This window comes from Nicotiana tomentosiformis, chromosome 9 (assembly GCF_000390325.3).
Source record: "Nicotiana tomentosiformis chromosome 9, ASM39032v3, whole genome shotgun sequence".
Lineage (NCBI taxonomy): Eukaryota > Viridiplantae > Streptophyta > Magnoliopsida > Solanales > Solanaceae > Nicotiana > Nicotiana tomentosiformis.
Window position 1 is genome coordinate 18,178,279 of NC_090820.1, and position 72,089 is coordinate 18,250,367.

At 38.5% G+C, this 72,089-nt stretch overlaps 1 protein-coding gene, 1 long non-coding RNA gene and 1 pseudogene across 2 annotated transcripts; 1 reads left to right on the forward strand and 2 right to left on the reverse strand.

Moving 5' to 3' along the window:
- Positions 1 to 10,930: 10,930 nt before the first annotated feature.
- On the reverse strand, positions 10,931 to 11,452 carry LOC117277087 (uncharacterized). The gene is made up of 3 exons (XR_004507363.2): positions 11,345 to 11,452; positions 11,137 to 11,238; positions 10,931 to 10,978 (listed from the first exon to the last, which is right to left on the reverse strand). It is a non-coding gene; the product is annotated as an uncharacterized lncRNA (long non-coding RNA).
- A 15,123-nt stretch (positions 11,453 to 26,575) lies between these two features.
- Positions 26,576 to 27,805, reverse strand: LOC138898446 (uncharacterized). Its single transcript, XM_070184513.1, has 3 exons — positions 27,456 to 27,805; positions 27,011 to 27,194; positions 26,576 to 26,890 (listed from the first exon to the last, which is right to left on the reverse strand). Exons 1-3 carry the CDS (start codon positions 27,803 to 27,805, stop codon positions 26,576 to 26,578), a joined length of 849 nt encoding a protein of 282 aa, XP_070040614.1.
- A 5,691-nt stretch (positions 27,806 to 33,496) lies between these two features.
- Positions 33,497 to 44,485, forward strand: LOC104120237 (uncharacterized; annotated as a pseudogene).
- The last annotated feature ends 27,604 nt before the right edge of the window (positions 44,486 to 72,089 follow it).

A 72,089-nucleotide genomic window follows, 5' to 3' on the forward strand; every position in this document is an offset into this window, starting at 1 on the left:
GTTGTTTTATGATATTGTGATATGTGGAAGCCGTGTACGCAAAGTGACGAGCTAAATGTGCTAATTGACTAGGTTTAGCTATGTAGATTCATTTCATGTTTTTAATTGAGTTTCCATAATATGTTATACTCATCATCATTAGTCTATCTTCACATGCTTTACTTGACATCGTTAATACTTGTCTTACCCCTTACTTGCTAATTGTCTTTGCATGTTTAGTTCAAGTTATTGATCTCTATATTCCTTATTCATTAATTAACCATTGAGTTCCTTATTTGAAGTTGTTATTTCATGGAATATCTTATTGTTGAATTTGGTATTGAGTTATAAAGGTCGTGATTCACATTGAGGCAAAGTGGTAAATTTGTTGAAATACTATTATTGTGACTCATTCACTTTCGGTTGTTATTGTTGAGACTCTTGTACATATTGTGGTAGCCATGGGCTATTTATTGTGGAGATGCTATTATTTTTTACTTCTTTGGCAAGTTGTGATATTGAGCACTTGAGGTGCGATTTGTGATACGTTGTGATATTGATACGCATGCGGTGGCATAAGGAATGGGGGTTGAAACGCATGCGGTAAGATGAGGTGGGATTGATATGTGTGTTGCTGGTAGGAGAACTATTTGAAGCCACACGGTGTGATAAGGTTGACTAAAACACAAGAAGCTATTTTGCAAAAAATAATTTTTATACTAAATCCAAGTCTCCCGCGGATATATAAAGAAAGATTGTGATTTGATTTGTGAAATGAGATGTCGAGGCGATACTTCGGTAGTGATTCTTGTTGATTCTTTTCTATTACTTCATTTGTGTTTTGGTTTCTTTGTTTCCTTGGCATACTATTCCTTGTTTTCTTTCGTGATGCCTTATTTGCCTTAGTTCAATGTAGCTATTTTTGTATATTTCTTCATTTGTTTCATTCCCACTGTTTATCATTATCAGACTATCATATACATGTTCAGTTTTCTTATTTATTCCAGTAGGGCCTTGACCCGACCTCGTCACTACTATATTGAGGTTAGGCCTCGCACTTACTGAGTACTAAATCAAACAATATCACACCATGTTATAAGTATTTTTATCATTTAGCCGAACACCAATGACACATCTCGCTTGATTAGGTTTTTCTTGTTGTGTTGAGGAATTAATTTATTTTCCAAACATTCCAAACAAATAAACTCTAATAAGCTGAAGGTGCACTGTTATAAGAAATTTGACCGGGGGGTTGACTTTTTGATATCGGGGTCGAAATCCGATTTTGAAAATTTTAATAGGTCTGTTATGTCATTTATGACTTATGTACAAAATTTGAGGTCAATCGGATGTGATTTGATAGGTTTCGGCATTGTTTGTAGAAATGAAAAGTTTCAAAGTTCATTAGGCTTGAATCTATGTGCGATTCGTGTTTTTAGTATTGTAGGGTGTGATTTGAAGACTCAACTAAGTTTGTATGATGTTTTAGGACTTGTTGGTGTATTTGGTTGAGGTCCCGTGGGCCTTGGGTGAGTTTCGGATGGTTAACAGATCAACAATTGAACTACAACAGCTGCTACAATTACCTTCTCCTGGAAATTTCTTCTGCCAGAAATCGAGCCCAGAATCGAGCCCAAAGAATCGAGCCCAGAATCAAGCCACGATCGAAGACAAGGTCGAGGACCAGGATCAAAGCCATGATCGAAGGACAGGGTCGAGGGTCATGATCTAGGGCCAAGATCAAGGGTCAGAATCAAGGCCCAGGATCGAGGCCCAAGATCGAGACCCAGGATCGAAGGCCAAGATCGAGGCAGGACCGATGCTGTCTCGGCAGAATTATAAAGCAGGGGACTTCGTCCCATTCGCCATTTTTGGCAAATTGGAGCTTGAGGAGAGGTGATTTTTGATAGATTTTCAAGGAAAACTTGAGGAATATCCCTTGTGATCATTTCTACTCCATAATATTGAATTATCATTGAATAATCCGACTACATTACATGTTTTTGAGGTGTAAATAAGAGATTTGAACTTTGAAATTTGGAAATAAGATTTGTAGATTTGAGGTTCGAGTTGAGGTCGGATTTTGGTAAAATTGGTATGGGTAGACTCATGGTTGAATGTGATTTCGGATTTTGTAACTTTTGTCGGGTTCCGAACGTGGGCCACACGGGCGATTTTTGAGCTAAATTTTGGATATTTATGGAAAAATTAGTATTTTCTTATGGAATTAATTCTAATAAATTTTATTGACTGAAACGAATTATTTGTGACTAGATTCGAGACTTTCGGAGACTAATTCTCGTGGCAAGGGCATAGCGGAATAAAGAATTACGCGGTTTGAGGTAAGTAACAATTTTAAATCTGGTCCTGAGGGTATGAAAGACCGAATTTTTATATCATGTGATTACTTTGGAGCTGACGTACATGCTAGGTGACGGATGTGTGGGCGTGCACTGAGAGAATTGTGACTTGGCCCGTCCCATGAAACTATAAAGTTGAATAATTTATTGTTAGCTATATGCTCTCTATGTGTTGTGAAAATTTGACTGTAAGACATGTTAAAAATCATGTTTAGGCTATATGTTGGTACTACTGGGACCCACAGAGGTCGTGTACATGTTGAATTATCTGCTAAATTATTGTTTGGTACTCAGTCACAGTTTACTTGTTTATTTTATCACAGTCTCTATTGTTCATTATTGATGCATCATATCATTGTTGTTTGGGCTGATTTTATGATTATTGAGAGCTCGAGAGACTGGAGAGATTTATGATTGAGTGGGGCCGAGGGCCTGATTGTTCGATATTGATACTATAATACGTGAGTTGTCCATGCAGCACGTGAGTTGTCCCTACGGATCTAGATATTGATACTATAACACGTGAGTTATCCGTGCAGCACGTGAGTTGGCCGTGCGGATCCAGATATAGAAACTATGCCACGTGAGTTGTCCGTGCAACACGTGAGTTGGCCGTGCAGATTATAGCGCTTGGGTTGTAGGAGCCCCTCCGGAGTCTGTACACCCCCAGTGAGCGCAGGTACCCATTGGGTTTGAGTGTTGAGGGCTGAGAGCCGAGTGGTTGAGTTGTGGTGACAAGTTGAGTATCTGTTGCCTGAGAGGTTGTACTTGCTTTTCATTTGTTGTTGCACTTAGTTACTATCTGTCATTATTGTGAAATTCTCTGAAAGATTTTTTATCTGGATTACATGAACTTGAACTGTATAAAATTGATTTGACTTAAAGTGCCGGATTTGAAAGTATGTCTATTCTTTGCTGGAATTACTGGAAATGAACTGTAACTGTGTAGCTCGTCATTATCTTCAGTTCCTTATTTATTATTATTACTTGCTGAGTTGGTTGTACTCATACTATACCCTGCACTTCGTGTGCGGGTCCAGGTATTCCCGGACATAGCGGGTGTTGATTCTCTCGCACAGTTGATTTTCCAGAGATTCAGAGGTAGTTGCCGTGTTTCGCATTCCTTGTCTCTCTTTCCCTATCTCCTTGTTACTGTATTTGGCCTCAGATTATCATAGACCGTATTTTTCAGATTTGTATTCATATTAGATGCTCATGTACGCAGTGACACCAGGTTTTGGGAAGTATTAGTAACAATATTTGTGGGATTTTGTACTGTATTTAAATATTGTATTTTCAAACTTAAAGAGAAATTGTGGTTTATGGAGATTATCGGCTTGCCTAGTATTGAGATAGGTGGCATCACGACAGGTTGGGATTTTGGGTCGTGACAAGAAGCTCATGTGGACAGCTGTTAGTTTTGAGGGTAAGTGTGGCCCAAATTTTAGACTGCTAGGAACTTTTTGATACCAAAAACAAACGGAGGGCAAACTGCTTTATTTCCGATAGTTCAAGGGCAATTTTGACCCTTTTCAGCATAAGAAATAGGATAGATGGAAATAAACAAGTTGTTAGATATGTATCTGCCACTATTTTGGGATTAAAGCAATACAAAGTGGAACTATCATCACTCACATTATGCATCCTGTTTTAATGAAACTTCTGAAAAATCTTGTAACAACGAGGCGAGCTGCTGTTTCAGGCCAGGTTGGTACCATGTGCTTGGGGTTGTCCAGAATACTACAATTCCTTCTAAGCATGCCATCTGCAGCAGCCACACCCACACCCAACTGAGGAGGAGCAAACGTAGATAATCATCCACATGACATTAAAGGGACAACAAAAGCTGGAAAAGACTTCAAATTGTTTTCAGAGTAAGGTGATACTTCAAGTTAAAATCTGTTGAGCTTGTTATTAGCAAAAGTAGTACTACCTTTAGTCCATCCTCATGGAAGCCATAGCCTGGAAGTATTGCAATAAATATACATCAATAAGCAGTGAAAGCAAAGCGGAAATAAAGTCTATGCACTAAAGGGAAGCAAGGACAAAAGACAGAACAACTCAAGCTACAATCTTTACCAGTAGCTTTCCTTTAACATTATGCAAATAAAGGAAGTGAATTAAACCAAGACACGAGGTTGTTGAGCTCACTCGCAGGCATCAAGTTGGAACGGAAAGAAAAAAGAAAGTGAATGTACTAAACAGCTTGGCGGCTTGTTTAGTACCCTCAATCTCGCTGGCCCAGGGCTATTTCATCTAAATAGAAACGGAGTCATCTTATCCGCCAAGAGTCAGAATAATACGGAGTCATCTAAATAGCAGGTTGTAGCTGTTAACTTACTACAACCAGCTACAATTAGAACATGCATTTAACTGAACTTCACTAAAGCACAAAATAGAGCTCCTCGGGTAACAGAAAATGCAAATGCTAACATGGCTATGCATTTATTACCTTTTTAAAAGGAAGATAAACCACATTAGTGATGTCAGTCTATGGATGAATTTTTTGGAAAAAGATAAAGTAAAATAAAAGAGAAAATCAAGTTCAAGGTATTCAAACTGGAATGCACCCAGTACTCTTATTTCATCATATGTTGCCTCTTTGCCTAACATTTTCAGCATATCCGGAGCATGTGCAGCCATTATGCATCCATCATTGCAAGCTATGGTACAACCTGCAAGGGTTCTTCCTTTCACAGTTAGAATCACGAGTAGTTCGTATCTATGTGATGGTAACACAATACAGCTGATTGAAACTTTTCTTTAGAATAAGCACCAAATTAACTCTATCTAGATCACTATCACTTAAGGAAATATAATAAAATGAATAAAATAGTTTTTTTATCTACAGTCAGATCCACTAATGCCTTTTTATTCTCCAGTTAGCCTTCTTAACCTTCTTCAACCCCCCCAAACACATGTTCTTATACAGTAATGTCTTTTTATTCTCCAATTAGCCATCCTAACCTTCTTCATCCCCCCCCCCCCCTTCCCCCGGCGCGTGGCCAACAACCCCATCTTTTATACTTGTGGTCAAATAGGGAAGATACGGCAGTCAAATAGAGGGAAAATGAAAGTTGCAGATGAGGAATCCTATTTAAAGAAACAACAAAGCGAAGTCAAAAACACTAATGGATATACAAAGGTGTGTCCTAGTAGTCAATTAGGTGGGTATAAAATTGAACACCATGGTTTAAAACCCGGTGGAGCAAAAAATATTATGTGATTTCTTCTTATTTAGCTAAGCCTTGGTGGATGGAGTTACCCATTATCTGTACTGGTGGGAGGTAGAAGGTATCCAGCGAAATAGTCGAGGTGTGCGTAAGCTGGCGCTAACACCAGTATTGTAAAATGAATCACTAATGGTATATCAATGAAAACCTATCTTCCTCATTTCTGGTTTTGCCTTTACAAAGGATCATTTTAAACACATAAAGTGATTGAGTTTTTTCATTAAATAAATTGCCATTAGGTAATAGCCTATATGTTATCCAACAGATATATGCCCATCTACTATCATGAAAATATAAACACCACGACAAACTCTTGCAACAAGCCAAAAATAAAACCAAGCTAGACCTTCTTCATCTGTCGATACAGAATTTACTTCACAACCAGTTCTTATTGTTGAAATTGTCAAAAGTCCCACATTGGTGGATGATAATTTTGAATGGAAATTTCACCCTATAAAAGGAGGCCTAATGTTTAGGATTTAAGTACACCTCTCATTTGCCTTTTTTATCTTCTTAAGGCATTTGTATCTTCTCTCTTTAGTATTATTTCACTTGTAATTTTGGAGTGGAATAAAATATTGATTGTGTCCGAGGAAGTAGGCAAAATTGGCCGAACCTCGTAAATTCTGGTGTTCTTTTATTGTTGTCTTATTGTCTTGTTTATTATTTAGTGGTTGTCATAATTTTTGGTATAGTAGTTGTGACTCATTCACACTATATACATTTGGCTTCCGCAACAATTGGTATCAGAGCCAAGGTACTGTCTAAGTATGCTCTGTGGTTGCAGCATAGTCTGATCTTCCACATCAGAAAAGATCTATCTTGGTAACTGAGTCAAGGTTCTGTCTGAGTATGCTCTGTGGTTGCAGCTTAGTCTGATCTTCCACACCAGAAAGGAAATAATCTTGATTTGTGTCGTCAGCTACTAAATAATATTTGTGTCAAAATGGAAGACAATAAAAGAGAAGAATCTACATCAAGTGTCAATAATACGTCATCGTTGGCATCTTCGCTTATGACAAAAATTGTGTCAAATGCGAAATTTGCGGTAGAAATTTTTGACGGGTCAGGACATTTTGGGATGCGGCAAGGCGAGGTTCTAGATGTTCTTTTTCAACAAGGGCTAGATCTTGCCATTGAAAAAAAGAAGCCAGATGTTATTGGAGAAGAAGATTGGAAAATTATCAATCGTGTTGCTTGCGGTACCATTCGATCCTACCTTGCTAGAGAGTAGAAATATCCATACACAAAAGAAACTTCTGCAAGTAAATTATGGAAAGCACTGGAGGATAAATTTTTGAAGAAAAACAGTCAAAATAAATTGTACATGAAGAAGAGACTGTTTCGCTTCACCTATGTTCCTGATACCACAATGAATGAATATATCACCAGTTTCAATAAGTTGGTCACATATTTGCAAAATATGGATGCAACTTTTGATGACGGTGACTTGGCCTTGATGTTGTTGGGGTCACTTCCTAATGAGTACGAGCACCTTGAAACTACTCTACTCTATAGAAATGACGAAATTTCTCTCAGAGAAGTTTGTTCGGCTTTGTACAGCTATGAACAAAGAAAGGGAGAAAAACAGAAGGGCGGAGAAGGAGAAGCACTAATTGTGAGGGGTCGTCCTCAAAATCAAACGAGGACTAAGAAGGGAAGATCCAAGTCGAGATCTAGACCCAGCAAAGATGAATGTGCCTTTTGTCGAGAAAAGGGGCACTGGAAGAAAGACTGTCCGAAGTTGAAGAATAAGGCCAGACATAACAATGGAAAGGCCATTATGGATTCAAATGTAGCTGATTGTGATGATTCAGACTTCTCATTAGTTACAACAGAGTTATCAACATCATCAGACATATGGTTGATGGACTCGGCTTGTAGCTATCATATGTGTCCCAACAAGGGCTGGTTTGTGAATTTTCAAGAAGGAGAATATGGAGTCATCCACACAGCGGATAACAGCCCTCTTACCTCATATGGCATTGGTTCAATAAGATTAAGGAGCCATGATGGAATGATCAGAACATTAACAGATGTTCGATATGTACCGGGTTTGAAGAAGAATCTCATCTCTGTGGGAGACCTAGAATCAAAAGGGTTCAAAATCATTGCAGAAAATGGAGTGATGAGAATATGCTCTGGTGCACTAGTGGTAATGAATGCCAATCGGAAGAACAATAACATGTACCGCTATCATGATAGTACAGTTATTAGGACAGCAACAGTGACATCCAGTGATGACAAAGAGGCAGAAGCAACCAGGCTATGGCACATGTGCTTGGGACATGCTGGAGGGAAATCCTTGAAAGCTCTATCTAATCAAGGATTGTTAAAAGGAGTAAAGACTTGCAACTTGGAGTTTTGCGAGCATTGTGTCAAAGGGAAACAGACAAGGGTTAAATTTGGTACAGCGATCCATAATACTAAAGGAATTTTGGATTATGTACACTCTGATGTTTGGGGTTCTTCCAAAACACCTTCATTGGGTGGGAAGCACTATTTTGTAACCTTTGTTGATAATTTTTCCCGAAGAGTGTGGGTGTATACAATGAAGAGGAAAGATGAAGTGTTGGAAACTTTTCTCAAATGGAAGACGATGGTGGTGAATCAAACAGGCAGGAGGATCAAGTGTATTCGCACAGACAATGGAGGTGAATACAAAAATGATCATTTCAATAAGGTATGTGAAAATGATGGCATCGTCCGACACTTCACTGTCAGACATACACCACAACAGAATGGAGTGGCAGAACGTATGAACCGGACTTTACTGGAGAAGGTACGGTGTATGTTGTCTAATGCTGGCTTGGGCAAAGAATTTTGGGCTGAGGCAATTGCATATGCATGCCACCTCATTAATCGTCTACCATCTGCTGCTATTGATGGCAAGACACCATTTGAAAAATGGTATGGAAAACCTGTTGTAGATTATGACTCTTTGCACGTGTTTGGCTCAATTGCATACTATCATGTGAAAGAGTCAAAATTGGATCCGAGAGCAAAGAAGGCTATATTTATAGGGATTACTTCTGGAGTCAAAGGATACCGCTTATGGTGTCCAGAGACAAGGAATATTATATTCAGCAGAGATGTTACCTTTGATGAATCTGCCATAACAGATAAGGTGACAGTTGAAGATGTCAAACAAACTGGTGGTGCATCAAAGCAGGTGGAGTTTGAGGGAAAATTTATTTTTCCTACACAAGAAGCAGAGGAGGAAACTCATGAAGATTACCCTATGAAAGAAGAGCCAGTAGAGAGGGAGATTCCAACTCAGGAACCTCGACAACAACTTGAATCAATAGCAACCAGCAGGCCAAAAAGGACAATAACGAAACCTATTCGTCTCATAGAGACGGTTGCTTGTGCAACCTCAATTGTAGCTGATAGTGTTCCTACCACTTATAAAGACGCAATCCAAAGTTCAGAAGAAGATAAGTGCAGGATTGCCATGAATGAAGAAATGCAGTCCCTTCATCAGAATCATACATGGAAATTGGCCAATCTCCCGAAGGGAAAGAAGACAATTGGGTGCAAATGGGTATTTGCAAAGAAAGAAGGATTTCCTCATTAAGAAGATATTCGCTAAAAAGCAAGATTGGTGACCAAAGGATATGCTCAGAAGGAGGGAATTGATTACAATGAAGTATTTTCTCCAGTTGTAAAACATTCCTCCATTAGAATTATGTTGGCTTTGGTAGCATAGTTGGATTTGGAACTAGTTCAGATGAATGTAAAAACTGCGTTTTTACATGGAAACTTGGAGGAGGAAATCTAGATGAATCAACCAGAAGGATTCAAAGTTGCTGGAAAAGAAAATATGGTATGCAAACTTAAAAAATTGTTGTACAGATTGAAACAATCTTCTAGACAATGGTACAAGCGATTTGACAAGTTTATGTTGCGGCAAGGGTACAAGAGAAGCAAATACGATCATTGTGTGTATTTGCGCAAACTTAATGATGGTTCCTTTGTATATCTTCTCCTATATGTTGATGATATGTTGATAACTTCCAAGAATTCGGAAGAAATTGATAAGTTGAAGATTCAACTGAAGGAGGAGTTCGAGATGAAGGATCTGGGAGAGGCAAAGAAAATTCTTGGCATGGAGATAAAAAGAGATAGACGTTCAAAGAAACTCTGTTTATCTCAGAAAGAATATCTGAAGAGAGTACTAAAGCGTTTTGGCATAGATAAGAAGACTAAGCCAATTAGTACGCCACTTGCTCCCCATTTTAAGCTAAGTACTACTATGTCGCCAAAGGATGAAACTGAACAGGAGTATATGTCAAGGGTACCATACGCAAATGTTGTTGGTAGCTTGATGTATGCAATGGTTTGTACGAGACCTGACATTTCACAAGCCGTTGGAGTTATTAGCAGATATATGCATAATCCAGGAAAGGAGCATTGGCAAGCTGTGAAATGGATTCTACGGTATATTCATAGTACTGTAGATGTTGGGTTAGTTTTTGAGCAGGAAGGCAATCGGTCTGTAGTTGGATATTGTGACTCAGATTTTGCGGGTGATCTGGACAAATGAAGGTCAACTACTGGTTATGTGTTTACTTTTGCAAAGGCACCAGTTAGTTGGAAGTCTACTTTGCAGTCAACAGTTGCTTTGTCTACAACAGAGGCAGAGTACATGGCTATTACAGAGGCTGTGAAGGAGGCAATTTGGCTTCAGGGGTTGCTAAAGGAGCTTGGTATTGAACAAAAAAATATTACAATTTTTTGTGATAGTCAAAGTGCTATTCAATTAGCGAAGAACCAAGTTTATCATGCAAGGACGAAGCACATTGATGTTCGGTATCATTTCGTACGAGAAATCATAGAAGAAGGTGGAGTCACGGTGAAGAAAATTCATACTACGGAGAACCCTGCTGATATGCTGACAAAAGTGGTGACTGCGGTCAAGTTTCAACATTGTTTGGATTTGATCAACATTGTTGAACACTAAAGATTGAAGATGAAGACACAACCAAAATTTGTTATTGAGAGAAAATTGAAGATGTGGAATTTTGCCAAGGTGGAGATTTGTTGAAATTGGCAAAAGTACCGAACCTCGTAAATTCTGGTGTTCTTTTATTGTTGTCTTATTGTCTTGTTTATTATTTAGTGGTTGTCATAATTTTTAGTATAGTAATTGTGAATCATTCACACTATATACATTTGACTTCCGCAACACTTATTTGGCAGCCTCTCTTCTCCAGCTCCTCTTTAACCTGCATTCAATGTCCCCATCAAATTACTCTCAAGGATGATACATGCTTAAAATTGGTAATTGCCTGACGTTTTCCTCAGGGAAATCAGTAAAAACTTTGTGGTATCCATGAATTAAAAAAATCACCTTGTTGTATGTGATTGCCATCTTACAGTGAGCAATTGAGGGAGCCCAAAGAGCTGTAAGGAAAGACACAAAAGCACCCTTAGGCACAAAGATAATAAACTGATATATGTAAGCATTCAAGTTCAGTCTGTTGCATGCAACACATTTTAACAATTGGCTGTAATCTACACACGAAGTACGCTAATTGAACAGTAGATAAGAGAAAAAGAACCTGCAGAAGATGGTGATCGCGGAAGAATGAAAGAATGTAATCAGCAGAAAAGCCCAATACTCCTGCTAAGGGACAGGACCAGATTGAAGCACATATTGGAATCTGTGAAACATATGCGTAAATTGCTTATAGAAAGGACAATTGTTGAATGAACAAAAAGGCCAATACAAGTATCAAAATCAAGAACTAAGCCAAACAGCAATCTCACCAGATAAGCCTTCTGAAATAATTCCGAATAGCCATGTGATTTAATAAAATGCCCTAACATTTCGTTGTAATCAATGTCAGTATTGCAGTCAAGTGCCTCGAGATAACTGCATTGCAGTCAGAAACATATTTGTTAGAAATTAAACTACTTGGAGACAGCTCTTTCGTCAAATCTTAAGTACCCAAAGGGTATGAAACATAAGGATTTAGTCCAACAAGAACAACAACAATGCCTCAATCCCAAGCTAGTTGGGGTCGGCTATATGAATCCTTAATATCACGAATGCTCTGTGTGGGTCCAACATAATTTAATACTCCATACTTATGGCTTATACACTAGGGCTTCTCTTATACTCTAGTGGTTATTTCTCTAATACACTAAGAGTCTTCTAGTAAGCACTAGTCTTCTACTTGGTATCACCTATACGGATTTAGTCCATTTCCATCAAATGCATATCTTGAAATGAACCAAAAAGAATCGGTGCTCTAAGAGATCAGTGATCGACTATGTAAAGTGAACTTGCTTACTGATAAGAAGTCACATGTAAAAAGCTAAAGATATTGTATGTACCTTATGACATCCTGCTTAAATCTCATAATTTCTCGAATCATTTGCCAAAAATATGGATTCAACACATTCTTCTTTTGTGCAAACAAACTAGAGAATCCATTTCGGGTACCCCATTCGCAACCACGGCCTTGGTCTAAGCACACTGAAAATGACATATCAGAGATCTTCATATCAACTCCAAGGAACTCAAAAAATTCCATCATGTTTGGATAAGTTACCTGTCAAAATACACCATTTCAGCATTCATCCACATGCTTACCCCACAAGTTAAAACAATTCTAACTACAAACAGTGGCGTAGCCACCCTATGCCAAGGGTGGTCAAGCGCACCCTATGCTTACCCTATTGAAGACCATAAAACCAAGGTCAAGATCAACGCCATCAACAGTAACAGTCTTGGCATGGCCGCCGAGATAATCTTCCTTCTCATAAACCACAACTTTAACACCAGCTTTTGCCAATTCATATGCAGAAACAAGTCCACTTATTCCTGCCCCAACTACTGCTATTTTCATGTTTTTCCCTACTTGTGCAAAAATAGTTAAGATGAAATATAGAACTGTAAAATGTAGAATGCATAGCCATATTATTAGTAAGACAGTAAACTGATAACACCCCATACCTTAATGATAATGGAGACAAATACAAGGAATTAAAGGAATGGTATTCTCCTTTATTTGTGGAAAATAAAATATTTAGCAGACTCAACCAATACTGTCACAGTACTGAACTCTCCCTAACTTCTATTCACTGCTGCTATGCAAAAGCAAAGGCAATGGCTAGTGAGGATTGGTTGGCTCACTACAATAAAGACACCAAACTAAAAATCAAGTGGAACTAAGGAAACAGAGAGTGGGCGCTATTCTGTCTTACTGCTTAGCCTGTGATATAGTATATACTCCCTTGGTTTGAATCAATTTATTGGGCACGGAGTTTAAGAAAATATATAAGATTTTTGAATTAGTGGTGTAAAATGAGCCACATATATTTTGTCTGGTTATAAATCTTTGCATAAAGGTAAATTATTTTCAAAGAAGGAAAAAGATCATTCTTTTTGACACAAACTAAAAAGGAAATAAGTTCGCATAAAGTATTAAGATAAGGTCATGGGTTTTTTGTTTACAGACCCATCCAATATTTTTCTTTTCCTTACTAAAATAAACACTGGTATCCTATTCCTGCATTTAGTACTAAGCTAAGGCGGATTCAAAATTTTAAACTTTGTAAATTCGAAATTGCAACATTTTACTGTATTCTATTTGATTTACTCGATTTGAAATATGTTATTTATACTTACATAGTTTTTTTTTAATACATGCATGGTTTGGGCTAAAGTTACGAATCCATAACTTTAATATACACTAAGGGGTCGTTTGGTATGATGAATAAGCAAAATAATCATGGGATAAAAATTTAGACTACACTATCCCTTCTTTGGTTGCTAATAATCGGACAAGTTATTCCAAGATTAAAAATAGTACCTGGATAACTTATACATGTCAGAGGGTGGAATAGTAATACCAGAATAAGTTACCCCAGGATAAAGCAGTAAAATTGAAAATCTCAGGATTAAGTACATTTGGAACACATTGTATTTGTTTCTCTCTTCGTTTCAGAATTACCCCCTTCGTCGCTATTTGAATTTTGAAAGTCAAATGAGTTTTATTTTGACCGTTATATTTTCATATGCCTTTTAAATATTTTAAATTGTTACTTATTGTGATTTAAAAGTACTTTTTACATACTTTTCAAATATGTAAATTTTATTGTAAGAAATTTAAATATTTTATGTCCGAATTCACGGTCAAAATAAGTTTGAGTCTCGAAATTCGACAGTGCCACGTAAATTAGGACAAAGGGAATATATGCTAAGCATGAAAAAAATTAATCTCACGTTTGAGAAATTAAACATAAAGCAAAATATTATAATTTAATTCATAATTCTTACATTGTAATTTGATAATTCAAAAATATCTTCTCATCGTCATGTCGCAACAACTGTGAGTTGCGTTGTGTCTCTCGGTTCGTAAATAACAGGGGCGGCTCAAGCGGCTAAGGCTAAAGTTTAATATAGGCCCTAAGTATTTATAAGAACGTTATGATATATAGTTTTATTTAAAATTTATTCTTCTAGCTTTTTGAGATGCAAATTTGTTAATAAATTTTTTATATAATTTTTTTCTAATAATTCCTTTTCAATTGATAATATAGCCAAGTCATTTAATATTTCTTGAGACATTGTTGATCTTAGGTAAGATTTTATTAATTTTAATTTTGAAAAACTTCTTTCTGCTGAAGTAATTGTTATAGGACTGTTAACATTATTCTATAAGCAATATAAGCATTTGGAAAAGAATCAAATCATATTGCTTTAATACTTTCCATACGACTATCCCAACATATTTTTACTATTTTTAACTAAGTCAAATATTTATATTATTAATATATCTAAAAGGTTTTCTTTTCTTTTCTTTTATATAAAAAGTATAAAAGTAATATATATATATATATATATATATATATATATATATATATATATATATCCCCCCCCCCCCCCCAAAATTGGAGGCCTAAGACAATGGCATTATCCCATACACTGTTAGAGCCGGCCCCGGTAAATAATTAGGTCAAATTTTTGGCCTTTTTACGCGCTTGATCCTTTTTTAACTATTATTTAAATAATTAGCATCATTTATTGTTTATTCCATAAAGAGCACTTGTTTTTCATTATTAGCATATTATAAAAACTAAGCTTAACATTTAATAAGTTAACTAAGTCACTAATCACAGAAAGTACTTTTTTTGTCCATCTCCATTCTCTCTTTCCAACATTCATCTTCTTCACTCCATTTTTTAAAACCTGATGCATATGTGAATGCTACCTAAATTCAAGATGTATGGATTTATACGTCTTTTATACTTTGTATATCAAGTATCACTTTAATTCAAAATGTATTTTTATGTATATAATTGTTGTATATTTATTTGTGAAGTGCCATCTTATTTTAAGATGTATTTTTAATGTATATTTCAAACACATTTTATATGTCAAGTACCATTTTAATTCAGGATGTATTTTTTATGCACATATTTTTTTGTATATTTATATGCCATCTTAATTAAATTTAAGATATATTTTTATGTGTATTTCACATGTCTACGCGTCATCTTAATTGAAGATGTATTTTTTATGTATATTTTATATGTGTTAATTCAATGTATATTTTTTTTATATACGTTTTGTATATATTAACATATATCATTATCGCAGTAAGATCTTTATTTTAAGAAATGAAGAAAGAAGGAAGATAATGTGATGACCCAAAATGTTATCTTTAAATTTAATGATTAATTATTTGATCTAAGCACTATTTACCATTACTCGACTTGAGTATGCAGTCCGTAAAAAATTTTCGGAATGTTTTCAGGTAAAAAATGAATTAAAATGTGAATTAGAGCTTTAAAACTCAAATGAGTTGACTTTGGTCAACATTTTGAGCAAACAAACTCGGATCAGTATTTTGATAGTTTTGGTAGGTTTTTTTCGTGATTTGGGACTTAGGCGTATGCCCGGAATCAAATTCCGAGGCCCCTAGCCCGAGATATGGAATTTTGATGAAAAATTAAAAGTTTAAGTTCAAATAGTGACCGGATGTCAAATTATGTGCAAACGACCCCGAAATAGAATTTTGATGATTCCAACAGCTCCGTATGGTGATTTTGGACTTAGGAGCATGATCGAAATTTTATTTGGAAGTCCGTAGTGGAATTAAGCTTGAAATGCCGAAAGTTGAATTTTTGGGAAGTTTGACCGAGGGGTTGACTTTTTGATATCGGGGTCGAAATCCGATTCTGAAAATTTTCATAGCTCAGTATATCATTTATACCTTGTGTGCAAAATTTGAAGTCATTCCGAATTGATTTGATGTGTTTTGACACAATATATAGAATTTGAAAGTTCAAAATTCATTGATTTTGATTTGAGGTGTGATTCATCGTTTTGATGTTGTTTGATGTAGTTTGAAGGCTCGACTAAGTTCGTATGGTATTTTGGGACATATTGGAATAATTGGTTAAGGTCCCGAGGGTCTCGGGTAGATTTCGGAAGGTAAACGGAATGGATTTCGGACAAAGAGTGCTGGAAATTTCTGTTGCAGAAATTCCGTACGTGGAGCCAATTTTGGAAGCTTATATCTCGTAATTCATAAGGGATCAGAATATTTGCAAAACATGAAAGTTGTAGTCGTTTGATTATAGTTTCCAGAAAGTTAAACCATTTATTATTTGGACATTTGTACAGAAAGTTATGATGGATTGAATGAAGGCTGGTAGCGCAGTTTCGCCAGAAATTTCGCCAGGAATTCTGATGCATGAAGCCGACTTTGGGAGCTTATATCTCACAATTCATAAGGAATCCGCAAAGTTACAAAACATGAAAGTTGTATTCGTTGGATTCTAATTTCCAGAAAGTTAAACCATTCACCATTTGGACATTTGTAAATAACGTTACGATGGATTGAAGGAAGGCTGATAGAGCAGTTTCTGGTGGACTTTTAGTGACAAAAAATGGACTTTTAGTGACGAAAAATGGACTTTTAATGACGGATTAGCAAAAACTTAAGGACCAAAAATGGTCATTTCATTCATTTCATTTTGGATTTTTGGAGCACGGTTCTTGAGCGATTTTTGGGCGATTTTCACGGGAAAACATTGGGTTAAGTGTTCCTTATCCTATATTGATTATATTTCATGATTCCATACTCATTTACATCATGAATCCGTGAATTTATGAAAGAAAAATTAAGATTTTTGCAAAATCTTCCAAAAATGAAAATTTAAGATTTGGAGGTCGAGTTGTTATCGGATTTTGGTAAAATTGGTATGGGTGGACTCGTAATTGAATGGGTTGTCGGATTTTATAAGTTTCGCCGGATTCCGAGATATGGGCCCCACAGACAAATTTTAAGCTAATTTCGGATTTTAATAGAAATATAATATTTTCTTATGAAATTGATTACTATAATTTTTGTTGACTGTATCGAATTAATTATGACTAGATACGAGTCGATCGGAGTCGAAAAATCGAGGAAATAGCATAATACTTGGTTAAATTGGAGCAAGTCGAGGTAAGTGACTTGTCTAACCTTGTGTGGGAGAAATTTCCCCTAGGATTGATATTGACGTGATTATTGAAATGTGTTGAAAGTCGTGTGCACGAGGTGACGAGTGTGTACACGGGCTAAATTGCGAAAGATTATATTTTAAAATTGTGTAGATCACTGTTGCGCATTTATTAAATTATTTTATCTTGTTATATTCTTCATCATTGATCTGAGATATATACTTCAAATTTGTTTGATCTTTTCTTACTAATTGTTTTACATGTTTAGTTGAAACTTGGTTTCTTTTATTCTGTGCATTATTTGAAGGTTGATTTTCTTTAAATTAAATATTATTAATATGAAGTATTTGACATTTTTAAACTTGATATTGAAGCAACGTAGTAAATATTTTGAAATATTATTTTCTTAAATTAGTTACTCATGAATATTTTTATACTCATTGTGAGGGAGCCGTGAGCTCTTTATTGTGGAAGAATATTATTGTTGAATTATTTTGACATGAGCCGTGAGCTCTTTATTGTGGAAAAGTATTATTGTTGAATTATTTTGACATGAGCCGTGAGCTCTTTATTTTGACATGAGCCGTGAGCTCTTTATTGTGAAAAACTATTATTGATGATTTTTTTTGGCATGAGCCTGAGCTCTTTATTGTGAAAAAATATTGTTGTTGAATTATTTTGGCAATTAAATTATTTGAGCACTTGAGGTGCAAATTGTGATATATTGTGATATTGATACGCATGCGGTGGTATAAGGTCTGGGTGTTGAAACGCATGCGGTGAGATAAGGGTGGCTTGATACGCGTGGCTAGTAGGGGTGACTACTAGAAGTCATGCGGTGTGATAAGGGTGGCTAAAACGCGGGATGCTATTTCGAAAAAAAAATATTTTCTTTAAATAAATTGTGAAGGCTCCCACGGTGATATAAGAAAATGAGATATTGTGAATTTATTTATGATTTGGGACTACGAGGTGGTACCTCGGGAGTGCCCTTGTTGATATTGATTTATGACCGTAGTTGCCTTTGATTATTGTTGTGATTTTCTTAAAGTTGAAAAGAATTTTGTTTTGTTTCAACGAGGTATTTATTTGCCATTATTTGATGTAATTAAATGTGACATACTACTTGATTCATTTTCATTGTCATTTTATTTTATAATATGGTTTAAACATTTTACCATGCCATTATTTATTTTTCAGCAGGGCCTGACCTGACCTCGTCACTACTCTACCGAGGTTAGGCTTGGCACTTACTGGGTACCGCTGTGGTGTACTCATACTACGCTTCTGCATATCTTTTTGTACAGATCCAGGTACATCTTATCAGACCACGCATCAGTAAACTAGCTATACGAGGAGACTTCGAGGTATATCTGCCAGCGTCCGCAGACTCCGGAGTCCCCTTCTATCTTACTATGTTGTCTTCCTTATTTGCTTTAGACTCTGATGTATAGAGACATAAAGAATAAATTCTTAGAAGCTTGTGACTTATTTCTACCGTGTTTTGGGAGTTAAAATTGTTTGAATTGTAGTTTATTTATTTAAGATATTTATTATTATTCCGCATTGATAGGCTTACCTAGTCTTAGAGACTAGGTGCCATCACGACATCCTACGGAGGGAATTTGGGGTCGTGACAAGTTGGTATTAGAGCATTAGGTTCATAGGTGTTATGAGTCACAAGCAGGTTTAGTAGAGTCTTGCGGATCGGTACAGAGACGTCTGTACTTATCTTCGAGAAGCTGTGGAACTGTTAGGAAATATTCACTTCTTTGACTCCTTATCGTGCGGCATTGATTTAGCTTGAAACATATATCTTATATTCCTTTGTATCCACTCGTGTATGACATTGCGCACTCGGTATCAGTTGTGTGTCGACGGTTCGTGATGTCGTAGATGGACTATGAGGGAGTCAGAGATGCTCAAACATTGCCTCAACGTGTGGTTCCGACTGAAGATGCGGACGTATTGAGAGATCACCTAGTGAATCATGTGGGGGTGCAACGGACATTGGCATCTGGTTGATTTATACAAGCTGTGAAGATTATTATTATGGATCATCGGACATTGTGACCTATGACTTCGCGCTGAGTAGGGGGAGTCCACTACCGGTGGGTGGATTGCGGGTCATGTATTATATCAGTTTTGGCCTGAAATGTATATATGTGGTACTGAAAGGTTCCCTAAAATTTACACAGGTTTAAGACCTGAGATTTTGTAGAGGATAAGGTTGGGACTTGCGGTATGTCCACCTCCTTAATAATCCTATACTCCAATACCAAAGAGAAACAACTTTAAATTTATAGAAGGTCTACTCAGCGTGGACGTCATGGTTGCGAATTTTGGAGTGCTTCGGAGTAAGTATAGTTGTTGACGAGATTCTGGACTATGTGGTTCGTGCCAAGATTTGTCTATATGGAGCTCTACTTTTGTGATCGTTATGTATAAATAGGGGTAAGGGTTACCCCAAAGAAGAATCAAAGAGTATGTTAAGAAATGGGTCAGCTCAACAGTGTTGAGTCAGCATAACAAAAGAAGAAATTTGCCTTGGGAGAGATAATTCTCCACCAGTGTTCGTGGTAAGCCTATGAAGAGGGCAGACCAGACAATGCAACACCACCCACTTGGCTCAGGCAGTCGTCCAGCCTAGTCCACACATCGGATTACTCGGGGTGCTCTAGTAAGTTCTTTTAATGCACCACCGACATGAGTTCCTACAATGGTTATTCCAGTTTATCTGGCACAAACTCAATATGAGCAGCCTAACCCACAAAGGGGTTATTATGAATACGGTGATACTAGGCACATCATGAGAAAATTATCCCAAACTTGGGAGAGACATATTTTATCAAAGCACTCAGGCTACGTGCCCCATTGCAGTTACTACACCACCCACACGACAAGTTAAGGGTGGAGGACAGGCGGGTAGAAGGCGTCCTAGAAGTGGATACCCAGCCATTGATATATTTCTTTTATGGTATGGAGGAGGTCGCTACATCAGTTGTTGTCGTTACAGGTACGACCTTGATATTATATAAAGGAATAATTTCCTTAAGTTGATTCGGTTCTCAATATCAAAACGAGTCTTCCTATTGTGCTTCACTTATGAGTGAGCTTCATAATTCTATAATTTACTTATGTGTTTACCCCTGTTGGGAGATTTTATGGAGATAACGACGCCTATCATTTCGTGTTGGTCACTAATAAGAGCTGCGAGGCTAAATGTGGCTTTCTGTTACTCATTTTGGTAAATTTTGATGTAAATTCCGAATAATTAATTGCAAATTATGAATTATATGCCCTACCGGTGTGGGATTCATTATGTGTTGTGATTTGGTGTAACCGAAATTATTTAAAAGGAGAAAATAGAAATTTTCAATTGGCACGATGTGCATATTACTTGTGATTCAGAACTGAGGATGAGAACCTCACATTTTTATATAAATTGATATGTTTAAACCGGGCTACGAGCTGCGGTGGAAGTTATATAAGGACGAGATCCTTGTGAGAAAAATTCTTGTGTTTAAGTTCTCCCTTGTGAAATTAAATTTGTACTATAGTACTAATAGGGAGTCATGCCTGTTAGGCTTATTTGAAAATTATTATATGAAATTCTGTGTGCATAATTGTCAAATTCGTGTTGTAATTATTAATTTTTAACCTACGATGTAGGTGCCCGCCTAGGTGGCGTTAAATGTGACTCATTAATTGGGGTAAATAATTATGAGGTCTTCATGCCTCGTATCTCATTATCACTATTGTGAAAGTTTGAAACAAGATTTTTGTTAACATGAAGTTAATTGACGATTTTGTAATTGATTATGAACAACTATTAAGATCAGATTGACCCAGAAGGGTGCTCCGTTCAGATGGACCGAGGAATGTGAGGAGAGCTTCCAAAAGCTCAAGACAGCTTTGACTACAGCCTCAATGTTGGTATTACCTATAGGTTCAGGGTCTTATAATGTGTATTGTGATGTGTCGCATATTGGTCTTGGCACAATGTTGATGTAAGACAGTAGGGTGATTGCCTACGAGTCCCGACAGTTAAAGGTACATGAGAAGAATTATCCGGTCCATGACCTTGAGTTAGCAGCTATTGTTCATGCCTTGAAGATTTGGCGGCATTATTAGTACGGTGTCCATTGTAAGGTCTACACCGATCACCGAAGTCTATAGCATCTATTTAAACATAATGATCTTAATTTGCGGCAGCAGAGGTGGTTAGAGTTGCTTAAGGATTGTGACATCACCATTCTCTATCATTCTGGGAAGGCCAATGTAGTGGTCGATGCCTTGAGTCATAAGGCGAAGAGTTTGGGCAGCTTAGCATATTTACCGGTAGCAAAGAGGCCTTTGGCCTTGGATATTTAGGCCTTGGCCAACCAGTTTGTCAGATTGGATGTTTCCAAGCCGAGTCGAGTTTTGGCTTGTGTGGTTTCTCAGTCTTCTTTTTATGATCGTATCAGGGAGCGTCAGTATGATGACCCCTATTTGCTGGTCCTTAAGGATACAGTTCAGCACGGTAATGCCAAAGAAGTCGCAATTGGAGATGACGATGTATTACGGATGCAGGGCAGGCTATGTGTGCCTAATGTAGATGGTTTTCGTGAATTTATTCTCCATGAGGCTCACAGTTCGCGGTACTCCATATATCCGGGTGCTGCGAAGATGTAGCAGGACTTGAGGCAACATTATTGGTGGAGGAAGATGAAGAAAGACATAGTGGAGTATGTAGCTCGGTGTCTAAATTGTCAACAAGTAAAATATGAGCATTAACGACCGAGTGGATTGCTTCAGAAGTTAGTGATTCTAGAATGGAAATGGGAGAGGATCACTATGGATTTCGTTGTTGGGCTCTCACGGACTTAGAGGAAGTTCCATGCAGCTTGGGTGATTGTGGGTAGATTGACCAAGTCAGCTCATTGCAATCCTATGATGACTACCTACTCTTCCGAGCAGTTGGCTCGAATCTATATTCGCGAGATTGTCACATTTCACGGCATACCAGTATCTATCATCTCTAACCAGGGTACGCAGTTTACATTACGGTTCTGGAGGGAAGTACAACGTGAGTTGGGTACTCGGGTAGAGTTGAGTACAACATTTCACCCTCAGACGGACGGGCAATCCGAACGCACTATTCAGATACTGGATGATATGCTTCATGAGTGTGTGATAGATTTTGGGGGTGCTTGGGATCAGTTCTTACCACTTGCATAGTTTGCTTACAACAACAGTTGTCAGTCAAGCATTCAGATGGCTCCGTATGAGGCCTTGTATGGTAGGTGGTGCCGGTCCCCAGTGGGTTGGTTCGAACCGGGCGAGGCTAGGCTATTGGGTACAGACTTGGTTCAGGATGCCTTGGAAAAGGTTAAGTTGATTCAGGATCGACTTCGTATAGCCCAATCTAGACAAAAGAGTTATGCGGATCGGAAGAGTTGCCCCTCTTTGCTTTGAAACACGAAGAGTTTTTGGGAAAAGATAGAGTGAGCAGTGATGAACAATTTCTACCTGTTCGATACTCCATGGGAAGTATTTTGAAAATTTTTGACTGAACCTTGCTTCAAAGGTTTCCTATATATCCTTAGATTTAAAGGAATCAAGTCAGTATAGTTCTAGAAGTTTTTGGTAGCTGGGACTACCGGGAAGCCGTGATTTTACTATTGTTACTGCTGCTGAGCTCCTTATTATACCAAAGTTAAAATAAAAGATTAAACTAAGTCTATCAGCTACGAGTTATAAGATTCCTATCTATGAGTCTTTTGAAGCTTGATCTTGAGTCTTGGTTGGTTCCTCACGCAGACTCTGATCTGAATCTTGATGCTTGCTAGCTGTAGGTGCTAGTTCATTCCTCTTCAGCTTTTCAAGTCAGTACGGGACAAGTTCGTGGATTGATTCATGTTCTGAGCAGTCCACATCTTTTCTCCGCCTCTACACTTTGGTTTCAATTCTTTTATTTTCTTTCTTCTCCTTTATTCTGGATTGAGACTTCTTTCGGTTGTCTCAAATCTTGTGCCTCAAGGTATGACCTGCTCAGGCATCAAAACAAACGAACGGAATTTTTCTGCCCCAATTTTCACTAGGAAAATTCCGTGAGTTATTGTAGCAAAATTGTATACTACTTTGTTATTGAAAAAGATAAAAAAGACAAGAGTGGTGTACCCAGAGTAAATGTAGGCTAGGGAGTGGGGACCTTATGTCTAAACGTAAGATCAACTAGGGATTGAAAACCCTATGTTGCAAAAATCACTAAGTTATGCTGGTATCAACTAGGGAATGGCGACCCTATGATGGAAAGTCATCAGGTTATGCTGGCATCAACTAGGGAGTGGAGATCCTATGTTGGAAAGTCATCAGGTTATGCTAGCGTCAACTAGGGAGTGTGACCCTATGTTAGAAAGTCATCAGGTTATGCTGGAATCAACTAGGGAGTGGAGACTCTATGTTGGAAAGTCATCAAGTTATGCTAGCATCAACTAGGGAGTGGGACCCTATGTTGGAAAGTCATCAGGTTATGCTAGCATCAACTAGGGAGTGAGACCCTATGTTGGAAATCATCAGGTTATGCTGGCATCAACTAAGGAGTGGGACTCTATGTTGGAAAGTCATCAGGTTATGTTGGCATCAACTAGGGAGTGGGACTCTATGTTGGAAAGTCATCAGGTTATGGTGGCATCAACTAGGGAGTGGGACCCTATGTTGGAAAGTCATCCGGTTATGCTAGCATCAACTAGGGAGTGGGACCCGATGTTGGAAAATTATCAGGTTATGCTGGCATCAACTAGGGAGTGAGACCCTATGTTGGAAAGTCATCAGGTTATGCTGGCATCAACTAGGGAGTGTGATTCTATGTTGGAAAGTCATCAGGGTATGCTGGCATCAACTAGGAAGTGAGACCCTATGTTGGAAAGTCATTAGGTTATGTTGGCATCAACTAGGGAGTGGGGCCCTATGTTGGAAAGTCATCAGGTTATGCTGGCATCAACTAGGGGGTGGGACCCTATGTTGGAAAGTCATCAAATTATTATGGAATCAACTAGGGAGTGAGACCCTATGTTGGAAAGTCATCAAGTTATGCTGGCATCAACTAGAGTGTAGGACCATATGTTGGAAAGTCATCAGGTTATGCTGGTATCAACTAGGGAGTGGGACCCTATGTTGGAAAGTCATCAGGTTATGCTGGCATCAACTAGGGAGTGGGGCCCTATGTTGGAAAGTCATCAGGTTATGCTGGCATCAACTAGGGAGTGGGACCCTATGTTTGAAAGTCATCAGGTCATGCTGGCATCAACTAGGAAGTGGGACCTTATGTTGGAAAGTCATCAGATTATGCTGGAATCTACTAGGGAGTGAGACCCTATGTTGGAAAGTCATCAGGTTATGCTGGCATCAACTAGGGAGTGGGACCCTATGTTGGAAATGACGCAGCTGGGGATCAGAGACCATAGTTTTGAATTATTTTCAACATCATTTCTTCTTTTCTTCCTTTATTTTCAGAGAGTGAGTGAATGCGGGAAAGAAGTTTGGAGGAAACTTCCCTTTTGAAGTTGTTGTTGCAAAGTTGTTTCCAGCCCTTGCACGGTTTTCCTTTTGGTTGCCCCTGCTTCTTGCAAGGTTGATTTTGGGTTGCACATGTAACCTGTTTTCTTCAACAAAGAACAATTTGTTAGTTTGAAACGGTGATTGGTTTTGTGACCTTGATTATTTGGTCAGTTGATCTCGGCCCGTCCTTTTGACAAAGATCTTAACTGCTTACTTGTTTCCTAGGGATTGGTTTCATTTCTAACCCTGGAGATCTTGACTTTTCCAAAACCTTTACCAGGATGATTAATCACATGGGACTTAACCTTCTTTAACTTTCTTTTGCCTTTGCGGCATTTTGACTTTGATCCCTTTCCTTTCAGGAATTCTTGATTTCAAAGCATTAGCCATCATGGCCAGTTGAGGTCGACTCGATGCACTTGCCGAGGCTGGGCGCTTTTGCGTACTAGCTTGTATCAAATGAGAACCTTGTAAATTAGTCTTGCCATCCTTTCTTTGTCTTAATTTATAATAGAATTAGATCGAAAGGGATTGAAAGAAAAACAAATGACAGAATGGACAAATGAATTTAGACAAGAGGTATCCCTTTCGGGGAAAGGAAACAAGGACTTATCTGGAGTGTATACGAACTTAAATGAATATGACATGCCTCTTGATCTGGATGCTCGATCTGTGCGAACTGTCCAACTCTCAAAAATCCATCATAGTTTATACCTCAAGATTTGAGAAACCTTGCCGAGGGTTGTGTCCATGTCAATGACCAATTATCCTCTTTTTCGATCAGTGGTGCCCTTTGCGGGTTTTCACCAGCTAACCTCTCTCATTTCTCTTCTCACCATTGTCTTATAGTGCTCTTTGCGAGTTTTCACTAACGAGACTCTCTCATTTTCAATTTCTTTGCTTAACATCGCCTCACGGTGCATGTGTGGGTTTTCACCGATAAGACTCTCTCATTTTATTTCTCTCATTTGGTCGCATCAAATCCAAGTCACGGTATTCTCCAATTTTGAACATCTTTACCGATTGATCGGATCCACTGGAACAGGATTTGGGTAGAAAGAATTTGAATTGAATTACAACCTTGGAACCTTTCAGGTGAAAGCGTCACCAAACCATTATAAATTCTGCCCCAGTTTTATCTTCAGGGGAATTTAGATTTTTTATTTTTGTGTGACTGAACCCCAGAGTGAGGTTGCCTACGTATCCTTTCGGAATCAAGTCGAACGTAGTTCAAGGAAACTTTTTTTTTGACTTTCAGGTTCTGAAGAGGGTGATCAAAGAAGAGTAACCAGCTCAAAGGGTTTGCAAAGGGTTGATAGTGTTTGGGTAGCGAGAATGAAAGCCTTCTTCATCACAATCGAAGAGTATTAAGGCCGCGAAAGGGGTTAAACATAATACCTTTTAACCGCATCCGCATTGACAACTGTTTCAGGATCATTTCCTTCAATGTATCCCAAGTACAATGCCCCTTTCGGCTACGGTTTTCTTATAATGTACGGACCTTTCCAATTTGGAGCGAACTTTCCTTTTGCTTCCTCATGATGCGGGAGAATACGCCTTAGAACGAGTTGCCCCACTTCAAAGTTTCTAGGATGCACTTTCTTGTTGTAGGCGCGGGCCATTCTTTATTGGTACAATTGCCCATGACAAACCGCAGCCATCCGCTTTTCATCAATCATAGTTAATTGTTCCAGCCGGGTCTTGACCCATTCATCATCCTCGATCTCAGCTTCAACAATGATTCGAAGAGAGGGAAATTTAACTTCTGCAAGTATTACAGCTTCAGTGCCATAATCTAATAAGTAAGGCGTGGCCCCAACTGACGTGCGCACGGTTGCGCGATATCCCAATAATGCAAAAGGTAGCTTCTCATGCCACTATCTAGAACTTTGAATCATTTTCCTAAGGATCTTCTTGATGTTCTTGTTTGCCGCTTCAACGACGCCATTGGCTTTGGTTCGGTAAGGGGTAGAGTTGTGATGTGTAATTTTAAACTATTCGCATACCTCCCTCATCAAGTGACTATTCAGATTTGCAGCATTGTCTGTAATAATGGTTTTTGGAATACCAAAAAGACAAATAATGTTAGAATGCACGAAGTCCACCACTGCTTTCTTGGTGACGGCTTTGAAAGTAACTGCTTCAACCCATTTTGTGAGATAATCAATGGCAACCAGGATGAATCTGTGCCCATTTGATGCTTTCGGCTCGATTGGCAAAATGACATCCAAACCCCAAGCAACAAATAGCCAAGGTGCTGACATAGGATGCAACTCTGAAGGCGGTGCATATATCAGGTCACTGTGTATCTAACACTGATGACACTTCCGAAAAACACTGAAGCAATCCTTTTCCATGGTCATCCAGTAATACCCTGCCCGCAGGATTTTCTTTGTGAGGACATATCCTTTCATGTGGGGCCTGCACACTCCTGAAAGCACTTCGTTCATGATCTTTTCAGCTTCCTTGGCATCTACACACCTTAAAAGATTCAGATCTGGAGTTCTTTTGTACAAAACTTCTCCGCTTAGGAAGAAACTGCTGGCAAACCTTCTAATGGCTCTCTTTTGGTCTCCGCTGGCTTGCTCGGGGCATTCCTTTGTTTTCAAGAACCTTTTGATATCATGGTGCCATGGTTGAACATCTGGTTCTATTTCAACTCTTTCTCAAATTTGGATCTCCAATGGGTCAATATGGACATTGCCTGGATACGGCAGCATTGCAGCTAAGGTAGCTAGGGCATCGACTAACTCATTGTGGAATCGAGGAATATACCTGAATTCAACGGACTTGAACCGTTTGCTAAGATCTTCCACATGTTGACTGTATGGGATAAGCTTGATGTCTCGAGTTTCCCACTCACCCTAGGCTTGCCGAATGATCAAATCAGAATCTCCCATGATCAATAATTCTTCCACATCCAGATCAACTGCTATGTTCATGCCCATAATGCATGCTTCATACTCAGCAGTGTTATTCGTACAGAAGAACCAAAGCCGGGTTGTGGCCGGATAGTGCTGACCAGTGGGCGAAATCAAAATTGCCCCAATCCTGACACCTTTTGCATTTACAGCTCCATCAAAGAACATTTTCCAAGTATTGGTGTGCTCTCGAATTATTTCAACTGAGTTTACTTCCTCGTTCGGAAAGTATGTACTTAGGGGTTGGTATTCATCATCAACCGGGTTCTCAGCTAAATGATCTGCCAAGGCTTGAGCTTTCATTGTCGTGCGGGTGACATAATGTCAAACTTAGTGAGCAGGATTTGCCATTTTTCTAACATTCCGTAGGCATTGGTTTATGGAATATGTACTTCAGAGGATCTATTCTGGTAATGAGATATGTGGTATAAACCAACAAATAATGTCTAAGCTTTTGAGTGACCCAAGTTAAGGCACAACAAGTTCTTTCCAGCAAAGTGTACTTGGCTTTATAACCAATAAATTTCTTACTCAAATAGTTTATGGCTTGCTCTTTCTTCCCGGTCGCATCATGTTGTCCGAGGACACAACCAAAAGAATTCTCCAGGATCGTTGAGTACAAGAACAAAGGTCTTCCAGGCTCAGGCAGAACCAACACCAGCAGGTTTAACAAATATTCTTTGATTTTGTCAAAAGCTTCTTGACACTCATCCATCCATTTAATCACCGCGTCTTTCTTTAGCAGCTTAAATATGGACTCACATGTGGTAGTAAGCTGAGCGATGAACCTACTGATGTAATTCAACCTTCCCAGCAAACTCATGACCTCTTTCTTGGTTTTTGGAGGTGGCAGATCTCGGATAGATTTTATTTTTGTTAAATCTAACTCAATACCCCTCCAACTGACTATAAACCCCAAGAGTTTCCCAGATGGAACCCCGAATGCACATTTAGGTGGGTTCAATTTCAAGTCATACCTGTGCAGACTCTTAAAGCACTTCCTCAAATCTCGCACATGGCCTTCTTGTGTTCTGGATTTAATGATTACATCATCCACATACACCTCAATTTCCTGGTGCATCATGTTGTGGAAAGGGGCAGTCATAGCCCTCATGTAAGTTGCCTCGGCATTTTTCAGACCGAATGGCATAACCCTGTAACAATAAGTGCCCCACGGTGTGGTGAAGGCTGTATTTTTTGTGTCTTCTTCATCCATCAGAACTTGGTGATACCCAGCATAACAATCCACAAAAGACTGTATCTCATTTTTGGCACAATTGTCGTCAAGGATGTGGATGTTTGGTAATGGGAAGTTGTCCTTGTGGCTTGCTTTGTTAAAATCCCTATAGTCAACACATACTCGGATCTTCCCGTACTTCTTTGGTACTGGGACTACATTGGCCAACCATGTGGTGTATCGGACTACTCGGAATATACTAGCTTTTAATTGTTTGGCAACCTCTTCTTTAATCTTATTACTGATGTCTGTTTTGAATTTTCTTTGCTTTTGTTGGATAGGTGGACAACCGGGATAAGTTGGCAACTTGTGTACCACTAGATCGACACTTAGTCCTGGCATATCATCGTAAGACCAGGCAAACACGTCTTTAAATTCAAACAAGAGTTGGATCAATGCATCTCTAGTTTTTTCATCGGCGTGAATGCTTATCATGGTCTCTCTGATCTCTTCTGAACTGCCTAAATTAAATGGCTTAGTTTCATTTAGGTTTGGCTTAGGCTTATTCTCAAATTGTTCTAATTCTCGATTTATTTCCCTAAAAGCCTCATCTTCATCATATTCTGGTTCTTGATTCATTATTTCACCGTTAGATAGCATTTTAGGATCTGGACATGAAGTCCGCAAGCATGTCATGTTATTTAAGTTCGCATTATTAGAACTGAAAAGATAAGAAAATAGCAAAATCAAAAAGAAATAAAGGAAAAGATCTATAGATGATGAAATATTGATTTCATTTCATTGAATTTGAAGATAGGAATGTTTACATTGAAATTAAAAGACAACAAAATAAATATAACATTCGAGTTACACCCTGAAATAACTCGGAATGCAGAAATGGTGGCAAGACTGAACTACCGGAATTCCCGCCTGACAGGGAATGGAGTAGCCTACCAATTTTGAAGTTTAGCATTTGGCCCCATGTATTTCACCTCAGCAGTGCTTGAGCCTTTCCCCGGTTGGACCATGTGGGCTTCGTACAACATTTGCCTCATTGCCTCACAGATGTCCTCAATTTCTTCCGCCGTGAAGGCCTCTTCTTTTTCTTCTTCTTCTTCTATATACCTTGGCTTAACAAATGACTTGGCGAGATGCAGGACTGGCTGAGGCAGGACCCATCCATTTTTCTTACGTTCATCGGCCCATTTTTTGTCAGCACTGGTAGCTTGAAAACCTATGCCAAAGAACTTCTTGTTAGCAGCCAAGGTAACGGGTTCTGTGATGCCCTATAAGGATACCCCGAGCCCTTTCCCGGGCTTGTACCCATGTTTGATCATCTCACTAGCGATCATGATTGATGCGCTTGATAAATAGGGTTGAGGACATGGGGTTCCTTCTTCGCACTGGTCGGCGACTACGATTTCAAAGGCTTGGTAGACGATGTGTTCACTTCCCTCTCTGGACTCAAGACATGGGACTAATGGGTCCCTGTAGATTGACTGTTCATCTTCTCTATGGACAACTATTTCTTGGTTTTCATGTTCGAATTTGACCATTTGATGGAGAGTAGAGGGAATGGATCCCACGGCATGGATCCATGGTCTTCCTAAGAGAAAGTTATAGGAAGTGTCCATGTCCAGAACTTGGAATGTTACTTCAAAATCTACGGGGCCAATGGTTAGGATCAAGTCAATTTCCCCTATCATATCCCTTTTGACACCGTCGAAAGCACGCACGCAAACATTGTTTGGTATGATCTTTTCTATCCCAATTTACATCCTTTGTAATGTTGATAGAGTGCAAATATCGACTCCGGACCCACCATCCAACATGACCCTTTTCACGTAATATCCTTCACACTTGACAGTCAAGTGAAGGGCCTTGTTATGGGCGGCTCCTTCTGGAGGCAAGTCATTTCGATTGAAGGAGATTTGGTTGACCTCGAAAAATCACTCTGCCATTCTTTCCAACTGTTCAATCGTGGTCTTAATTGGAACATACGCCTCATTCAGTGTCTTTAGAAGCACCTTCTGTTGTTCGTTTGACCTTATCAATAGAGACAAAAGTGAAACCTGGGAGGGAGCCTTTCTGAGTTGATCAATTACACATACTCTGAGGTTTTCATCTTCAGGAAAACTTCCTCCGCTTCTTCAGCAGTAACCAGGTTTTTGAGGGGGAACCACTTCTGCTTGGTTTTGTTCAATTCTTCTGGGTTGTGATACTTCCCAGATTGGTTTGTTTCATTTACTTCCCCCTTAACTTCCTTCCCTTTATATGTGACCATTGTCTGGTTGTAGTTCCAAGGGACGGCAGTAGGGTCTCTCATGGGATTTTGTGGCATGCGGCTGATGATCAAAGGCTCATCCAGCTAGGTGGAATGACTGGCCTCCGTGCCTCGTAAGTCCCTTTTGTTACATACATCTTTGGCACATTTGGCGAGGTTTTACTCTATTCAAATCTCTTGGGAGGGCTTAACATAAGCTGTCCCTTCCTGGAGGCTCTTGGGACGTAGAGAATGGCCTCTTTGGCAGATGTTGCCCCTGTCTCTGTTTCCCCGGCCTTTTCTGCATTTTGGGGAGTGGAATTTATCTTTTTCTCATCCCTGACTTGTTTTGCCACCGCTTTGGGTTTCTTTTCGGAATCAGCTATGGAAATTATAGCCTTTAATGCTGGGTCGAATTCTTTGTCTTCGTAGATCATCCTGATGACTGGCCCGTTGTTGTGGGCCGGTAACGGGTTGTTGGTCACGTTAGGGACTTCCTCATCCCTTAACACTACTCGCTTCTGCTCTATCGGATTCTTGACTAATCTCTTAAGGGTCCAACAATCTTCAGTGTCATGCCCTTCCGCCCCTAAGTGATAAGTGCACCTGGTACCTGGCCTATAGGATGGAGATTCCGGGTTCTGTCTGTTCGGAGGTACATGCTGTAACATGCCCATTTGGACTAATTTTGGGAAAAGGCTGGAGTAAGATTCACCAATAGGGGTGAAGTCAATTTTTCTGGGTGGTTCACGGGGATGAGTGTTATATTGGTAATTGTTCTGAGGTGGACGGGGATTATACGGAGCTTGGTGAGGAGGGTTATTTCTTAGAGGTGGAGCTCTATTTTGGTTGTAATGCTGCTGTGGCCTGGTATATGGTTAGGCGTTCATTACTGCATAGGAATGAGGGGCCATAGCATAGGCTGCATCCTAGTGGGGGTAATAATGCCGCGAGGTCCTGGAAGATGGACCAGAATAATCCCGGGGTCGCCGAGAATTTCTCAAGCTTGAAGCCATCATGGCTCCCTCTTCCTTTTTCTTCCGGCTGGTTAAAACTCCCGAGCCGCTGTGAATGGCTTGGGAAGTGACTCTTAAAGCTGATTGACTTAAGATGAGGCCTGATTTTAGGCCGTTCTCTACCATTTCTCCAATTTTGATGGCCTCCGCGAACAGTTTGCCTATGGAAGACATCATGTTTTGGAAATAATCGGCCTCTTGGGCCTGTAAGAAGACACTGACCATCTCGGTCTCATCCATCGAGGGTTTTACCCTGGCCACTTGTTCATGCCATTTGATAGCGTATTCTCGGAAGCTTTCCGAGGCTTTCTTTTTGAGGTTGGTCAAAGAATTTCTGTCCGGGGCTATATCAACATTGTATTGGAATTGCCTTACAAAATCCCGGGCTAGGTCATCCCATATATTCCAATGGGAGATGTCTTGGTCCATATACTACTCAGAAGTAATTCCGGTGAGGCTCTCTCTGAAATAGGCCATTAACAACTTCTCTTTTCCATCAATGCCCCTCAACTGGTTACAATATCTCTTTAAGTGAGCAATCGGGTCTCCATGCCCGTCATATCTTTCGAACTTTGGCGTTTTAAAGCCAATGGGTAAATGCACGTGAGGGAGCATGCATAGATCAACATATGAAATGCTCTTTTGGACACTTAGGCTCTGCATATTCTTGAGGCTTTGCTCGATGCTTTTCATTTTTCATGCTATCTTCTCTTTTTCAGGATTTCTCGCGGCTTTCTCATATTCTATGGGAGACTCAAATTGTGGGTGCTGAGGATAGGAATTTGGGGTAACCCGAGCGGTGTCCAATTGGAATTGGGGAGCTTGGAAAGTAAAAGTTGATGGTTCGAAGGTTTGTTGCGGCAGTGTTGGTTGTGCCATGCTAGAGGCTGGGGGTGCTGTGAACACTGTAGATGATATTCCTGAAGATGGTGCCTGGGGGCGAACCTCAGAAGGCATACTAGTGAAGTTGGTTGACATGGTGGGGTACCCAAATGGGATGAATGGGTTGGTCACTGGGATAGGGACATTGGTGGTTCCTCCCGTCCTGGGGAGCAATTCAGGGAATCCAGGGATAATATTGGGTGGTTCCTTGCCATTGGACCATGCGTCCCACATTTCTAGCATAGGACATCGTAGCCTTTTATTTTCCTCAGCAACTGCTGACTCTGACTGCGGGATAGCCGATATCGGGCTATCCTCGGGCTCAATGATGGATAAATGACTTTCTGAGGCCATGGCAATACTTCCCTTAGATCTCGTGAAATAAGGGTGTGAGGCCAGATTACCACCACAAAACCAACCACCTAGAAATAGAACCTGTTCTTTTAGAGCACACACAACAAATCGGTTAGTTCGAGACTTTTAACACATAGGGAATCACATATTGGGGGATGCAATGCACCTAAACAGTTAAATGTTTTCCTAAATGTTTTGCAACGGCTGTGTGTTTCATCCCAGCTTTATTGTCTCTCTCTTTTGCTTTCTTAACCACTTTCTTTAGGGCTATGATCGAATCCTATGTGGATTGCTTACGTATCATGACGCTGCATGAATCAGATCATTACGTATTTCAGGGACAGGTATGAAGTGACAAAGCATATTTTTTTCATTTCATTAACAAAGATATCTCTTCTTTTTTTGTTTTGTTTTTTCATTACAGGGAATTAAAGTACTGACGACTATAAAGGAAAACAATGCAGACTCAAAATAAACGACAAAACAATTTTGAACAAAACTCTAGAAAGTAGTAAAGTACAGACTCGAAAACTGGAAAGTCAAAAGTACATGAGAGCCTCTACTGGTCTTCTTGGAGCCTGTGGGGCATTAGCTGGTCTTTGCGCGGGCCTTCGCGCAATGTCTTCTTGAAGACGGTCTAAGTCATCCATTACCTGCTGGAAGAAGGTCATCATAGAAGCGAAAAACATGGACCTAGTCATGTCTTCACACTCATGACATTTCATCACGCATATTCAGCTATCTCCTTAATCCTGGTTCTGATAACTCCTTTCTCTAGAAGCAGACGCCCAATTTACTATGCCCGGGCTTTCAACACTTATGCGGTGGTATTGTTTTGGTCTTGTAGCTGTTGGCAAGACCAAAACAATACCACATGTATTGCGTAGCAGTGCTCCTTTTCTGTCTTAAAATCTTTGGTTTGCTGGACCATTTTATTCCCAAGGGCAAACAACTTTCCTTTAGAACTGTTATTTCTTTGCCATATTTTTGTCTCACATGGTTCGCATGTTCTTCTGCTCCTTTGGCCAACTTTATTTGAGCATTTAGCAAATCTTTTTCGGCCTTTATCAAGTCAGCTGCATAGTTGTGTACCTTCATTCTTAAGTTACTATTTTTTCATATCTCTCGCTCCTTACAGGCATTTCGGCGACTATCCTCATGTCCGGAGTTAGGCTCGGAGTGCCTCGTTCTCTCGGGTCAATTTTCTCTTTTCACCTTCGGTTACCTGTGCCTGTAAGTCATTGTTAAATGCGAGGTTCCTTATTTTTTCCTCTAAGGCATGGGTGGTGGCTTGATATTTCTTTTCCTTTTGTCCCTAGGACAAACTCTCTCGTTCTTTGTCATCAAAAGCCTAAATATGAGGCCTTTTGGCGGGCCTTTTAGGCTCGGGCTCTGGCTCATCATTAATGCAGTTTCTTCTTTCGAACCATGTGGCATAGCCCGGATCTACTTCACCTCTTGCCAGATCGGGCACTTGGGTATCCTCTTTCAAGTATCGGCAACCATTCCAGATTTGTTGGATTAAAGCCTCGGGAAGTGGGGCTTCGGGGTATAGCTCAATAACTTGGACACTCAAATCTTCATCCTCAGGCACCACTTGATATCTTACCGATTGTCTTAGAACCTTTTGTGGTGCATATGGTTGGACACTTCTCAAGCCTATCAATAGCAAATAGTTCTTTGTGGCTGTCATGTATATGACTTCCCTCACTGGGAGCCATCCTAAAGTCCACTCAATCTGATTCGCCTTTAAAGTTCTTAAGTGGGCGATCCAAGCTTTAACCCCTTTCGAAGAGTTGTAATCTTTTACCCTCTCCTCAAAACTCTCAATGAAGTTGCTCTTGCTTGGGCCGTAGCTTATAAATTTCAGATGATGGTGAAGATGTTCAATTAGCCACATTTGTAGAAGGATATTGCAACCTTCAAAGAATGTCGTCCCAGACTTACACCGTGTTAATGCCCGATAGATATCCGACAATATAAGTGGAGAAAGTGTTTGATCATCTTTGGCAGTTAGGACTTGTGAAATTCTAGCCATACGGATATCAATTGTCCCTTTTTATTTGGGAAGACCATGATGCCCGGGAATGCCACTATGAAAGCAAAGCGACGATGAATTTTCCAAGTATCTTTGCTTTGCTTGTTGTTCAACCCCTTTTCATGTGTTTCAAACCCATTTGGATGCCCATACCTGGAGTACAAGAAGTAGAAAGAGCAACATCCATCGTTTACATTGTTTTTCCTTATTTGTTTACTGATGTTCAAGATATCAAAGAACCGGCGCACAGAGGGAGGCCTCGGGAATATAAGTTGCCGATTTCTCAAATCCCGGCCGAAAGCAGTATATCCGGCTATTTCCTCCAGGGTAGGAGTGAGCTCAAAGTCCGAGAAGCGGAAGACATTGTGAACGGGATCCCAGAAGGGTACTAAAGCCTTGATCAGATCATTCCGGGGCTTAACTTTCATAATATCCGTGAGAGCACCCAAATGTTCTACTACCCAGTCTTGACCATCTTTACCCAAGTCATACCACCACATTTGAAGCTGCAGTGGAGCCTGCTCTACAACATTTAATGGCGGGTTCTAGACAGTGTTTATTTTGTACCTGTAAATGGTTATGGTTAGGGTTGACTCTAGTTCGAAAGATAGACCAGCAGACTCTTTTACAAAAACCAGTTTTCAATTTTTCAAAGGGAAATCACCTGAAGGTGGCTATTTGTGCAGTGTTGGCCAAAAATGGTCATCTTTGCAATAATGGCCCCTTCCCACTTTCAAATAAAGTTTTGAGGCCGCGGTAAGACACTTTATGGAAAAAGTGATTACTTATTGACAGACATATACGTTTTTGGCGAGAATAGCCCTTCGACGATTTAGAGGTATTCTAAGGCTATTCCAGCAAAAATGGCGCAGGACTTAACCGAAGCTGGGCCGGTTTTATTTTTTGACCAATGGACATACTTTATTTATTTGGTTGGAAAAATTGGGGTCGGTACCGATGAGATTTGCCTATGTATCTTATATCCGGTGAGAATCACACCCGCGTAGTTCGGTCAGTTTTGACACCATTGGAAAAGCATGATATTGACTTACTTTCATTTTTTTGGAAATGTATTTTCTTTTTCTCTCTCTTTTTTCAAACATTTTGGCAGAGTTTCGAGGCATTTTCAAATACCGGAATTTTCAAATCAAAGTGAAATTTCTATTCTACCTCACTCTTGGTTTTTCTGTTGTTTTTATTTCCTTAACCGGTCAACAAGCAAGTCGAAACAAATGAATGCACACGTAGCAGGTAAGATGCATCAAGATGGTCTTTTGGGTACACTTGTCCTATACGGACCCAACCCCTGTGTTGAGTCCCCTAAGTCAAATACACGTGATGCAGATAAGCGTTCCTACTAGGGATCCGGCATGAGGCTATGTTATTCTAGGTTTAAACCTGGGGTGTGTTCTAGACATGGCTTACCCAAGCGGACAGCTTGAGCCGAGGTGGGAGCGACGTACTGGGAGCACGAAAGTCTACCCGGCCTAGTGGCTGGTCCATCCTCGTTCTATTTTGTATGACCTCTAACAAAAAAGTGGGCCACGCATACGTGTGCACTATATTTTTAGAAGACTCAGAAAGGAGGCGTAAGAAGACAGTTTAATACAGTTCAAATAATATTAAAGCGATAAATGAGTGACAATTAGTACATTAGACCCACAAAATACAGTAATATCAACAATCAATAAAGCCAAGTAAAAATCATATTAACAAGCTCGAATTCTTGAACCCTGAACCAGAGATTCTGGGTTCGATCTCCAGCAGAGTCGCCAGAGCTGTCACACCTCCTTTTTTCCGATAGGATAGGGGAGTTTTTTCAATTAAAGTTACATTAATCGAAATGAGATTATTTATTTATTCCAGAGTCGCCACTTGGAATATTTAGGGTGTCCCAAGTCACCGGTTTATTTTAAATCCCAAATCGAGGAAAGTTTTGACTCCGTCTTAAAGTCTACGAAACCAGAATACTGGGTAAGGAATTCTGTTAACCCGGGAGAAGGTGTTAGGTATTCCCAGATTTTGTGGTTTTAGCATGGTCGCTTTAATCATACTTGGCTTAATCAATTGTTTAATTACGTGTTTTAGAACTTATATACATTTTATCTTTTACCGCTTTTAATTATGGCGTTTATGGATTTAATCTTTAAAATTGTGTGTAAGTCCGCTTTATTTGGGTCACTAAAATCATGTCACGCGAACGTGTACACAATTAACTGCACTTTATTACTTTAAGATTGTTTGGCCGAAATTGCACGAACGCATACTTCAATTTAATTTTGGAAGTCGTAATTATGTCATGCGAATGTGTACACAATCACAATAATAATTTAAGCCTCGCCTAAAAGCATTTCTACCAGTATTCAAATGTTAAAATCATACTCGTATCACGCGAACGTGTACACCATCACGATAGTTTGATTAAAAGCATGCCTAAAAGAAGCCTTTCCACGGATATTCATAAGTTATTCAACAATTAGCTAATTTCGGAGTAATGATTAAGCAATGAAAGTCTAATCTCGAACGTGACAAATTGCCTATGCAATAGCCAACAGCACATAAATGTCCAGTGCAAAGTACAAATATCAGTTCCCCCCATTTAGGATATCTCCCATATCAGACACCGTAGCTCATTAGGATGAGATGTTAAACATGCAATCAAGAAGCAACAAGAAATTCTCCCCCATCGGAACGGGATGGGATGGGGAAGTTGGTCTCCTTATATAGCTTGAGCAATCCTTATCAGTTAGGATTTTGGGGTTGAGTTAGACCTAATATCTATTTTTTTAACATGGTATTAGAGTCGGACCGGGTGTGCGAGAGAGGTATTAAGTGCCCCACGTTGGTTGAGGGATGAGTCATTTGTCTCTTTTTGTAATATGGCCAATATTTTGGCTAATGTAGTCCATCTCACATAAGCATATTTGCAAAGTAGACTTTGTTGGCAATATTCTTTGGGACCCAAAAGTATTGCATTGTGTGGTGGATATCATTTGCATAAGTTGTATCTTTTCTTTTACAACTAAGAGGTCAAGGATTGTTTTGCCTATGAAAGAAGAGGCAATTAGTTTATTTTAAACACACCAACAAGACTTGAATCTTCATTTCTTGTTTCTTCCTTTTCTCCTTTATCAAGGGTGTTTTGTATGAGAGTTAAGTGTTGGGAAGCACCTGTGTGGACCCTTTCTTTGGAGTGATCTTGTGAGGTTATTCCCTTAGGGTATTTGGGATTGATTAGAGTATTTACTCTAATTTTGTACTCTCTTTTATACTCTTAAAGGTATAGTAAAATTGCACTTCTCCGCTTGTGTATGTAGGTCATACTCACCGAACCACGTTAAATTGATGTCTTCTTTATATACTTTAATTGCCGTTATTATCAACTTGCATTGTCTTTGTTATTGTCATTATAACGTTGTTGGCTAAATTCCGCACTACCCGTTTTCCCGATCCTAACACTTTTTATGGTCTTGGGCAATCCTCACCTCTTAAGCTAACTTTTGGGGATGAGCTAGGCCTAAGATCCATTTATTAACAAATTCCAAATTGTGTTGAATTTTTGTCTTGATTGTTTCTAAGATTCTTGAGTAAATCATTATCCTAATGTTTCTGCTCTTGGTATGTTGTTTTTGGCATTCAGCTGGAACTGTTCATAGCTAGAGAGTCCATTTGGTTTCAGCACTAATGTATGTTGAATTGGTGTATTTGACAGGTAACTTATCCAAACATGATGGAATTTTTTGAGTCTTGGAGTTGATATGGAGATGTCCGATATGTCATTTTCAGTGAGCTTGGACAACGGCCATGGTTGTGAATGGGGTAGCCGAAATGGACTCTCTGGTTTGTTTGCACAGAAAAAGAATGTCTTGAATCCATACTTTTGGAAAATGATTAGAGAAATCATCAAGTTCAAGCGGGATATAATAAGGTACCATTACATCCTTTAGCTTTACTATCAGTTACTCCCTCTATTTCAATTTAGATGACACAATTTTCTTATTAGTCCGTTCCAAAAAGAATGACACATTTCTAGAATTGGAAATAATTTAACTTTATACTGTTCATTTTACCCATATGAGAAGCTTTAAAACCACATAAATGACATGGCTCCATAAAGCTTTTACCAGGTGCATATCTTGCTCGGATCTTCTTCCATAATTGTACGGAACAATAGCATCGTTGGGGTAGATACACAAATCACCTTAAATGTTTTGCAGTCAAGATCCCTTCTGTCTTTGCACTCGAGGGACAATCTCCGTCCGGCCCGAGGAAACCTTTGCACACCTCCATTACCTTTTGGGAGGCCTACGCCCCATAGAAACAGTCTACCTGAGACCGTTCCTTGGCCCGGCCGGAAGGACTTCTAGTCTATTAGAATCCCCTAGAGTATTAAAATATATCTTTAGTTCATTTCATATATAACTATCACTAGTCAATATCTAATATCACATATACATGTCTTTCTTCCATAACGTAAACCAAACATTCTTAGGATCACAAGTTTCAAAAGTCCATTTTTTTCTTAAACTCTGTGCCGAGTCAAATCACCTCACCTAAATTGAAACGGATGAATAATAAATATAAATCCCTTTGATGTTGATGTTTCATTGTTAGAGCACAGAGTATTCTTTGGTTGAAAAGGACTAAATCATTCTGTTTTGCACCTGTGCTGTATTTTGTATCAAAAAAGAGTTGTCTTTAATGTAGTTTATGTTTCCGACTCCATTGCAGTTACCTTGAGGCACTTGATAACAATCCTGACATTGATCGGAACGAAACGTTAGGACATTTTATTCAGTCACATGGCTATTCGGAGTTATTTTAGAAAGCTTATCTGGTGAGACTTTCGTTCTGTCATAGTTCTTGATTTTGCTACATGCATAGGCCATTTTGTTTCATTCAAAAAATTGATCTTTCTATAAGCAATTCACAAATATGTTTTGACAGATTCCAATATGTGTTTCAATTTGGTCCTGCCGCTCGGATGGAGTAATGGACTTTTCTGCTTATTCCATTCTTTCATTCTGTCACAACCACCATCTTTTGCAGGTAGTAATGAGCATATTTTTTGTATAGCTTATAGCCAATTGCTAAATGTAGTCCATAGCAGATACTGAATTTGAATGCTTCTATATATCATTTTGATGTTTTGAGTGCTTTCATTCTTTCTTTACAGCTCTTTGGTCGCCCTCAATGGCTCACTGTTAGATGGCGATCACGTACATATGTAAACAAGGTGGTATATTATTTTCCATGTACCACAAAGTCCTAGTAATTACCAGTTATTTGCTTTCTTGAGCGATTTGTTAAGCTTCTATCGTCTTTCTGAGTTATATGATGGGTGTTCAAAGCAGGTTAAGGAGGAGCTGGAGAAGAGAGGCTGCCAATTAAAGACTAGTTGTGAAGTAAATTCTTTATCAACGAATGAAGAAGGTCCGCTTTGGTTTTAGCATTTTAAATACCTCTATTTTCTCATGTCTATTTTAAATCCCACAGTTAGGAACTACTGATGATTCTAACTGTAAAAGAAAGAGCGTTTGCAGGTTGTACTGTAGCTTGCACTGATGGTTCCAAAGACGTATGCGATGGATGCATAATGGCTGCACATGCACCAGATACTCTGAGAATGTTAGGCAAAGAGGCAGCATACGATGAAACAAGAATACTTGGTGCTTTCCAATATGTTTATAGGTACTTTCGCCTTCCTTTTCTCATTCTTTTTTACTCTTTTTTTTCCAAACAGCTCATGCTTAGACTGAAGGGGAGCCTTAGCGTAACTGGTAAAGTTGTTGTCATGTGACCAGGAGGTTACGAGTTCAAGCCGTGAAAACAACCTCTTGCAGAAATGCAGGTTAATGCTGCGTACAATAGACCCTTGTGATCTGATCCTTCCCCGGACTCCGCGCATTGTGGGAGCTTAGTGCATCGGACTGCTCTTTTTTTTTTAGTTCATGCTTAGACTGATACAGATGATGTAGTTATCTTCCTCTCAGAAATGGCCATAAATGTACGTCCATGTTAGATAAGTAGTATCTGTTACTAGGGGAAACTATAGTCAACTAACACAACTCAACCTACTAAATTTCTAAGGTTAATCTGAAAGTGTTTTCTGAAGGCAGAAATAAAGCTAGCAATACTGCCTCTGAAATTAGTGAATGAATTCTAATGAATGCCGCGTGAAGGGCAGAATATAATGTTGAAGAGAATGCATAAAAGGGCAGTCCGGTGCACTAAGCTCCCGCTATGCTCGGGTCCAGGGAAGGGCCGGACACAAGAGTCAATTGTACACAGCCTTATCCTGCATTTCTGCAAGAGGTTGTTTCCACGGCTCGAATCCGTGACCTCCTGGTCACGTGACAGCAACTCTACCAGTTACAAAGATTTTATGATATCAAAATGCACACTCATTTCTATTCCTCTACGACAGTGATATTTACCTTCATTGTGACACAAATTTCCTGCCTCGCAACCCAGCAGCATGGAATTTTCTTGGAACCATGAACGATAAAGTATGCGTGACATATTGGCTCAATATACTCCAGGTGTGCGATGCATCAGAACCATTCTAATGTTGTTCAGCGGAAAAGTCTTTCCTCTTGTTAACTGTCCTCTTGTCTTTGAAATGTATAAACCTACAGAATCTTGGTGAGACAGAGCGACCTTACTGTGTAACTCTTAATCCTCCTCACACACCTGAACATACGATGCTTAAGTGGACCACAGGCCACCCCATACCCTCAGTTGCTGCATCAATAGCTTCATCCGAGCTAGATCAAATCCAAGGAAAGAGAGGAATATGGTTTTGTGGAGCATATCAAGGTATGAATCTTTTTCTATATAGATTACGGAGTTGCTTCAAAGTGGATGTTCCTTGTAACCTCCTACAGTACACAAAGTGTATAGCTGCTTTGGCTTTCACCGGTTATTGAAGTTATATTTTTTGCAATATTTTCAGGCAATGGTTTCCATGAGGATGGACTAAAGGTAGAACTATTCCGCTAAATCTTAACAGATTTTAACTTGAAGCATGAGACATATTCCTAAGAGAACAGAAAATATTAATACACATAAAGTTTTCAGCAAAAGGAGGAAGGAAATCCATGAGCACAACACAATGTGTCAATAATAATCTACTTTTTCTCCTTCTCAGGCAGGCGCGATTGCTGCACAAGGTCTGCTTAAGAGAAACTATAGTGTCCTGAACAATCCAAAACACATGGTACCTACCTGGACAGAAACAGGAGCACGCATCCTCGTTACTAGATTTCTCAAGAGTTTCATTTCAACAGGATGCATAATGTGAGTTATAACAGTTTCACCTTGTATAGTTCTAATCCCAAAATGGTTATATCTAACAACATGGTATTTCTATCAATCCAATTTCTCATCTTACAACTGTGATGACCCAAAAGTTCATCTTATATTTTAGAACTCAAATCTGCACTCTTAAGCCTTAAAAATCTCATTTTTACCCTCCTCGATTTGCGTGCGCATTCCGGGCAGATTTCCGAAAAGTTTTGATGTTGAAAACTAATGAAAATAAGAATTTTTGCCTTAAAAGTTGATTTTAGTTGATTCGGTCAACATTTTTGGTAAACGGGCTCGGATCCGTGCTTTGATGGTCCCGGTAGGTCCGTGTCGAATTATGGGACCTGGGCGTATGCCCGGAATTGAATTCGGAGGTCCCTAACTTGAGTTATGAATTTTTGATGAAAATTAAAAGTTTGGAAATTATTTATTTTTAAGAATTGATTGATATTTGGCATTGTTAGTATCGGGTCCGTATTTTAGTTCCGGAGCCCGGTATAGGTTCATTATGATATTTAAGACATGTCTGTGAAATTTGGTGAGAAACAGAGTTGGTTTAACGTGATTCGGACGTCCAATTGAGAAGATATGAATTTTAAAGTGTTCTTGAGAATTTTATTTGATTTGGTTCTAAATTCGTAGTTCTAGGTGTTATTTTGGCGATTTGATCGCGCGAGCAAGTTCGTATGATATTTTTACACTTATGTGCATGTTTGGTTTGGAGACCCGAGGGCTCGGGTGAGTTTCGGATAGGCCACGGGATGTTTTGAACTTAGAAATTTTGCTGGTATAACTAATCTCTCAATTGCGAGATCAGGCATCGCAAATGCGAACATAACAGGGTCCACAATTGCGAGGCTTTCATGGAAATTGCAATCAGAAGCCTGGGCCAGCAGTTCTCGCATTTGCGAGGTTACCTTCACAATTGCGAAGGGAGTCTCGGAAGGGCTAGTTCGCAAATGTGAACATTTACTCGCATTTGCGAGGTTCAGTGGTCGCAAATGTGACACTTTCCTCGCATTTGCGAAGGCAGCGGGATTGTGAAGGGCATCGCAATTGCGATTGTTCCTTCGCATTTGTGAAGCTCAGGTCACAATTGCGACACCTGCAGCTGAGTAAAAGAGGGTTAGACAAGATTTTTCATTCATTCTTCATATTTTCAAAATCCAAAACCTTAAGAGGCGATTTTCCAAAGACCAAATCTTCCCCAAATCATAGGTAAGTGATTCCTCACTCTTTTCTTTCAATCTTTTACATCTTATAACAAGATTTCAAACTAGAATCTAGAATTTTTATGGTGAAATTAGGATTTTTGGGTAGAATTAAGTGGCCTTCGGAGCGAGGTAAGTGTTGTATCTAACCTTGACTTAAGGGAATTAGGAACCTTAGATTACTTGCTAAGTGAAATTCGTGTGAGCGGTGTATATGTGAGGTGACGAGTACTTATGCGTCGCCAATTTTCCTGTTTTTTATGTTTCTCAATTTTTTTTATATTGTCTCATTCCTATGCCTAATTGCGATGTGTTATGCTAGTGTTGTTCAATTTATCGCTCTTATCATGTTTACAGATTTTCTGGTGATAATTGAGTTTTTATTTCAAAGTTGAGATTGATGTTATGGAACCAAATATTGAAGTAAGGTTTGTACTTGTTATTCTATCTCCATGTTGATATTAATGCATTGTATTTTGGTAACGGAGAGTGTTAATGCACGAAGGGTGACGCAGTGCCATATTATGAGTATTAATGCACGAAGGGTGATGCCGTGCCATAGCGTGAGTGTTAATGCACGAAGGGTGCCGTGCCATATTGTGAGTGTTAATTCACGAATGGTGATGCCGTGCCATGATATGAGAGTTAATGCACGAAGGGTGATATCGTGTCGTTTCTATTTATTTTATGGTGAGATTGAGAGTAAAAGCACGAAGGGTGATGTCGTGCATTTTCCTTACTGTATTCACTATTCCTGTTGATTCATGGCATATTGACTGCTCTGGTGATCATTCTGTTGTAGTTCTTTATCTTGTGTTCCCCTCCCAACATTTTCTGTTTAGTTCTTCATTTATGTTATTTGCATATATACTGTTAAATTGTACATGTTGATTTGTAGGTGCCTTGCCTTAGCCTCGTCACTACTTCGTCGAGGTTAGGCTCGACACTTACCAGTACATGTGGTCGGTTGTACTGATACTGCACTCTGCACTTTCTGTGCAGATTTTGATACCGGCTCGGGTTGATCGAGATTTTGCTATTGGTCTGCTGTCCGGAGACTCAAGGTAGATCTGTCGGTGTTCACAGACCTTGAAGTCCCCGTCTATCTTTTCTGTTCTACTTTTTCTTTCATTGAGACAGTTGTATTTCTTTCAGACTATTACTTGTAGTAAATTCTAGCATGCTCGTGAATTGTGACTCCAGATCCGGGTGGCAGTAATTAATACAGTTTTATGATATTCTGCACTTATTATATTTCATCTTAGTTAATTATTGTTATTTACTGAATGAAAATAAGGAATTGGTTTAACGATTTTCTAACATTGGCTTGCCTAGCAAGTGAAATGTTAGGCGCCATCACGATCCCATCAGTGGTAAATTTCGGGTCGTGACAATAACACATGTTAAGAAGCCAAAACTATTTTATTGAAGAAGTATTCCTCTTTCAACGAATCCTGTTTGTTTATAATTTCCTGTTACTTTCTGTTCTCTTATGTACTTATAAACACAAACGAATCATTCGTACATTATTTTTAGACTATATGTTTTCTGTGCTCAGCTTGTTAGAAGAAGGGGGCACGATGTTCACCTTCGAAGGATAAAAGCTCTCTTAAAGTTTCTCTTAGAGTTCATAGTCCGCGGTTTTACTGGAAGGTAATTGAAGTTCTTTGTTTTTTTCCTCTCGTACAATTCCTCAAGCCAATAAAAAGAAAATTTCAAAGAATTCTACAATATGGATAAATTTTTTAACATATAATAATCTCTTACAGGTTGCAACTCAAGGTGACTTAGGCCTTGCCGATGCTTTTATTCAAGGGGATTTTTCTTTTGTTGATAAGAATGAAGGTCTTCTTAATCTTTTCATGGTGAGGAAATGACTCTATTTCTTTGTAAATAGCTATTTGTTGGTACTTGGCATCCTGAATTCTTTTACAGATTTTCGTTACTGTATTCACTATTCCTGTTGATTCATGGCATATTGACTGCTCTGGTGATCATTCTGTTGTAGTTCTGATTCAAAGTGTATTTATGTATGGTAAATATAGTGCATAAGTTAGTTAAATAGGAAAGGAGAGCTCAGCAATTGACCGAGTATTCCATTTTTGTGAAGCTTAAGGAAATAAACTAAGATATATACTATTTGATTGGAAAGATTGAAGAAAAAAATGTGCTAGAAAATTAGGCTACATCAATAAAATAGTCGTGGTGTGTACAAGCTAGTTGGATATCACCGTCGAAAAAAGAAAGATTAAAACAATAACTTTAAAACAGGAGGGCAAATAAAATTACAGAACGGTAAAAAAACATGTTGCATGCAATACAGTTTTGAAATTACGGTACTTAAATTCAACTCTCTGACTGTTACATAAAAATATATTATTGAGATGAATAGGAATTACTCTGGTAAATTGATCACTTGATACGAATTAAATCTACGTACCAATTTTTCGTTAAGCCACAATCCCAGCACACGCACGTGATTTTTGAAGAAAATGTGTGGCTTGACAAAACCAGGGATTTTGGCTTGTGTTTTTCGAGTTTTAATTTAATTGACTTTGTGTACTAATATTATATATTTGTTTTTTTACATTGTTAGATTGAGTCGGCCTACGACAATGTATAATAATTCATAACAAATCCACTATGCTAATTTAGCCTATGAATGATATAACTGATTAAATTGCATTAAACATATATAATAGTTTTTTTATAAGTACTATCAGTATATATAAATTAAATTAGTTTTTTTTTACCATTGTAAATATTCAATATTTTTCTTTTATGTGGGGAAGTGGGGCCTACTGTTTGGGAGGAACTAATTCTCAACAAAACAACCATAACCTTATCTGAATATCACAAGGTAAACTTGTCACGACCCAAAATTCATTAAAGGTCGTGATGGCGCCGGACATAGCTGTCAGGCAAGCCAACAATAAATACTTAATTTGGTTCTCGTTTTAATATTTTGAAATCATATTTTCCTTCCATTAAATAGTAAAAGATGGAAATTACAGAGTAAATGATAATATTTTCAACAATTTCAATACAGAACAACTCGTAATCACTCCAAAACCCGGTGTCACAAGTGCATGAGCATCAACTAAGAAGTAAAAATAAAGTACAATATCTGTCCGGAGTATAACTTAGACATGAAAAATACAAATAACTCTGAAAGAGACTCTGCTGGCTGCGGATCATAACCTGAAATGCAGCTCGCGGCAAGTCCCCACATCATATGTGCCTCCGTGCTCAAAGGACCACCGGACATAAAAGCACCTGAACACAAATGTGCAGCAAGTGTAGCATGAGTACGTAAATCCACGTGTACCCAGTAAGTATCTAGCCTAACTCCGGAGAAGTAGTGACGAGGGGTCGACATCGACACTCACTAGTGGTCCAATAATACCAGTATAATACGGAGGTGAACAAATATGAGGCAAAGTAAATAAATGAAATATCTGTAAATATTTTCCTGATTCGAATTATAACAACCTATTTGGTGAGGTCCATTATACACATATATATGCTCCGGTTGATGAGGAATTTGCTAATTAAATGCTTGAGTTTATTGTAAGGAGGATAATTGTACCACATATTTAACCCTGGCTTCTTTCCAAATATTTCACACGATTCCATGAGAATATTTTATTGAAATGTGGAGTCATACGACCCGATCCAACATAATTATTAAACTGTGCACTGCCGAGGGTCGAACGGCACGAACCATAGATGCATCTATTAAACTACCGAGGCGAACGACCCGCTCCCATAAGAGTGTGGTACATAAATCCTGCCGAGGCGACCGACCCGATCCCATTAGAGTGTGGTTCATAAATTCTGCCGAGCCGAACGGCCCGATCCCATTAGAGTGTGGTTCATAAATTCTGCCGAGGCGAACGACCCGATCCCATTAGAGTGTGGTTCATAAATTCTACCGAGGCGAACGACTCGTCCCATTAGAATAAGAAGCCGAAATAGGTCCTTGACCCCCACTAATGAATAAACATGTGAGTTATAATTTCTAAGGAAAATTGTTCGATGAAAATGCACAATGCGTGAGAAATCCGTAAGAGGAACACCACTATTTCGTGGAAAATCATGAAACCCTCAAAAACTCTACAATAACAAGTCTATCACTCTACACATGTCTTGTCTCAAGTCATAATGTGAAATAAAGAATTAACGATCAAGGATAATCCCTATAGTACAAGTACAACATGATGTAAATCTAAGTCTACCCGGACCATAACATGAATAACAACGTACGGACTCTCGTCACCTCGCGCGTACGTAGTCCGCGCAACAAGTTACACACATCAAATACATCACCTCCCCCTCATAGAGTTAGATAGGAGACTTACCTCGCTTCGAAGTTCCATAACCGGCTCCAAAGCCTCTCTAACACCTCAAACCGATGCCTGTTGCTCCAAAACTAGTCAAACAATGTGCAAACCCATAAAAATATACTCTAATACTCATAACAAATCAATTTAAACAAATTCCCACTCCACTCGAAAAGTCGATAAAGCAACCCTCGGGCCCACATGCCCAGATTCCGAATATGTTCGAAGATAACCATTACCCATAACATTACGAACTCAAATATATAATTTATTCTCAATTCCATATCCAATTTTGTGGTCAAAATCCAAAATTACCGATTTCTAGATTTCTTTCAAAATCTCACAATTTCTATATATTTTCATGCTTGAATCCATATAAAAACCATGTATTTAACTCACAGTATGTGGGAATTACTTACCTCATGAAGGATGATAAAATGGCACTCCAAAATTGCCCCCAAGGCCTGCTCCAACGAGAGAAAAGAGGTGAAATGAGCCAAAACCCGATTTGGCTAACTTATGCATTCTGCCCAGGCGACTTTCGCACCTGAGAAGCCAAAGGCCGCTTCTGCGGCACCAAGACTGCTTCTGTGGGAAAACACTGGAGGCCGCCCCTTCGCACCTGCGGACAACGTCCAGCTCATGCGACATCGCAGGTGGGCAAATACACCTCGCTCCTGTGCTCCACTCCGCTTCTGCGCTCCAAGAGGCCACATCTGCGCCATTGCAGATGCGGAAAAAGTCTCACACCTGCGGGCACTGCCCAGCTCGCCCAGGACCACTTCTGCGACCCTACTGGCCGTTTCTGATGCTCCGCACCTATGGCCAAAACCTCACAGGTGCGGTTACACCAGATGACAGCAGCTCCAACATTCCTCCAAGCCCAAACTCGATCTGTTTACCATCCGAAATCCTTCCGAGGCCCTCAGGACCTCAACCAATTATACCAACACGTTCCAAAATAAAATACGAACCTAGTAGAAGCCTCGAACCATGTCAAACAATATCGAAATCACGAATCACGCCTCGAATCAAACTTAGAAATTTCCAAATTTTAAAATTCTATAACTTGTACCGGAACCCATCAAATCAAGTCCAACTGACCTCAAATTTTGCACACAAGTTATAATTAACATTACAGTCCTACTCAAACTTCTGGAATCAGAATTTGACCCCGATATCAAAAAGTTCACTCCCGATCAAACTTCCAAAAACCTCCAACTTCCAACTTTCGCCAAATGACCCCGAAATGACCTACAGACCACCAAATCCACATCCGGCCACGATCCTAAGACCAGAATCACCATACAGAGCTATTTTCAGGCTCAGAATTCCAAATGGACACAGATAGCATTAAATTACACTTCAACCCAAATTTATGAAATTTTCCCAAAATGCCAACTTCCCACAATAGGCACTGAAACGCTCCCGAGTCATCCAAAACCCAATCCGAAAATACACCTAAGTACAAAATCATCATACAAACCTGTTGGAACTTTCAAATCCCGATTCCAAGGTCGTTTACTCAAAAGTCAAACCTTAGTCAATTCTTCCAACTTAAAGCTTTCGAAATGAGAATTTTCCATCCGAATCGACTCCGAACTTCCCGAAATTAAATTCCGATCACATGTGCATGTCACAATACCTAAAGTGAAGCTTCTCAAGGCCTCAAACCACTGAACGACTCACTAGAGCTCAAAACGACCGGTTATGTCGTTACAGAACTGGCACAGACACACTCACCACTAGAGGCTGTCAATTGTCACAGTGTGGTAAGTATCATTACATGAACAAGATTCATGCTCCCCCAGGGTATCTTTGCGTTTCTCATTCAACTTTTCTTGTGTCATGCTCTCATAACATTGCAACATATTATTCTTATGAGAAGAAGAATCAACAAGTTTAAACTCACTCATTAAGGAAGTTCTTTCAACAACACAATCATTACTATGAAGTTGAAACAAATAATCAACAAAGTCATGGCCATTAGTACTTTGAGTTATGTCTCCACTTAAAGCATCAATCCCCTCAAAATAAGGTGAACATTCAACTTTCCCTCCTCTTTTAAATAGATTATTTACAAAGTCACCTCACATAAGACCATCGAGTTCAAACTCATATGAGTGATTATTATCTGACTATTGAGATCAACTAGTGAATCATCACAACAAACTTCATGATTTGCAACAAAAAGTAAAGATTCACTAGGCTCACAAGAATCACAACTAACATAAGCACTTATATGAGAAAAATATTCTCTGAAAGAAAAGGAGTTATGATCAGTCATTATACCTTGAGTTACTCCTAGAAGTTCTTCTTTACCTTTGTTTATTACGCTTAAGAATGAATCATTATGCTTTAATGTTGTATCCTCTGGATTTCCCTGGCCACGTGAAATAGTGGCATCTTGTATGGTTTACTCCAATTTGCCAAAAGTATCCTTTAAGGCCTACCACTCAGTACCGTATAAGGCCAATCCAACCCTGGGTTAATTTATCCCCAAATGTAAATGATACGGACAAGATCCATGTCGAGGTAAATTCATTACAATATAAATAAGTAAGGCAAGTCCATGCCTTGGGAAATCCATGCCGAATATACATAATCATCTACGCTGACTAGGGGTGTGTACAGACTCCGGTGGGGCTCCTTCAGCCCAAGCGTGACATAAAGAATATATGGCCTACTGCAGGCGGGAAGTACCAATCCATATAATAACAAAGCCTATAAGGCCTGCTGCAGGCGGGTAACCCCGATCCGTATAAAATAGTAAAGCATATAAGGCCTGTTGCAGGCAGACAACCCCTATCCATATAATAATAATATATAAAGCCATTCTGGCATGCTGCAGGCGGGCATCCCCGATCCATTTAATGATAACATATATAAAGCCAATATGGCCTTCTACGGCGCGCAGCTCAATCCCATAAATATCCTCCCAATTGTCGAATATGACTGAGTGTGAAATGTATATTTTTGAAATAATTAATTCCATAGCAACACGACCCCATGAGCCCCAAAATATTGGCGCAAATCCTAAACATGATATTTAGTAAGAGCCTCGGCTCAATTTCTCTAACACGTGGAACATGTTCAAATAATAACATGATTCTTTAATTTTTTAACTCCACATAATTTATTCAAGTCACAATTTCAATGGTGCACATCCACACACTCATCAACTATCGTGTGTGTCACTTCCAAAATAATTTATATAACACCAATTCAGGGATTCATACCCTCAGAACCAAGTTTAGAAGTGTTACTTACCTCAAACCGTGTAATTCTTTACTCCGATATGCCTTTGCCTCGTGAATTGGCCTCCAAATGTCTGAAATCTAGCCACAATTAATTTGATTCAGTCAATAAAATTTATTGAAATTAATTCCATAAGAAAATACTTATTTTCCAACAAAATCCGAAATTTAGCTCAAACATTGCCTGTGGGGCCCATGCCTCGGAATCCGACGAAAATCACAAAATACGATAACCCATCCAATTACAAGTTCAACCATACTATTTTCACTCAAATTCGACTCCAAATCGGTGTTCAAATCTCGAAACTTCATTTTATAAAATTGTAGAAATTCCTCCGATTTCTCTTGAAATATCAATAATTTAATGCCGAAAACGAAGATTAATTCATGGAATGTGTAATGATCCAACCGATTATTTTAACTTTTAGAACCCCGTTCCCTAAAATAAAACTCCCCGTATGTGCTTTTATTAATTTATGACTTGCGGGGATGGTTGGTTCGGCATTTGGAAGTGTTCGGGTTGGAATCGGAACACTTGGTTCCTTAAGTTGGCTTTAAAAGGCCAAGTTTGACTTCGGCCAACATTTTGAGAAAACGACCCCGGAATCGAGATTTGACAATTCCAATAGGTTCGTATGATGATTTTGGACTTAGGCGTATGTTCGGATCAGGTTTTGGATAACCCGGGAGCATCTCGACGCTTAATAGTAAAAATCAACTATTTGAAGGTTTAATGTTCTTTAAATTTGGTTTGGAGTAGGTTTTTGAGTAAGTGAGGTCCGTTTGAAATTTCGAGTCTGGGAATAACTCTGTATAGTGATTTAAGACTTGCACGCAAAATTTAGTGTCATTCCGAGCAGTCTAAGTATGATTCAGTGCATTAGGAGAATTTGGAAAACTTGAAGTTCAAAGTTTGATCCAATTTGGTTTTGGGGTGTGATTCTTGGATTTGTTTTTTTTTTTACGCGTTTCGAGAGTTCGCGTAGGTCCGTATTATGATTTCAGACTTGTTGGTGCCTTTGGACGGTGTCCCGAGGGACTCGGGTGTGTTTTGAACCATCCGGAGCTAAGTTGAAAAAACCAGAAAATTCCAGTTCTGGTTTGCTTCTCTGCGAACGCGTGAGTTCTCTCGCATTCGCGATGAAGGAAAATGGGACAGGGCAATTGCCCTTCGCGTTCGCATGAAAGGCGACGCATTCGCGAAGCATTGGGTTTTTACCCTTCGCGTTCGCGTGAAAGGTGACGCATTTACGAAAGAGGACTGGGACAAGGTGAAGTTTCCTTACGCGTTCGTGAAGGTGTTCATGCATTCGCACCAGGAGCCTTCACGCTCACGAAGGGAAATTTTAAGGCTGGGGAAATTGGCCTTCGCGTAGGAGCCTACTGTTCTGGGCAAAATATTTTAAAAACGGGATTCCACCATTTTTAACCTTATTTCTTCCATCCTTGGGCGATTTTGGAGCTATTTGAGAGGGTATTTCAACTATAAATTTGAAGATAAGTTAATTCTACACACTTTGAGTTAAATACATAGATTATGGGTAGATTATAACTTGAAAATCGTAGAAATCAAAGGTTTAAATGAAAAACCTAGATTCTTATAAAAATGAGATTTTAACCACGAAAATGGTTATGAAATTAGATAGAAATTATATATTTGAGTTCTTGAGATTATGTGTAACGTTTTCATTCAAAAATTTCCGAAATCCGGGCACATGGGCCTGGGGTGAATTTTAAGAATTTTACCATTTTGGGTTGGGTAATTTATTTAATAGCCTAAATTTGAATTATTGAACATGCATTAATTATTTTGTATAACATTTGGATAGTTTCGGATTTTTCGGCATCGAATTGAGAATTTAACACAACGTGGTGATCGGAAAGTGGATTTTGAGACAAGGTAAGTCTGTTGTCTAATCTTGTGAGGGAAACATTATCCCATAGGTGATTAAATCAAATAATTGTTGCTAATTGCTGAGGCTACGTACGCACGAGGTGACGAGAGTCCGTGCGTAGCAACTATTTATGCAAAAGTCCGGGTATTTTAGGACTCAAATCATGAATTACTTGTGTAAATTGTGTTCTTTATTTAATTAAATTATTTGATATATATTGTGAATTGTTAGAGAAAGATAGTAAAAGATAGAAATCTCATATGCTTAATTTCTGTTTAAATTAATTAATTGTTAAAATAAATTGTTCATCCTCTCGAATTAATCTCACTAAATATACTCTCATTTCGGAGGTACATAAGAAAATGTTCTCCTTTCTTGTGGAGTGAACCGAACGCCTCGGCAGTATAGATGCATCTATGGATCGTGCCGTACGTCCCTCGGAAGTGTACACGATACTCTGGAATGGGCCGTACGACCTCTGCAGAAATCGTGCCTAATAATAATAATAATTACACGATACCTTGTTATTTTAATTGCAGCTTGTGGGTTTAATTAATAGATTATTGATGCATTTGAAGGATTTTTATTATTTCTGCTAATTGAATAAAATTATTGTTAACTCTATGAATCATGCTGATTTAAATAATTCTATTCTATTCTATTTATTATTGTTGACCCTTAGTGAGTGTCAAAGTCGACCATCTCGTCTCTACCTTGTCGAGATTAGACTTGATACTTACTGGGTACACGTGGTTTACGTACTCATACTACACTTGCTGCACTTTTTGTGCAGGACCTGAGACAGGTGCTATAGTTGGATCTATCAGCGCGCACCCACCATATCCAAAGGCTTAGTGGTGAGCTGCCCTTCTGAGTCATTCTGCAGCAACCAATGCCTCTTCCTGGAGACTTTATTCTGTCTATTTTATTTCAGACAATACTTAAATTTTTTGTATAATCTACTAGATGCTCATAAACTTGTGATACCAGGTCTTGGCACACACATTGGTAGCATTGGGAGTTGATTATTTTCTTGGATTTAAATTAATCTGTATCTTTTCTATTTTCTCTAATATTGCTAGCAAAATAGTAAAATTACTTAGAAAATTATTCTGAAAATAATTGACATATGTTTAATATATTAGTTGGCTTGCCTAACTGTAGTGTTGAGCGTCATCACGACCTTTCGGTGAAATTGGGTCGTGATAACATGGTATCAGAGCACTAGGTTCACAAAGGTCTCACAAGTTATGAGCAGGCCTAATAGAGTCTTGCGGATCGGTACGGAGACGTCTGTACTTATCTTCGAGAGGCTATAGGGTGTTAGGAAACTACCTTTCATCTTCCATCGTGCAATTAATGTAGTACTAAATATCTTTCTCTTACTATCTTACAGATAGTGAGAACGCGCTCGACTAAGGCTCCAGACCAGGGAAGAGCTACTCCCCCAGTTGCTAGAGGCTGAGGTAGAGGCCGAGGGAGGGCTCCATCCTGTGGTAGGGGACGAGGACGTCCCAGGACTGTTCCAGTTATGCCGCCAGTGGGTCCAGCAGAGGATCCCATTATTGAGGAGCAGGGTGAGGTGCCTGTGGCAGAGCCCGCTCCGGTGGATTTCACATCTGCACCAGGATTCTAGGATGTCATGGGTCGTATGCTGCGGTTCATGGATACTATGACTCAGGACGGTTTATTTCCGACAGACCCAGCCACATCTCAGGTGGGCGAGGGAGCACAGACCCCTACTGCAGATGCTCATGTACAAGCAGTTGCTGTATATCAGACCCAGGGTGCACTACCCATGGGTGGAGCCCAGCCAGTGGCAGCAGCTACACCTGAGCCCAGGCCAACTACAGCTGCTGATCCGCAGAAACTATTGGACAGATGGACTAGACTACATCCTCCTGTCTTTGGGGTGAGCGAGATGAGGATCCCCAGGAATTCATTGATCGGTGCAGGGATAGACTGTATAACATGAGGATATTAGAGTCTCATGGGGTTGACTTTGCTACTTTTAATCTAGATGGCAGAGCCCATAGATGGTGGAAGTCTTATATTCTTGACAGAGCAACAGATTCTCCTCACATGACTTGGGACATGTTCACCCGTATTTTCCTGGACATGTATATTCCACCCTCCTAGAGGGAGAAGTTGAGGTTTCAGTTTGAGCAACTCCAGTAAGGTCAGATGTTAGTGACCGATTATGAGGCAAGGTTCTCTGAGTTATCTCGCCATGCACTTATGATATTCCCTACTGAGGCAGAGAGAGTGCAAAGATTTATTGCGGGTTTACATACTGGCATTCAGGCCACTATGGCCCTAGAGGTTGAGATGGGTACTTCTTATGAGCTAGTCATAGAGATAGCCCGCAGGATTGAGTGTGTACATCAGCGGAGCCGAGAGCAGGTAATGAGAGATAAGAGGTTCAAGTATTTTGGAGAGTTCGTAGGTGCTCCGTCTGGGGGCAGAGGTTAGTTCATGAGAGGGCAGTCCAGCAGGCCCCTATATCCAGCACCACCGCTTCCTCGGGGTCCTCCAGTGCAACCTTATTTCAGTGCTATACCAGAGAGTTCTTAATGCTCACCAGCTATTCAGAGTTCTTCCAGTGGGTATTCAGGTCACAAGGGCCAGACTTCTAGTCAGCAACTTATTGCACCGAAAAGTTGTTACGAGTGCGGGGATCCTAGTCACATACGGAGATTCCGCTCTAGGCTGTGGGGTAGACTAGTACAACAGGGTCAACAACCCATGATTACCATACCAGTTGCTCCACCAGTCGTCCGACCACCAAGAGGTGGAGGACAGGTGGGTATGGGCTGTCCTAGAGGTGGAGGTCAGCCAGTTGGAGGACAGCCAGTTGACGCTCCAGCTAGGTTCTATGCTTTTCCGGCTAGACTAGATGCAGATGCCTCAAATGCCATGATTACAGTTATTATTTCTATTTGCGACAAATATGCCTCAGTATTATTTGATCCAGGATCTACGTATTCATTTGTGTCATCTCTATTTGCTCAAATCCTGGGTGTTTCTCGTGAGTCCTTGAGTACTCCTGTTTATGTGTCCACTCTTATGGGCGATTCTGTTGTTGTGAACCGAATCTATCGGTCCTGTATTATTACATTCTGTGGTTATAAAACTAGAGAAGATCTCCTATTGCTTGAGATGACCGACTTTGAAATCATCCTGGGTATGGACTGGTTATCTCCATATCTCGTTATTCTAGATTGTCATGCCAAGACTGTTACCTTGGCTATTCCAGCATTGCCTAGGCTGGAGTGGAAGGGTTCATTTGTTAGTTCATTTAATCGGGTTATTTCTTTTATGAAGGCTCAACAAATGGTTTAGAAGGGTTGTTTAGCTTATCTAGCTTATGTTCGGGATACTACTGCAGAGACTCCGGCTATTGATTCAGTGCCTGTAGTTCGAGAGTTATCCGATGTATTTCCTTCAGATCTTCCAGGTATGTCACCTAATCATGATATTGATTTCTGTATTGACTTGGCTCCAGATACCTAGCCTATATCTATCCCACCGTATCGCATGGCTCCGAAAGAATTGAAAGAACAACTTGAGGAGTTACTAGCCAAAGAGTTCGTCAGACTGAGTGTATCGCCATGGGGTGCACCGGTATTATTTGTGAAGACGAAGGATGGAACAATGCGAATGTGTATTAATTATCGCTAGCTGAACAAAGTCACTATTAAGAACAAGTACATGTTGCCGCGTATTAATGATCTATTTGACCAGTTGTAGGGTGCTAGGGTGTTCTCTAAGAGCGACTTAAGGTCAGGGTACTATCAGCTGAAGATTCGGGATTCGAATGTTCCGAAGACTGCTTTTCAGACTAGATATGGTCATTATGCGTTTCTGGTGATGTCCTTCGGTTTGACCAATACCCCGACAACGTTCATGGATCTGATGAACATGGTATTCAGGCCATATATTGATTCGTTTGTCATTGTCCTCATTGATGACATTTTGATTTACTCGCGCAGTAAGGAGGAGCACGAGCAACATATGAGAGTGGTGCTTCAGACGTTGCGGGAACAAAAACTCTATGCTAAGTTCTCCAAATGTGAGTTCTGGCTAGAGTCTGTAGTATTTTTGGGGCATATTGTATCGGGCGAGGGTATTAAGGTTGATCCCAAAAAGATTGAGGCAGTTCAGAATTGGCATCGTCCCACTTCGGCGACTGAGATCAGGAGTTTCCTAGGTTTAGCAGGGTATTATCGTCGGTTTGTGGAGGGATTTTCATCTATTACAACACCTTTGACCAAATTAACCCAGAAGGGTGCTCCGTTACGATGGCCAGATGATTGTGAGTTGAGCTTTTAGAAGCATAAGGCAGCATTGACTACATCACCAATGTTAGTGTTACCTTCCGGCTGGGGGATGTATACAGTGTATTGTGATGCTTCACGCGTTGGCTTGGGTTGTGTATTGATGCAGGAAGGGCGAGTTATTGCATATATTTCGCGTCAGCTGAAGCCCCACGAGAAGAATTATCCAGTTCATGATTTGGAGCTAGTTGCTATTGTTCACGCCCTTAGGATTTGGAGGCATTATCTTTATGGAGTGTCTTATGAAGTTTACACTGATCATCGCAGTTTGCAGCATTTATTCAAGAAGAGGGACCTAAATTTGAGTCAGCGCAAATGGCTTGAATTACTAAAAGATTATGATATTACTATCATTTATCATCCAGGCAAAGAAAATATGGTTGCAGACGCCTTGAGTAGAAAGGCGGAGAGTATGGGTAGTTTGGCTTTCATTTCAGCAGAGGAAAGGCAATTAGCTACGGATATTCAGTCCTTGGCTAACAGACTGGTGAGGCTGGATATTTCAGAACCCAACCGAGTTCTTTCATGTGTTATAGCCCAGTCTTCACTATTTGAGCAGATCAAGGCTCGCTAGTATGATGATCCACACTTAATGGTTCTTCGAGAAACGGTACTACGGGGTGGTGCCAAGGATGTTACTATTGGCGAGGATGGTGTTCTGCGACTCCAAGATCGTCTATGTGTTCCTAATGTGGATGAATGGGGAAAAATATCCTAGAGGAGGTACACAGTTCTCGGTATTCTATTCATCCAAGTGTTATGAAGATGTATCGTGACTTGAGGCAACATTATTGGTGGCGGGCGAATAGAAAAAGACATAGTTGAGTATGTAGCTAGGTGTCTAAATTGCCAGCAAGTTAAATATGAGCACCAGAGGCTAGGTGGCCTACTTCAGCAGATGACTATACCGGAGTGGAAATGGGAACGTATTACTATGGACTTTGTAGTTGGGTTGCTGCGGACCTTACAAAAGTTTGATGCAGTTTGGGTCATTGTGGACAGGTTGACGAAGTCGATACACTTCATTCTGGTTGTGACTACATATACTTCAGAGAGGTTGGCCCAAATATATATTCAGGAGATAGTTCGGTTGCATGGTGTGCCAATTTCCATTATATCAGATAGAGGCCTTCAGTTTACTTCACATTTCTGGAGAGCTGTACAGAGTGAATTAGGGACCCGTGTAGAGCTCAACACAACCTTTCATCCATAGATTGATGGGCAGTCAGAGCGGACAGTTCAGATTTTGGAGGATATTCTCAGGGCATGTGTGATTGAGTTTGGAGGTCCGTAGGATCGTTTCTTTCCTTTGGCGGAGTTTGCTTCTAACAACAGTTACCAATCCAGCATCACGATGGCTCCATTTGAGGCTTTATATGGTCGGCGATGTCATTCGCCCATCGGATGGTTTGAGCCCGGTGAGGCTAAGTTATATCATACCGATTTGGTGAAGGATGCCTTGGAAAAGGTAAAGTTGATTCAGGAGCGACTTCGTACAGCACACTCCAGACAGAAGAGTTACACGGATCAGAAAGTGCATGATTTATCATTTATGGTGGGTGAAAAAGTTCTCTTGAATGTATTACGTGTCCTCATCATCTACGAGAGAATAATAATAGAATGGTTCCATCATCGATGATAGAATAAAATCGCACGACAAAATAAGAAAGAAGTGATATTGTTCCTAAAATTTCATAGCCTCTGAGAGATAAGTACAGACATCTCCGTACCGATCCTTCAGACTCTACTAAGCTTGCTCGTGACTCGTGAGACCTATGTAACCTAGTTCTCTGATACCAACTATCACGACCCGAAATTCCTACCTTCGAGACCGTGATGGAGTCTAACATTTCACTTGCTAGGCAAGCCAACGTTAGAATATAATTAGCCATTTTAACAAAATTTAAAATTAATTAATAACAAAGAAACAAATGCCAAAATATAGTCTGAAATAAAGTGAATAATCCATAATAATCGCGATGTATAAATACCTTCCCAGAACTGGAGTCACAAGTGCACGAGCTTCTAAAATAATACAAATAAATGTCTGAATAAAATTCAAGATGTTTGAAATATAATACACAGCTGAGATAATATAGAAGGGGACTTCAAAACTGCGAACGTTGTGCAGTTATACCTCAAGTTTCCATTGGAAGTTGTATCCGGCCAAATCTACAGTACGCCACTGGGACCAACTCCGAAATCTGCACAAGAAGTACAAAGTGTAGTATCAGTACAACCGACCCTATGTACTGGTAAGTACCGAGCCTAACATCAACGAAGTAGTGACGAGGCTAAGACGGGTCACTTACATTAACCTATACGCAATAATAGTATTAACAACAATAATAATAACGGGAATATTAGTAAGACCAATAAAAAAATATTAATAATTGAAATCAACTCAGCAGTCACAAATCCCTCAACTTGTTTCCATTGTGGCGTGCAACCCGTTCCCCCAATATAAACTGTAAACAAGTCTGTTGCGGCGTGTAATCCGATCCCCCAATATAGACTTTTAAATAAGTCTGTTGCGGCATGCAATCTGATCCCCTAGTATAGACTTTTAAATAAGTCTGTTGCGGCGTGTAATCCGATGCCCCAATATAGTTACTTTCATTTCTGTTGCGGCATGCAACCCGATCCCCCAATATATTTTAACAACTCATAAATATAATAAAAATTAGTCCAATAAATACCACGTTCAATAAGAAACTATTAAGCATCGAGGCACACAATAATTATAATTTAATTATGAACAAAAAATGATAATTAGCAATTAATTATGGAAATCATGGAGAAAACAGGCAATTTAATATTATGTATGCCAAATGTCAAATAGCAATTAAGACACATAAGTCAAATAAGCATGTAACAATTATTGCAGGAATTCAAGAATTAATATTTGACAAGGAATATGAGTGAAACAATTAATATAATAATTTATTCATGATTTAAAATGATTTATGATTTTTCAAGTAATTATGCAAATAATTAATTTGACGACGTATAGACACTCGTCACCTTGCCTATACGTGATTCACATGCATCTCACATAGCAAATAATTTAAGGGTTCTATTCCCTCAAGTCAAGGTTAACCACGACACTTACCTCGCTTAGCAGCAACCTAATTTCAAGAATCCAATAAACCTTTGCCTCGCAAATTCGCATCCGAATTCCTCAAATCTAGATATAAACAATTCAATATACTCAATACAAATCGTAGGAATTAATTCCATATGAATTTATATTTTTTTCGGATAAAAATCCGAAATTCATTTTAAAAATCAACAGTGGGACCCACGTCTAGAATCTCAAAAAAACTTATGAAATTCGAACATCCATTCTGATACGAGTATAGACATACAAATATTATCCAATTCCGATGTCAAATGGACCTTCAAATCTAAAATTTTTATTTTTGAAAAGTTTTACCAAAATTCCAATTTCTTTAATATAAATCCTAAATAAAGGATGAATATAGACATGGATTCATTAAATATAATCACTTTTGGTTATAGAACACTTACCCAATTCAAAGTCGTGAAAATCCCCTTTGAAATCACTCAAATCCGAGACTTAAAACTCAAAAATGAGTAAAAATGGCGACTTCCGAATTTATGTGTTTTGCCTCGTGATTCCTTAATCGTGATCGCGTAAATAGCCTTACGATCACGAAGCTTAACTTTACTTCCCCGGAAATTTACTCTACGCGAACGTGTAAAACAATACGCGAACGCGATTCTCTTACTCTCAGACTTATGCGATCACGAACGAACTCACACGTTCGCGATGAGTAAAGCGCGCGGCTCAACTTTAGCCATCTTAACTCTACGCGAATGCGACCTTGGCCACGCGTTCGCGAAGCACCACTTCACACCCCTACGCGATCGTGTGATGACCCAAAATATCATCTTTAAATTCAATAATTAATTCTATGTTCTAAGACATCGAAAAGTACTATTTATTATTCCTCAACTTGCGTGCGCAGTCCGTAAAATTTTCCAGAAAGTTTTTATATGAAAAATGGATTAAAATGTGAATTAGAGCTTTAAAACTCAACTGAGTTGACTTCAGTCAACATTTTGAGTAAACGGACTCGGATTAGTATTTTGACCATTCCGGTAGGTCCGTATCGTGATCTGGGACTTGGGCGTATGCCAGGAATCAAATTCCGTGGTCCCACTATCCCGAGATATGGAATTTTGATGAAAATTTAAAAGTTTAAGTTCAAATAGTGACCGGATATTAAATTATGTGCAAACGACCCCAGAATAGAATTTTGATGATTCCAACAGCTCCGTATGGTGATTTTGGACTTGGAAGCGTGATCGAAATTTTATTTGGAAGTCCGTAGTGGAATTAGGCTTGAAATGCCAAAAGTTAAATTTTTGGAAAGATTGACCGGGGGTTGACTTTTTGATATCGAGGTCGGAATCCGATTCTGAAAATTGGAATAGGTCTATTATGTTATTTATAACTTGTGTGAAAAATTTGAAATCATTCCGAATTGATTTGATGTGTTTCGGCACAAGATATAAAATTTGAAAGTTCAAAGTTCATAGATTTTGATTTGAGGTGCGATTCGTCGTTTTGATATTGTTTGATGTGGTTTGAAGCCTCGACTAAGTTCGTGTTGTATTTTAGGAATGCTTGTATAATTGGTTAAGGTCCCGAGGGTCTCGGGTGGATTTCGGAAGGTAAACGGAATGGATTTCGAACAAAGAGGGTTGCTGGAAATTTCTGTTGCAGAAATATCTGGTGCGTGGAGCCAACTTTGGAAGCTTATATCTCGCAATTCATAAAGAATCAGATAATTTTCCAAACATGAAAGTTGTATTAGTTTGATTCTAGTTTCCATAAAGTTAAACCATTCATTATTTGGATATTTGTATAGAAAGTTATGATGGATTGAATGAAGGCTGGTAGAGCAGTTTCGCCAGAAATTTCACCAGAAATTTTGGATGCGTGGAGCCGAGTTTGGAAGGTTAGATCTCGCAATTCATAACGAATCAGAAAAGTTTCAAAACATGAAAGTTGTAATCGTTTGATTCTAGTTTCCAGAGAGTTAAACCGTTCATCATTCAGACATTTGTACATAAAGTTATGATTCATTGAAGGAAGGCTGGTACAAGCAAGTTCTGGTGGACTTTTAGTGACAGAAAATGGATTTTTAGTGACGGATATGCAGAAACTGAAGGACCAAAAATGGTCATTTCCTTCATTTCGTTTTGGATTTTTTGGAGCACGGTTCTTGGGCGATTTCACGGGAAAACATTGGGGTAAGTGTTCCTTATCCTATATTAATTATATTTCATGATTCCATACTCATTTACATCATGAATCCATGAATTTATGGAAGAAAAATCAAGATTTTTGCAAAATCTTCCAAAATCGAAAATTTAAGATTTGGAGGTCGAGTTATTATCGAAATTTGGTAAAATTAGTATGGGTGGACTCGTAATTGAATGGGTTATCGGATTTTGTAAGTTTCGCCGGATTCCGAGATGTGGATCCCACGGGCAAATTTGGAGCTCATTTCGGATTTTATTGAAAAATGTAATATTTTCTTATGAAATTGATTACTATAATTTTTGTTGACTGTATTGAATTAATTATGACTAGATACGAGTCGATCGGAGTCTAAAAATCGAGGAAAAAGCATAATTCTTGGTTAAATTGGAGCAAGTCGAGGTAAGTGACTTGTCTAACCTTGTGTGGGGAAAATTTGACCTAGGATTGGTATTGATGTGATCATTGAAATGTATTGAAAGTCGTGTACACGAGGTGGCGAGTGTGTACACGGGCTAAATGTGAAAGATTATGTTTTAAATTGTGTAGAACACTATTGCGCATTTATTAAATTATTTTATCTTGTTATATTCTTCATCATTGATTTGAGATATATACTTTAAATTTGTTTGACCTGTTCCTGCAAATTGTTTTACCTGTTTAGTTGAAACTTGGTTTCTTTTATTCTGTGCATTATTTGAAGGTTGATTTTTTTTAAATTAAATATTATTAATATGAAGTATTTGAAAATTTAAACTTGATATTGAAGCAACGTATTAAAGATTTTGAAATATTATTTTCCTGAATTATTTATTCCTGAATATTTTTGTAAGATTTTCATACTCATTGTGATGGAGCCGTGAGCTCTTTATTATGGAAAAATATTATTGATGATTTATTTTGGCATGAGACATGAGCTCTTTATTGTGGAATAATATTATTAATGATTTATTTTGGCATGAGCCGTGAGCTCTTTATTGTGGAAAAATATTGTTGTTGAATTATTTTGGCAAGTTAAATTATTTGAGTACTTGAGGTACAAATTGTGATATATTTTGATATTGATACGCATACAGTGGTATAAGGTCTGGGTATTGAAACGCACGCGGTGGGATAAGGGTGACTTGATATGCGTGGCTAGTAGGGGGAACTACTAGAAGTCATGCAGTGTGATAAGGATGGCTAAAACGCGGGATGCTATTTCCGAAAAAATATTTTCTTTCAAATAAATTGTGAAGGCTCCCGCGGCGAGATAAGGAAATGAGATATTGTGGAATTTATTTATGATTTGGGACTACGAGGCGGTACCTCGGGAGTGCCCTTGTTGATATTGATTTATGACCGTAGTGGCCTTTGATTTTTGTTGTGATCTTTCTTAAAGTTGAAAAGAAATTCTGTTTTGTTTTCACGAGGTATTTATTTGCCATTATTTGGTGTAATTAAATGTTACATACTACTCGATTCATTTTCATTGTCATTTTATTTTATTATATTGTTTAAACATTTTTACCATGTCATTATTTATTCTCGAATAGGGCCTAACCTGACCTCGTCACTACTCTACCGAGGTTAGGCTTGGCACTTACTGGGTACCGCTGTGATGTACTCATACTATACTTCTGCACATCTTTTTGTGCAGATCTATGTATATCTTATCAGACCAAGCATCAGTAAACTAGCTATACAAGAAGACTTCGAGGTATATCTGCCAGCGCCCGCAGACTCCGGAGTCCCCTTCTATTCTTGTTATGTTGCTTCCTTATTTTCTTTAGACTCTGTTATATAAAGACATTGAGGATAAATTCTTAGAAGCTTATTTCTACCGGATTTTGGGAGTTAAAATTATTTGGATTGTAGTTTATTTATTTCAGATATTTATTATTTTTCCTCATTGAAAGGCTTACCTAGTCTTAGAGACTAGGTGCTATCACGACATCCTACAGAGGGAATTTGGGGTCGTGACAGATCGCGTCCACTAATTAGTGAACACGAAGAACAACTTTATCTGGCCTCTCAGATTGCATTACGCGATAGCGAGACCTCCCCCGCGAACGCGTTGAAGAAAATTTCTGCAACAAAACACCAGAAAATCTGCTATCTTCTTTAAGTCCAAAATGGCCCGTTGAGCATCCCAAACTCACCCGAGGCCCCCAGGACCTCAACCAAATATACTTACAAGTCCCATAACATAATACAGACTTATTCGGGGTCTCAAATCACATTAAATAATATCAAAATTACAGTTCACACCTCGATTCGAACTTTTGAGTTTTAAAGTTTTCCATTTGCAAAAGTCGTGCCAAAACATATTAAATGAATCCGGAATGACTTCAAATTTGGCACATAAGTCATAAATGATATAACAGAGCTATTTCTATTTTCGAAATCAGATTCCGACCCCGATATCAAAAAGTCAAATCTGTGGTCAAACTTTTGGAAATCTTTAGCCTTTAAATTACTAGTTTCCGTTAAATGGTCATAACTTGAGCTAGGGACCTCCAAATTAAATTTTGGGCATACGCCCAAGTCCCAAATTACGATACGAACCTACTGGAACTATCAAAATACTGATCCGAGTTCGTTTGCTAATTATATTGACCAAAGTCAACTCAATTGAGTTTTGAAACTCTATTTCACATTTTAATTCATTTTTCACATAACAATTTTCCAAAAAATTATACGGACTTCACATGCAAGTCGAGGAATAATAAATAGTACTTTTCGAGGTCTTAGAATATAAAATTAATAATTAAATTTAAAGATGACCTTTTGGGTCATCACAACAATTGATAAAGTTGAAACGATATGTTGGAAATTAAAGACATTGATTTATTTTCTTTCACTCGTTTAACATATAAGTAGTTGTCGGACACGTGCGTTGCACGTGTATTTTATGCTAATCAGTACAAACTTCTTAAAATAAAATAGATAATTTAGAATAAGCATGCGGTGAATTATACAAAATTTGAAAGAAAAAATTACAAGCTCAAATTTTTAATGTTAAGCTTATATATTGTCGATATTTATTATTTCGCAAAGCGCAATATTACAGGAAATTGTTATCGGTATAGTTGGACGGATATCTTCCATTTTCAAGGGAAAAAATATTTCTTTAGCAATATTATTTTCTATTAGTTCCATCACTATTTATAATTTTGTAGTTGTACTTAATCAACGAATTGGCATAACCTTTTCCTATGCAATGCTTCTAATATATCAAATATACATTCACTTTAATAATTTTCTTGTTCGTGATGTTTCAACAATAGATAGTTTAAGCAACATCAACTATGGTTATGAATGCTTCATATCTTAAAGTTTGTCCCATGTCTTTAATAAATTATAAACTGTCTTTATATATATATATATATATATATATATATATATATATATATATTATTGTTGAATGAAAATAATATTTTGTAGAAGTTGTATAGAAATTCAATCACTAAATGACTTCATTAAGATGGCTAGAAGATCAATATCAATTCCATGGTGTACACTTGTAAAGAAGAAGTAGTTATTTTTTCTAGAGATACTTAATAGTTACTGACATAAAAAGTTCAATCGATATATAAAATTCAATTACACGTAATAGATACCCTTCGTCAGATACAAAACTTATGATTCCTTGCATCTGTGATTATGACAGAAAAATAAGTTTATAAATATATATATAAATATGACAGAAAAATAAGTTTATATATATATATATATATATATAGTGGTATATGAAATATGACACGACAATTGATAAACTTTAGATCAAGCCTTCTACAATACAAGTGAAACTAAAATGTGTCACTCTGTTAGTTACTATTAATATAACTTTTAATACAAAACTATATAAGTTTAATCAATTTCGTGATACAAAAAAAAATAAAACAATTCGTACTCCAAGTCTTTCACGACCCAAAATTCCCACCTTCACGACCGTGATGGCGCCTAACATTTCACTTGCTAGACAAGACAACGTTAGAATTATTTAAACCATTTTTAACAACTCGTTTTTAATGAAATAGTAAAAAAAACCAATGACCGGAATAATATTTGAATTTATATGTGCAAAAAAATAATAATACGATGTCTAGATACCATCCGAGAACTGAAGTCACAAGTGCACGAGCTTCTAGAATAATACAAATAAGGGTCTGAATAAAAATAAAGTTATCTGAAAGAAGGCACACGACTAAGATAAAGTAGAAGGGGACTTCAGAGCTGCGAACGTTGTGCAGCTATACCTCAAGTCTCCTCTTGTCACGACCCAAAATCCCACCACAGGCGTCGTGATGACACCTAGTCTCTAAGACTAGGTAAGTCGATTTCCATTACATTTCGAAGTTATTTGTTTTTTGAATATGAATTAAATAGATAATCAAAACCAACATCGGATCAAATATGAATATAACAACCTCCCAAGACTCGTAGTACTGAGTCACGAACTCTAACTGAATACATGAAATGATCTCAAGGATCGAATACTCAATACTGTTTGAAAAATAAATAATAGTACAATAAACATGAAAAGACTCCAAGGAACTGCGACGACCAAGCAACTCTACCTTGAATCCTTGCGATTTCCACTCTAACTCTGTCCGAGTCTGATATCTCCAATACCTAGGTCTGCATAAAAATATGCAGAAGTGTAGTATGCATACACCAGAGTCGGTACCCAGTAAGTATCAAGACTAACATCAGTGGAGTAGAGACGAGATACAGTCAAGACACTCACTAGTCTAATAACATGTGCAATATGATATACAAAATAATAGAAAACAAATAACAATAAGGGCAACATAAATCAACCAGTGGTATGTACAGCAGGACAACAAGAATACCATTAATATCGCTCAACAAATAATAAATACAAGTACACCCAATTAAATCAAGTATTTCAAATAAATATCTTTCACATATAATTCTTCCGAATGAATCTCTTTCAAATAAAATTCCTTCAAATAAATATCCTTCAACTATACTTCCTTTAAATAAATCTCTCTCAAATATAATTTCTTCAAATAAATACCTTTCGAATGTAATTCTTTCAAATAAATCTTTTTGAATAAAAATCCTTCCAAATAAATATTTTGAATATAATTCTTTCAATTAAAAAGTCACCATGTGACACTTTATTTCATAATCATACAACTACGGGTCCTAGCCCATTTTTATATTTTTCATAAACACGGGTCTCAGCCCACTTTCATATTTCCACGGCACTTCGTGCCTATAATTAAATCATTATATTTTTCCGGCACCTCGTGCCCTCATTTCATATCACAACCACATGGACAATTCACGTGCCAATATAATCATTATTTACTCGCAGCACCTCGTGCCCACATTTCATATCATAATCCGCCTGGCAATGGCCACACATCCCAATTTTAACATAAATCAGACGATTACCAATTTACCAACAACAAGACAAATGGCACAAAATATAAAAATAAACACAAAAAAATCACAACATCACATAACAATCACCAACGCAACAACTCCACATCATCACATATCATCCCTGATAATAGCCACCTTTATCTCTCCTATAGCCACCCTTATCACTCCTTTAATAGCCTCCCTTATCCCTCTGCCCTGACAATATCAATAGCCACCCTTATCTCACCTATAGCCACCCTTATCGCTCCTATAACCGCCCATATCGCTCCGCCCAGACAATATCCCAACACACATAACAACAGTGAAATACCTCCCTTATGCCCACATAATATCAACAGTGAAACGCCACCCTTATATCCTCAAAATGACAACTCAATTAACACAACAATTTACGCGGAATATTATCACGACAACGTAACAAAAACAATTCATATCAAAATTTGCCCAATGGCCACAACAAATTCCAAGGATATAACAAAATCAATAAATATCACAACAAATAGCCCAAGACTCCACACAATGTATATAAAACCTCAAAAACAATCAACAGATATAGAAGTTACTCAGCATAGAGCAACACCTTCATTAATCAAAATTCGCAATAATTATGTAAACAACTCTTCTTAAGTTCATTTAATTAATTATTTGCAGAGGAAAAATCCATAATGAAATTAAATTCCAAGAATATCAAACCATCAAACTCACGGAATTCACATAAATATACAGGTAACATTCACATCAAATCGTCATATAGAAACAAATTCAATAAATGTTATTTGGGGAATGGCAATTAGATGATTAAATATATGCTAACAATTATCCAATTTACTACACAATATGCCTAAGACTTTAACTCAATAAATTTTGCACATATAAGCCCGAGTACGTACTCGTCACCTCGCATACATGGCTTTTAACATTTCACAAATGGCACATAAGGCTTGATGCCTAAGGGGTAATTACTCCACTCGAGGTTAAGAAAGATACTTATCCTTTTGAAGTTATACTGATATTCCAAAATCGCCTTCTTGCATGAATTGACCTCCGAACAGTTCACATCTATCCAAACTAATTGTACAACTTCATTAAAATTCATCGAAAATAATCCCGGATAATAAAAAGTCGACTTAAAAACTTATTACAAAAAGTCAACAAAAGTCAATGCGGGGTTCGCCTCTCGGAACCCAACATAATTTTAACAAAATCCGACCACCCATTCTGATACGAGTTCAACCATACCAATTTTATCAAATTTCGATAACAACTCGGCCTCCAAATCCTAAATTTTCGTTTTTGAAAGATTTTGCAAAAATCTTGATTTTTCTTCCATAAATTCACGGATTCATGATGTAAATGAGTATGGAATCATGAAATATAATCAATATAGGATAAGGAACACTTACCCCAATATTTTCCCATGCAAAATTGCCCAAAAATGCCCAAGAACCGTGCTCCAAAAATCCAAAACAAAATGAACGAAATGACCATTTTTTGTCCTTAAGTTTCTGCCCATCCGTCACTAAAAGTCCATTTTCCGTCACTAAAAGTCCACACCAGAACTTGCTTGCACCAGCCCTCATTCAATCCATCATAACTTTATGTCCAAATGTCCAAATGATCAATAGTTTAACTTTTTGGAAACTAGAATAAAAAAAACACAACTTTCATGTTTTGATAATTTTTCGATTCTATAGAAAGTGCGAGATATAAGCTTCCAAATTCGGCTTCACGCATCAGAAATTTTTGGCGAAACTGCCATACCAGCCTTCATTCAATCTATCATAACTTTCTGTACAAATGTCCAAATGATGAATGGTATAACATTATGGAAACTATAATCAAGGGGATACAACTTTAACGTTTTAAAAATTTTAAGATTCCTTATAGATTGCGAGATATAAGTTTTCAAAGTTGGCTCTATGCACCAGATACTTCTGGCGAACAACTCTGCAACAGAAATTTCCAGCAACCCTCTTTGTCCGAAATCCATTCCGTTTACCTTCCAAAATCCACACGAGGCCCTCGGGACCTTAACCAAATATACCAACATGTCCCAAAATACAGTACGAACTTAGTTGAGGCTTCAAACCACGCCAAACAATGCCGAAATTACGAATCGTGCATCTAATCAAATTATGAGTTTTCAAATCTTCCAACTTCTATATTTTGCGCCGAAATGTATCAAATCAATTCCGATTGTTCTCAAATTTTGCACACAAGTCATAAATGACATAACGGATCTATGAAAAGTTTTAGAATGGATTCCGACTCTGATATCAAAAAGTCAACTCCCCGGTCAAACTTTCCAAATATTCAACTTTCGCCATTTCAAGGAAATTTTCACTACGGACTTCCAAATTTTTTTTCTGATACGCTTCTAAATCCCAAATCACGATACAGAGCTATTGGTATCATCAAAATTCTATTCCGGGGTCGTGTGCTCAAAAGTTAACTCTCCGGTCAACTCTTTCCCTTTAAGCTTCAAAAATGCTAATTGTTCTTTAAATTAAATTCCGAATCTTCCGAAAACCAAACTCGACAACACACGCGGGTCATAATACATATTACGAAGATGATCAAGACCTTAAGTCTCTGAACGGGGCTTAAACTATTAAAACGACAAGTCGGGTCGTTACATTCTCCCCCTCTTAAAACATACGTTCGTACTCGAACGTGCCAAGAATTATTCTGAGGACATTAAATTACTGAGTGTATTATTACATACATACTCGCGGGTAATTCTACGTCACCGCAATTTAGCATGGGTCCGACAACACCATCTCAGTTGAGATTATTTCTTTAATCCACATTTATTACTTTAAAACTAATTTCTTACACTCCAATCAATTTTAGAAGGCCTGATTATCATATTAACATATTGTGTTGGTCTCAACCGGTTGTATCAATTTCGTGCCTACACACATATTATACGTATGCCCATAACCACATCTCTGGTCATAATAGCTGTTTATAATTAATTCCAGCATCCTCCATTAATCTCATATTAACTAAAATCTCATTTTCAATTTTCGCAACACTGACAGCAACACGCGAGGCATGAAGACCTCATAATTATTTATCCGAATTAACGAGTCGCATTTAACACCACATGGGTACTCACCTTATAGGCTAAAACGCAATGTTTATAACACGAATATGGCTAAATATGCACAGAAACATATAAAAGAATTATCAAACAAGCCTAACAAGCATGACTCTCGATTAATACTATAGTTCAAATTTAATTTTACAAAGGGAGAATTTAAACTCATAAATATTTCACCACAAGGACCTCGTCCTTATATATCTTCCACTGCGGTTTGTAGCCCAGTTTAAATATTTTCCATCATATAAAAATGTGAGGATCTCGTACTCATCTCTAAATCACAGGTATTTCACACATTATGCCAACGGAAATTTTCCATTCCCTTTCTTTCTTCTTTTTAATACATTTTGTAAACAGTTTTCACAATACATAATTAACCCCCCATACCAATAGGGCATATAATTCATAAAATTGAAATCAATTATTCCGAAACCACATCAAAACCCACTCTAGTGAGTAATAGAAAGTCACTTTTGGACTTATAACACTCAATAGTGAAAAAATAAAAATGATAGACACGGTCTAACATAATCAAATCTCCCAACAGAGATAAACACGTGAGTGGTGTACAAATCACAAACTCTCCCTATATGGAGCACGATAGGAGGTCTCACCTCGATAATCAGAATTGAATCAAAATAAGAATAGTGCTCCTTTTATTATAAATTAAATCATGTATGTACGACACCATCTGGTGTATTTGCCTC

Excerpts from the sequence above, each read along its gene's own strand:
- LOC138898446 (XM_070184513.1), bottom strand. The coding sequence starts at position 27,805 with ATGAAAGCTCAAGCCTTGGCAGATCATTTAGCTGAGAACCCGGTTGAT. Across the intron at positions 27,195-27,455 it reads GATTCTGATTTGATCATTCG|GTTCTTGAAAACAAAGGAAT; the intron begins GCAAGCCTAGGG and ends TGATATCAAAAG. Across the intron at positions 26,891-27,010 it reads TGAACGAAGTGCTTTCAGGA|ATACACAGTGACCTGATATA; the intron begins GTGTGCAGGCCC and ends CATCAGTGTTAG.